At 38.2% G+C, this 71,644-nt stretch overlaps 7 protein-coding genes across 11 annotated transcripts in view; 4 read left to right on the top strand and 3 right to left on the bottom strand.

Moving 5' to 3' along the window:
• Positions 1 to 2,121, top strand: part of LOC148862943 (uncharacterized) — a 19,215-nt gene extending 17,094 nt beyond the window's left edge. For all 4 annotated transcript variants that reach the window (XM_088980729.1, XM_088980728.1, XM_088980730.1 and 1 more), the window contains one exon: positions 1 to 2,121. This exon is cut by the window's left edge. The gene's annotated coding sequence lies outside the window, so the exon portion shown is untranslated.
• Positions 590 to 2,121, top strand: LOC148862944 (uncharacterized). Its single transcript, XM_088980733.1, has one exon. It carries the CDS (start codon positions 721 to 723, stop codon positions 1,651 to 1,653), a length of 933 nt encoding a protein of 310 aa, XP_088836859.1. The 5' UTR covers positions 590 to 720; the 3' UTR covers positions 1,654 to 2,121.
• Positions 2,122 to 3,670: 1,549 nt separating this feature from the next.
• On the bottom strand, positions 3,671 to 5,498 carry OTP43 (Pentatricopeptide repeat (PPR) superfamily protein). Its single transcript, XM_088974613.1, has one exon. The coding sequence runs from the start codon at positions 5,329 to 5,331 to the stop codon at positions 3,808 to 3,810; it is 1,524 nt and encodes a 507-aa protein (XP_088830739.1). The 5' UTR covers positions 5,332 to 5,498; the 3' UTR covers positions 3,671 to 3,807.
• Positions 5,499 to 20,228: 14,730 nt separating this feature from the next.
• LOC148862941 (chaperone protein dnaJ 16-like) lies at positions 20,229 to 27,251 on the top strand. The gene is made up of 12 exons (XM_088975725.1): positions 20,229 to 21,057; positions 21,718 to 21,841; positions 22,524 to 22,606; positions 22,727 to 22,838; positions 22,931 to 23,035; positions 24,315 to 24,365; positions 25,847 to 25,936; positions 26,036 to 26,144; positions 26,252 to 26,400; positions 26,477 to 26,530; positions 26,642 to 26,870; positions 26,967 to 27,251. Exons 1-11 carry the CDS (start codon positions 20,915 to 20,917, stop codon positions 26,864 to 26,866), a joined length of 1,245 nt encoding a protein of 414 aa, XP_088831851.1. The 5' UTR covers positions 20,229 to 20,914; the 3' UTR covers positions 26,867 to 26,870; positions 26,967 to 27,251.
• A 1,862-nt stretch (positions 27,252 to 29,113) lies between these two features.
• Positions 29,114 to 30,962, bottom strand: LOC148862940 (peroxidase 31-like). Its single transcript, XM_088975727.1, has one exon. It carries the CDS (start codon positions 30,447 to 30,449, stop codon positions 29,454 to 29,456), a length of 996 nt encoding a protein of 331 aa, XP_088831853.1. The 5' UTR covers positions 30,450 to 30,962; the 3' UTR covers positions 29,114 to 29,453.
• A 14,821-nt stretch (positions 30,963 to 45,783) lies between these two features.
• On the top strand, positions 45,784 to 64,555 carry LOC148862939 (alpha-mannosidase I MNS5-like). Its single transcript, XM_088977476.1, has 15 exons — positions 45,784 to 46,137; positions 46,886 to 46,928; positions 47,018 to 47,083; positions 47,169 to 47,230; positions 47,366 to 47,465; positions 47,694 to 47,876; positions 58,135 to 58,183; positions 58,282 to 58,461; positions 58,686 to 58,806; positions 62,044 to 62,125; positions 62,216 to 62,301; positions 62,396 to 62,496; positions 63,407 to 63,548; positions 63,634 to 63,784; positions 64,065 to 64,555. Exons 1-15 carry the CDS (start codon positions 45,992 to 45,994, stop codon positions 64,293 to 64,295), a joined length of 1,743 nt encoding a protein of 580 aa, XP_088833602.1. The 5' UTR covers positions 45,784 to 45,991; the 3' UTR covers positions 64,296 to 64,555.
• Positions 64,477 to 68,835, bottom strand: LOC148862938 (senescence-associated carboxylesterase 101-like). Of its 2 annotated transcripts, none has more exons than XM_088977474.1 (4): positions 68,422 to 68,835; positions 67,872 to 68,259; positions 67,086 to 67,613; positions 64,477 to 65,369 (listed from the first exon to the last, which is right to left on the bottom strand). In XM_088977474.1, coding segments are annotated over exons 1-4 (1,674 nt in total). In that variant the 5' UTR covers positions 68,424 to 68,835; the 3' UTR covers positions 64,477 to 64,613. The 2 variants fall into 2 exon arrangements, with proteins under 2 accessions (XP_088833600.1, XP_088833601.1); XM_088977475.1 differs by having other exon boundaries at positions 68,381 to 68,518.
• Positions 68,836 to 71,644: the final 2,809 nt, after the last annotated feature.

The raw sequence follows: 71,644 nt of genomic DNA, 5'->3' as shown, positions 1-71,644 counted from the left end.
TACATCATTACCCACTTCTAATATTCCTTTGTTTAGCCAATATCCCCATTTCAAGAGCATCCCAAAAAAATAGTCAAAATTGACAGTTTTAAGAGTTTGTTTGGATGCATGTAGTTATAAAGAAGCTTCATTAAGTGCCAGATAACAACCAAGTTACAGAACTCGAGCATATTCAAATAATATGTTGTAACCCTATTGAGCACTGTGTGTGGATGGAACTGGGTACCAACAAGTATGACAAATATATTTGTCTTTTCAAGTTACAAGGTTAGTCTATGGTTGGGACTCGAGAGGAAGATATATTATCCATTGCCTCACCAGATGGTCAAGAGAAATAATCTTTTATATTCAATTAAGTAGAGTGGGAGATTTGGTTGCAAAGTTGAGCGCCTTCCTCTCAGGTGATTGCATCCCCACCTCTTTTGACTTTTGGGTTTGGTGTTAATCTAATATCATCCCCTTCTTCATAAGCATGGAATATGTGTTTTTAAATGACCAATTTGTTACTATAATTATCTGTAAGCATTGATTATGTAAGTGCTTAAAGACCAGGATTTCTCCCCAATAAAACAGACTGAATCCTCTTGGATGGGGAAAGTTTGAAGCGTATCTACTATAATATATATATGGAAAAGTTAGAGCCCATCACTGCATGACGGCTCCTTGGATCTGACCTTTCTTTTCTACCTTCCACTCACATCTTGGGTACGTCTTCTGTTCATGATTATAAAACTCACCTTCTTTGGGTGCATTGCACCGTTGGACCGGTGCAAAGTTTGCTATAAATTGATGAGAGGACCGCCAACTAATGGGTGTGTCGGTTCTACTACACATCCTAATCTCCTCCCCATCTTCAGAGAGATGGAAAAGGGTGCGCTAGAACATGGTGTTGCTGTCTCTAATCTATTTCCAGCTCCAAAGAGATGGGATGAAGAAAATGGCCTCCATGTAAAAATCCACACTGAAGAGAAGAAGCTCCGACTATTCGGCTTCGAAGTGGATCCCTATGCAAACGATGGAAGGTGCTCGAGGGCGTCGGAGGAAGGAGATGAAAGTGCAAATTCGTCGAACACAGTTTCATCTCAGAGGGAGGAGAAGTCTATGAAGGAGAAAATTCCAACAGGTGAGCCAGCTGAAGACAAGAAGTACGAGTGCCAATTTTGTTTCAAAGAGTTTGCAAATTCACAGGCGCTAGGGGGTCACCAAAATGCCCATAAAAAGGAGCGACTAAGGAGAAAGAGGTTGCAGCTTCAAGCGAGGAGGGCAAGCATCAACTGTTACCTTCAACCTTTCCAGAATCGCCAAGGTTTCGGTTACCATCCCTCTCAGCCACTTTTCTACGATTCCTCCTGCTTTTTACCCGATTCCACATTCTTTGAAGAGTCTCATATTAGTTTCAGTCCTTTTGATCAAAATGTATACCTCAGCGGGGCCCAAGTATCAAAGTCATATGTTCTACCCACTCGTTTTCCTCTCCAACAAGATGCATGTATGTTCACCCTTACACACACAAACAGCTTCGGTGAAAACAGACCTGTGGTCATTAAGCCCTCGCCCTCGCCTGTTTCCAAGCAAAGCTGTAAAAGTCTTGATCTTCAGCTGGGGCTTACCAAGCAATCAAATATTTGCAGCTCCTCTGGAAGTGGGCTTTAATAGATCCTCTTACAGATAGATGGGGCTTAATTAGCTTCTTCAGTGCTTTCATGCGTGAACCTTTCCGTGGCCACATGGATTCACTGGTGATCTTTAAGGTTTATCAAGGTGTTCAACCAAACCACGGTTCGTCGCTAGCATGAGATATAGTGTAGAAGCTGTCAATCACACAATATTGTGATCACTGAAGACACCCCATACTTAGGCCATTCACAAATCAGTGAGGAGACATATACGGTTCCAGGATTTAGCTTATTATCATTACAAAACTACAAAAGCAGGTTATGTTTATTGCACCACAAAGCATGAGATATAGTGGCAAGAGGCCTACAACTGGGTTAGTCACAGTATGGAATGAACAGGTTTGACCGATGAAACTTATCTAGAGGTTCTGCAGATTGTTATGGCCACAAGCAGTGTTTCATGTGTTTGATGTCAACAATATATTTATATCTTTACAGTGTAGAAGCATTCATTGTGAATTATGTGTTAATGACTTCTCATAAGTGAAAACCCAAAATCAAATATGGGACCCATCTCCCAGAATCGGAGAACAATGAAAACTTGTATAGGGTTCAGGGATGTTCCCGGCCTCACAGTTTTCCCAACAAATTCCCTACAAAACAAATTGCTTCAAGTAACCACCACTCTATGATTTTCTTCTTAGTATGCTGTTCTTGTTTTCATTTATGTTAGAATATAGATATTTCAGTAGAGAGGAAACAGAAAAGTGAGACTTTTCCATTCCAAATCTTAACTATGTTATTTGTCTCATGGAAATTAACTGTTACAAATGAATAGATATTTGAATAAGGCCCATCATCGATAACGATGAAATACCAGATGCTAAACCATCTACGCTGCTAATACTAATAACGATGTCTAAACTCCACAAGAGCATGGTTAAGGTTAACCATGGATTCCTCAAAAGACAAAGGCTATAAAAGATGGGTGTTATTGGTTACCTTAGAGCAAAATTAGAATCTGCCCAACATTTATTTCCATGTCATCTTCTTAGATTACAAATTTTGACGACTGTGAGGCACTGAGGCTCTAGTTTGCATTTTTCTTGGATTTGGTGTTCCTTTGTAAGTGGAAGCTTCCTCATCTTGTGTTTGTAAACGGGCCCAATTTGGATGGGCTGGTCATCTACACGGGCTTAGGTTCACCAGGTGCCCTGTTGTTCTAATCCAGTTCTTCGTACTTGAATTCACATATTAATACAATTTTCATCTTCTAGAAAAAGGAAAAGAAAATTGCCTAGAGTTTACATGGCTTATTCTAATGGTAAACATGTTTGGCATGTCTAGATGCAATGTCTTCAGTGTAGCAGTAGGTGATATGAAGACAATGCACTAATCTGTCAAGTTGTCAAAACACTTTATTAAAATCCTTATAGGGCACCTGTTACTCGAATGAAAAGTTGAAAACAGAACTGCTGGTACAAACTACAGAGAATACTTCATATCTTCATCTATTAAAAAAACCTACAGAGAATACTTTCCAAATATTTCTTAGTCTGTCGTAGTCAAATTTAATTTATCATTATTCGTCCGACAAATAAAGAATTATGACCTTATGGAATGATGGAAATGCTGGTTCAATCTCAAATTTCAGGGTGGGAAGGTTCCTTTAACAAGTATTATTAATGGGATCAAGATATACTACGCTTAAAGATTAAACCCAAATTCAATCAGATCAAGATACACAATTAAAAAAGTCCCAATTATAATAAACCTTCAGTTCTGAATTTGTACATCATCTTTAGGCCTATTGGTGCAAATTCTGAACTAAATCTGCTAACATGAATGCTATTTAACTTCGCGATCCCAAATGAAAAGAGTGATTTTCTTAGTTAGACAGCTGATCCCAAGCCGTGGTAAAGGCTGGGCGCTAGCATAAAAGCTTTGCCAAACCGTTTTGAGATCAGAATATGAAATAAGTCTTCGTTGAATTGAATCATAGCTTTTCAAAGCCTTTGCAATCATCAGCTCTAACAAAAAAAAACAGTTTAGAATGATCAATTCTCAACTCAAACTGAAATTCATTATTCTCACTTCCCCTTACTAAAATAATTTATAAATTAAACGTTTCATTCAGCGATGTTTATACATCAACATACAACAAGGGATGTCAGGGCCCCTTATCTGAGCTTCACAACTTGAATTCTCGAGGAAGACGACGGAGCCTGCTCTGCACCCTCAGAATCTCTTTTGCAAAGCCTTGATTCCCAGTGAGCAGAAGCCCATTCAAGACTCGATTGAAAGTGAACTTTCTTGGAATAAATCCTTTATCCACCATCTCCATCAATAGCCTCCCTGCTACCAGCAAATCATCCGATCTCTTCCTTACAAACATGGCACCTATTAAGATGTTGTAGGTATCCAAATTCGGCAAGCAAGCCCCACCGCCCATCTTACCGAATACATCCAAACCCTTCTCAAGCTCTCCAGCATCACACAAATAACGGATGACAACATTGTACGTCTGTACATTGGGCTCGCATTGATCATCATCCTTCATTCTTTCCATGAACTCCATGGCCCTATCCATTTCACCAGCATGGCATAGTCCTCTAATTATCACAGTATAAGTTGTTGCATTGGGCACATAACCCTTCTTCGCCATTTCGTCGAATACCGCAAGTGCATTCTCGACGTTGTCCTTCTTACACAGAACTTGAACCAAAGCATTGTAGGTAGCAACCGAAGGAAGACAACCCTCTCCAATCATCCCCCTGAAAACTCTACGAGCCTTCTCTACCTCGCCCGCCACGCCAAACCCGTGAACTACAGTAGTGTAAGTAACCACATCAAGCTCACACCCTCTCTTCTTCATCTGAGTAAAGAACTGCCAAGCTTCCTTAAGCTGCCCAGCCCTGAAAAACCCTTTGAGCAAAATGTTATACGTCGCCAGGGAAGGAGTCAATCCCCTCTCCACCATCTCCTTGAGTGTCTCCAACGCCTTGGGTGTTCTCTTAATCAAACACCAACCGTTCGCAATTATGTTATAAGTGATAGTGTCAGCTCTGAACCTCCGGTTGAAGACCTTAAAGAGCGAGTGAGCCATCTCGACCCTCTTGGACTTGCAGAGGACATCGAGGAACATATTGAACGAGGGCAAATCCTGAGGGCAACCATGCTCGTGCATCGACAAGAAAATCTTAACAGACCGATCGGCCTTGCCGGCGGCAACGTACCTCTCCGTGATAATGGCGAAGGTTTTGGGGGTGGGACCGAGGCGGCGGCGACGCATGCGGGAGAGGAGGGTCCAAAGGGTCTTGTAGTCTCGAAGTCGGCCGGCGATGTCGATGGCGTAGTCGAAGGTGGAGGTGGAATGTTGGTAGGTGGGGTGGCGGTCGAGAGATTCGAAGAACCGGAGGGCTTTGGGACCGTGGTTCCAGAGGCGTTTGAGGACAGCGTCGACAAGATGGGTGGACCAATGGACGCCGCTGCATTTTTCTAGGGTGAGGGCTAGGGTTTCAGTGTTGTCGTTGAGGATGAGTTGAGCAATGAAAAGGGGGTCTTCTGACTGTAAGGAGGAGGAGGAGGAGGAGGTTTTGTTGGGTTGGCTGTGAGACAAGCGTTTGGGTTGAAGAAGAAGAAGAAGTAAACGTAGATGAAGACGGGTGATTTTGGCGGGTGAGGAAGTTGTTGATCCGAAGAGATGATGGAACATCACAGAGATCAACAGTAATAAGTTCGTAATTTAACGGGGGTTGGGGTTGAGAATGAATGTCATCACATCAGTTGATATAGGAATATAGGATGGGAGACTGCCGACTGGAAGTGAGTGATCGACACTTGACAAACACGCTCCCTCCTCGGCTACTAACAATAGAAAACATAGACATCAACCTTGTACTTCTTCTACGTATTCATTCTCATTTAAATTAATCATTTTTATTTCATTCAATTTCATCTCATTAATTTTTATATTTAAGTCATTGATTCTCATTTTTTAGCATTAAATCCTATAATTAAAGTCATTTTTATCAATTAATTCTACTAATTAGATTTATATCCAATATTTTTAAAAGTGTGATAAATAAGAGTTATTATTGTATACAAAAAATATAAAAACATAGAAAATTTTGGACATATAAATTATTATCATCATTTAAAATTGCCATATACAAAGCAAATATATATTTATTAGTATAATAAAATATATACCAAAATTTTAGATAAATAAAAAATATTTAAATTACCACTAAGTTTTTTGTCAGTTGGCAAATTCTTCCCCTCTGATATGAAGTACATATTATCTACTTGGCAAGAATTTTTTCATTGTTCAATTATGAAAATGTCCACTTTTTTTTTTTTTTAAAAAAAAGACATAAGTTAGGATCATATCTAATCTACCCCTTCTAAAACCCCAAATAGTTGTCCTACATGGGGTACTGGCCTTTATTTCTCAATATGTCCTACAAATCCCCTATAAAATAACATTTTTAAATATCAAAAATTTAAAATTTCCTTAGTAAAACCAGTCCTGACCCCATTGACAACCTAATCTCAAAATGTACTCTGGACTCTATGTAACATGAGTGATCTGGGAAAAAAGATAAGCTGAATACAATAGCTGTTCAGCAGATTGTGGAATCAATAATAAAATTCTATGCTGGTAATAAAATATATAGAACCCACAACCATTTAATTTATCACTGGTATGGGGCATTATCATTGATTTCACAGTCCACTTAACAATCATCATGTTTAGCTAATCCAACTTAGTGGTTTGGTTATGAATAATGGCTGCAACTAGATTGGACAAAATCAGATATGTCTTAGATTCAAATTGGATGTCTTAATATTTGAATTCAAATCAAATCTTATCTATTGAATTTAGATCAATGTTGAATTGAATTCAGATTGATTTTGGTTAATAAATTAAATGACTAAACTTTCTCTTATAACCATGGATGGGTGAGACAAAATGAGAAAAATTAAAGAAGAAAAGAAAAATAAATTAAAACATGATTAGAGTTAGAGATGCTGCAATGGAAAGGAGGCTAAAGTCTAAAAGACTAGAACAGGAGGTATTGTCTTGGAAAAAATGCTCACAGGATTATGGTGGCCGGCCACCATGTGGATTGTGGAGGCGGCTGGTAAAGTTGGGAAAATAGGGAACTCAGAGCATTGGAGACACAGGTCAAAGAGTGATGAATAATATATATTGTTCACCATTCAGTCTCAAACGCACACAAAATAATTAAAAAAGAGTTCAACCCTTTCTCAACCTTTGTAAATGTGATGGGGATACTAACACAATACCATCTTTGGAACTAAAATCATTATCATAATACCTCTAATAACTACTCTCCAATCCTTCATTATTCTCTTCTAACATTGTCAAATTATTAATGCTGCTTACATTGCCTTAATGTTGATTGGATGATAGAGATATGGCAACCCTAGACCATCAATATAAGGGTGTCTAGCGTCCTTGGCTCCTTTCGCATATCTGCAATGTTAGATGTAGCTGGCCTTTCCGTTATCGAAAGACTATGTTTAAATAATTAGATATAGAAACAATAATTGTTTTTTTTTTTGTTAAAAGACTTAGGCCCCATTTGGTTTAAAGGATTAGGGGTCTGGAATTAGAATCAGAATAGTCTATTCCAATTCCAACTGAAATCTCATTCCTGTTGATTCCAATTCTCATTCTTATTCCTGTCTGAATCAAACAGACTATGGGAATAGACCATTCCGAATCTGATTTCGATAGCAAACCAAACAGACCCTTAATCATATCTTGAATTTTCATAAATTGACTTGAACATACTCTAAGTTTTTCTAATAGACTTAAAGATACCTTATGGACTGACCTTATCCCCATCTCCCTAATTTGCACAGTTGGTTGGATACCACATACCCTGTTGGAGATTATATGAGTCCATTATAAATGGACCAGGTCTAATCCAATTCAATGAATATTTTTTATCATTTTGGACCGGTCCAATTTAATCTTTGGACTGCCCAACCTGTTCAAATTTGTTTTGATTCAGATTGGTTTCAACTCAAATCCGGTTCATTGACTCCTATATTCTTGTCTTATATCAATGGATCAGATATTGGCTTAATCCAACTCAATCCAATATAAATTTATTATAGATGGACCAGGTCCAATTCAATCTAATAAATATTTTGGACTGAATTATTCCAATCCATTGTCTTTTTTGTCTATCCAATCTGTCCAAATTGATTTTGGACTGGGCGAAGTCCAATCCAAAACCGGTCAATTGACACCCTTACCAGAGATCACCACATCACACTCTCCAGTGCTTCACTAGAGCTTCACTTGTGAAGTAATTAAACAAGGGTGTAACAAGGTACAACGGAAAGAAAGCAATCCAAATTTCATGAATGTTGTTTTTCTGCATATCATCATCTAATTCAATTATTTATTAAGTGTAACAACAAATATTTAGCCTATCGATTACAGATTGAAGAACCCCAACTAAAATTCAAAGAATAAATGAAACCCAAATGCAGAATTTCAACACAACCCAAACCCAAATGATTCTCTTGGATTAAATAAGATCATATAAAAAAAATCCTAAACCTGTAAAATGGAAAAGATGAATTGCGCATCAGATAGTTATAAGTAGAACAACCAAGTGAAACAAAAATCCAAGTATAAATAAGGAAAAGGCTCAAGGTAAAATAATATTGATATATTTAATGAAAATAAACTTTTAGCTCTTTCTTAGATCAATCAAAGCCAAGTCGACAAGCTTATTGGGTCTCGTGTTCTTCAAACTTTCATTTGACTCCATCCCAAACGATGAAGATCTATCCATCAAATCACTAAAGTCGTGCATCCTTTCCTACAAAATTTCCCCCCATTACAACACTAATAGGTGATGATTGAACCTCTGAACCCTCAAAGAAATAGGGGCCAACAGAGAAACTCCTAAAATGATTGCTCCCCATTAATCTCCTCTTCCCCTTCTCATCGTTTCATTGTTGGATTCCTCAAACTTTCCAGAATCAATATCCACCGGAAGCCTACCGTCAAAGAAGATGGATACATTTTATGTCTACAGGGCAATGGAGTTTTATTGTAGTGAAGGTGGTGTCTCAAGGTAAAAAGGTTAAAAACCACCATGCTTCACTTGTCAACGAAGGGAAAATTTGTATTTTTATTCAAATAGTATAGGATAACGGTGGAAAGATACATTTAAGTCAATTTAGGGAATGTGCCTTTTACCCAATTAACTTGGCTAGATCAGGACTGTAATTTCAGCCCATTCCGGCCCATAACCCCGGTCAGGCTGGGCCACTCATTCTTTTGTCTTTCATTTTCTTTCAAATTTTCAACACATCCAATCCAAAATGAATGAATAAATGTATTTTGATAGAAGTGCTTTTATAAAAGTACTTCTACAAAAGTGCTTTCATAAAAGAACTTCGATAAAAGCACGTACATAAAATACTTTTATAAAATCACATCTATAAAGTGCTTTTGTGTTTTTGTAAAAGTGCTTTTGTAAAAGTACTTCCGTAAAAGTACTTTTGTAAAAGTGCTTTCATAAAAGTACTTTTAGAAAAGTGATTTCATAAAAGTGCTTTCGTAAAAATACTTTTACAAAAGTGCTTTTGTAAAAGTAATTTATAAAGGTGCTTTCATAAAAGTTCTTTCCTAAAAATACTTTACTTCGTAAAAATAATTTTTCATAAAATTACTTTTATATAAGTGTCATTGTAAAAGGGTTATAATTGGTATTCTAAAAATTTATGGGGGACAATTATGGGAGAACAAATTGAATAAGTGCTTATTGTATGAACACTTAAAAAAAGCTAAAAATTGGGATTAAAAAATAAGCCCTTATTTTTTAAATAAGCACTTATTTTTAAGCACTCCCCAACATGGCCTAAATATGCCCACAATTTATAGTTATATGCATTTTGTGGATTTTGATAAAAGAGTTAACACTAGTTATTATACATGTTTAGGTTTTATTTGTCTATAGTACAAATGAAATAAATGGGTGCAATTTTGGCTCACTTCTATTTTAGACTTTACTTTGTTTTTTTGGGTTTGGGAGGAGAGAAATTGGAATTAAAATTTAATGGACATTTTATACGAGAGGAAATCAAAGTAGGAGGGAGGTTGTTTGTTTGGGAGCAATGGAATAGGAAGTAAAATGACCTTGTCGCCAATGTATGAGAGATAGTAACTAGGAAGGGAGTTGAAATCTTATATCAATTTTTGGGTTACAACATTTGCAATGTTAATGAGTGCAAATGAGGCAAGAACTACTATTTTGTATCAAATAGGGATACAAATCATTACAAATTTAACCAAATGTTGTTTTACATTTGATTTGAATTTACACTGCAAACAAATGGAAGCCTAGGTACATATGCATAATGGTGGGAAGGTATGATTTGTGCTCAGTAAGGATGTAAGTTCGTGGGGGGAAGCTGCGGCTATTGAAGCTCATGTGTTTGCAGCCAAAGTTTAGTAGGATTTGTGTCATCACTGGATTCATTAAGAGGTATCGAATACCCACCATGAAGTATAAGAAATATCCTCGAAGAATGCCATTCTGTGTCAGAACTTCAATCTTACCATTTTTTTAGTGCTTGCTTATAGGTGTCAATGAACCGCTTTTGAATTAGACCCCGTCCATCCAAAAGTAATTTGCATGGATTGGACGGACCAACAATATATATTGGATTTTATCAATTTAATTCAAAATATTTATTAAATTGGATTATACCTGGTCTATCCTTAATAAATTTATATTAGATTGGGTTAGATTAAGTCAATATCTGGTCCATTGATATAAGATAAGAATGTTAGTGCCAACGGATCGGGGTTTGAGCTGAAACCAATCTAAATTAAAATGAATTTGAACATATTGAACGGCCCAAACATTAAATTCAACCGATCCAAAATTATCCAAAATATTTATTTGATTGGATTGAACATAGTTCATTTGTAATATCTCACATTGGACTGGATCGAATTGGACCAAATCTAGTCCAATTGACACCCCTACTTATAGAGAAGCAAATAGTGTGGTAGACTGGTTAGCAAATTTGGGTTATACTAGGTCTAAAGTGTGTAATAGCCTTCCAATGTGGCAGTTCAATTGGTTGTCTTTGTAATGCTTGGTGAAGGGTTATCCCCTGTGGTGTGTATCCCCTACGAAGTGTCTATTAGTATTTGAACTTCAATATTTAGCGGTAAAGATCTTTTATAATTATTAATGTTTTAAATATCAAATAAAATATATTTTTATATATAATTTTTTATTTTTATAAAATATTTTTTCTCAAAATTGAGTTCGAGCCGAGTTCGAGCTTATGAATTTTTTATTCGAGCCGAGCTTGAGCTCAAGGTTCTAGCTCAATTTGGACAATATATAGTGATTGTTTCAACAATTTTGCCTTAGGCTCAGTTTGGAAAGAGTATAAATGCAAACATGTACAGTGTAAATACATACAAAATACATAGTTTTATACTTTATATATTTGTATTTGTACTCCTTCCAAACTGAGCCTTATGCTGCGTTTGGTTGCAGTGCAATTTCATTTGCACTAGTACAAATGCATGTGAGTGCAAATGAAAATGCAAATTCTCATTTCATTTTATTGGGGATTTTACTTTATTCTGCTTCATGTCTTAGTTTACTTCATTTATATTACAATCAAACAAAATAAGCTAAAATTTGAAATAAAAATGGGTCAAAATTTGCACTATCATGATTTTGCACCAGCGCATATTTATTTGCATTGCAACCAAAAACAGCCTAAGGAATGAAAGTGATAGAAACAATTAGTTGAAGGGTTCAACTATGATAACGAAAAAACTTGTAATCATAAACTAGTGTCATAAAAGTGTAACCTTCCTCCTTAGTTCGATTTGTACCAAATATTGCTGCCCATAGTGTGGAACATCATGAACTTGGTCTCTACATAGCACACATACTTGGTCTCTAACTCCATTCTTAGAACAGTTATTATAATTTGAACCGAGTTATGGAGTGCAGTTAGCCTTGGGCTTTTCTAAAAAAAAAAGAAAAAAAAAACAGATTTATCAAAATTCATCAAGGTGCTGGGGGAGCTTTATTGTCAAAACAGTTCAATATTATATCTTTCCACTAGCATAGTTTTCTTTTTCATATTTGAAAAATAAAATTAAGTTAAAAAAATGAAAACACAAATCCTAATGACAAAACCTGATAATTTATAAAAATAAAATAACAATACTAGTAGACCTGTTCATGGGCCGGGCCGGTCCGGGCTTAGGCCAGGCTTTGACTCTTTATTAACAAAAAAATTGTTAGGCCCGAGCCCGAGCCTGGCTCGACCAATGGGCCTACAACTTGGGCCCAAGCGCAGCCCTGATAAAAAACCCGAAGCCCGACCTAATAAAGGAAATTCAAAATTTTTTCTATTCAAATAGACATTATCTATTTTAATTCAGATGTTTTTTTCCCCTATTTAAATGAACAATGGGCCTCCAAGTGAATCAACAACTTTCTCAAATTAAAAAATTTATTCAAATGGACATCACATAGGGTTTTTACTTAGGTTTAATTGTAAGGGCGGATTTACTTAGGTTTAACTATAGGTCGGGCCGAACTATTTTGACAAAACCCGAATCCGGCTCGAATTTTATGCGGACCGGGCTTTTTGGCCTGAGGTTAAGCCTGTGGGCCAAAAAGCCTGTTCAAACCCGTTCGAGAGTCGATCCGGGTCGGGCCGGCCCATCAACAGGTCTAAATACTAGCTATTCCAGTTTGACGCTCATTTTAATTTGGTTAACAAAAATAATTCCATTGGAAAAGCATTGAGCCCGAAGACCCAATAGTACAATTTGTATCAAGCTTCAATTCCTTAGCCCAGCCCACAGAGCTGCTTGGATTGACGAAAATCGCGAAACAAAACCTAAAAGATCACTGTTTATCTCCTTAACCAGTGTTAGAATGCAAACATGTAAGAGTAGTTGGTATGAGACAATAATATCTTAAAATAATAATAATAATAATAATAATAATAATAATAATAATAATAATTTCAAAGGGTTTCATTTAACTCGCACATGTGCTAGGAAACTGACATCAGGCCCCATTCTTTAATTCCAATATAATATGCCCCTGAGATCATTGGAGTTGATGTTATCTAATCGTTGACAAAGTAATCCATCCATATCATTCGATGGTCAGGTCAGCATTATCTCGGGGTGATCATTAAAAACTTATGAAACTGAACCAAAAAATTTGGTTAACTGAATTGATTCAGTTTCGATAAACCAATATGACAAATCGGAAGTAAACCAATTCATATGTGTTTTTTTCATATGTATTATGTATTAAATATATATATATATATATGCCTTATATTTATAATTTATAATATAATATATTGCATATATGTCTAATATTTATGTAATATAATTATATATTTATTTATAATATATATTATTGAGGATTTAAAAAAAAAAAAAAACCGAAGAATTGAATCCATAAAAAACTGAACCGATCAATCAGTTAACCGATTGAGTTCAGTTCAATTTCGATTTTTGGTTTTGCAAAACCAGTTATACCAAATTCGGTTAAAAAAAAGTGCTATAATTCGATTAATCAAACCGTCAGCACCCCTAAGATTATCTGTTCCGAGAAGTAATCGCACGGACTGTTTGGTGGTCTGATCTGTTCTATTCAAGTTGGACCTACAGTCCGGCAGGTTTATCTGATTGATCAGCTGAACCAGGTTAGCCGGCTGAACTCCGAGTAAATCCGGTTTAATGGGCCCTTAGGTTGTGAATTGTGACATGGCGGACACTGGAAGAGACTAGAGCTTGATTATGAGTCCAAACTCCAAAGTGGTCCACCTGTCGAGTTCGGTCCGGCTTTTAAGCATCGAATTTCTGAAAGAGAGCTACAGACAGAAGGAGGTGACTGTATATTCTTTAACTTGTTAATGGGGCCCCGCCCCCGCCCCCGCCCCCCTCTAGGTCTAGTCTCTACTGAACTGAAAAACTCTTGTCAAAAAGAGAGTAAAACCAATTTGGAGATGGGGTGCGACATCCTTGTCTCTTGGATGTGAAGCCAACGTCAGATTCTTAGAGATTAGGCAGTCCGTCGTTCTCCAGTCCCTGACGTCTCAGACAAGCCTCTTAATGGTTGTTTGGTGCCAAGCTCCCGGTTCTCACTGCAGAAATTCGATGCCTCTCTGAAATGCAGTTTTCAACCAACTTACTGAATCCACCCAGCCCACTAAAATCTAGAAACTGCCTTCTCCGGTCAACTTACTTGGGACTCAGCCTGCAAGGTCCCTCCCTCTCCCAACCCAACACAATGGAAATGTGAAACTGAGAAAGAAAGGACACAAAAACAATTATCTATGTTACTGAAATGTTTAGAAAGATTATGAAACTTGTTATAAGTTATTGTTTTCAATTATATTAATGTTTTGGTATAATAAAGATGCAGAGAAGAAAACAAAGGAGATTTGTTGATAAAGGGTGTCCAAAATAATGTTAGGTAGTAAGAAGGATTTAAAAGACAGAGAGAGAGAGAGAGACATCTAACAATGGGTAAATCATAAATGGCTGATTAATTTCTGAATCATGGATTTTTTTTTGTAGAGCAGAAAGTGCTACGCTTAGAGGTGTAAATTGAGCTGTACCGGCCCAGCCTGTGCAAAGTGTGAGTCGAGCCATGGATAGGGCCAAGTTATGTTTTTTTTTAGTTGAAAAAATAATAAAAATTTTAACGTAAATTAATAAAATAGACAAACAAATTAAAAAATTTTTAAAATTTTATTTTATATGAATTTTGATGTATACAATTATTTATATGTGCAACAAGAAAATGAAATAGTATAATAAAAATGAAAATAAAATTATATATATATATATATGGGTTGTGCTGGCACATGGGCTTTGGGCGTCACGACCCACTCAATTGGGTCATACTGTGTCAGCCCATTGGCTTGGAAACCCAAGCCTAGCACGACCCAACCCATTGCGCTGTGCTGGACCGTGGGCAGTACGAACCAATTTACCCATCTAGGTAAAGCTATAAAAATGGGTCGTGCAGTCCGCACAAGGTGTGGGTTTTGCTGGGCCAGCACGGCATGGCCCGCGTGCGGCCCGGGCAAAGTGCAGGACATGCCTCCCTCCCCTAGGATAATTTGGGGAGTCGGCCTGGCACGGCCCACAGCTTGAGTTCGTGCCATGCCATGGGCCTAGGCTATGCCAAGTTGGCCATAGGTCAAGCCTTGGGCCTGGGCTGAACCGGGCCAAACTTTTTCTTTTGTTATTTTTTTTTTAATTTTTTGCTAAGGAAAACTAAAATACTTAACTTTCCTTTGGGAACTAATTGAAAAAAATAAGAAATCTAACGAAGAAACTAAAAAAATACCCAACCAAATACAATGTCAAAGACTTAGTGGACAACAAATTGGAAAAAATAGGAATTTTATTTCATTTAAATTTGAATGATACAATGGTCAAATGAATGAAATATGGAAAATGGAATAAATTAATAAAATATAAAAAGTATATATAGTTACAAATTGAAAATAAAAATATACATTGTTGAAAAAATATCAAGTAATTTAAATAAAATCAAAACAAAATTTACAATAAATTGAAAGAATTCTATACAACTATTGAGTATACAAAAAATATTGACTCCACCATTTTCTTTAAATTCCACTTGCACCTCCATCTCCATGATTTTGATCATTTGCTTCAGGTGAAACATCAAGTGTAGTGTCATGCCCTTCTTTGTCTTGTAATTTATCTTAAGCATCCAACCAATTTTTAAATTAGATGCACATCTCCAGATTTTCATCACCCGTGCAGCTTCTCTTGTCATCCAACACCTTAGTACCTATATTAGAATATGACTGGTGGAATTATAGACACCAAAGAGATTAATATATCACGTGCCATTGCGATAATGACTGGATAATTTTTTTCATGTCCACTCTATCAGGTTAAAAATATTAAAATTATCCATTTCTTCCAAGGTGAAGGAATCATTTAAGCTAGAAAAATTTGCTTGTAAATGAAAATTAAGTTTAGTAAATGAACTTGCTGATGAAGAGGTGGTAGATTTTTGCCTCCTACTTATTAGAAACCAAAATTTTTCTTTTCCACTACCGAAACTAGTTTCAAAAGTGGAAGATGCACTTGTACAAATTGTAGATTTTTTATGCCCTATTATCTCAGATTTATATAAACTATACATTTCAAATAATAAATTATTAATTTCTTATTTTTTATTTTCAAATCCAATATTCATATTTTCACAATATGTTTCAAATAAAATATCTACGCCATCTTTCATAATCCTAGGATTTAATATCGTAGCTAAGAAATAAAGAGGAGAAATGTTCTCCCAATATTTTTTAAATTTATTTTTCACTATTTCAATAGTACTTTTAAATTGTGAATTGTTTCTATATTTTGCAAAATAATCACTAATCATCATTCATTGTTAAGCTAAATTACACAACTAGTTGGGTAATAAACAACCGATAGTTCATTAGTTGCATCATAAAAATGTTTTAAAAAAAATCTTTTATACAAATTGTCATTTCCTAGTCTTCCTCAAATATAATATCATATGGAATTTTTACATTATAAAAATCATTAAGATTTTTTTGTAAGAAGTACAACTTTCTAACATAGCATAAGTAGAATTCCATTCATTTTTAGCATATAATACAAAATGTTTATATTTTAAGCCATAATTTTGACTAAATATTTAAATTCTTGTTTTCTTGCTCCAAAACTTTTAATATATATAATACAATTTCTAATTTTAGAAATAATATTTAAAGCAACCTGAATACATAAGTTTAAGATGTGACATGCACATTTGATATGAAATAATTTACCATTTAAACATGATTTCAATTGTGATTTTAAAATATATATTGTTGAATTAATCATTATTATTAGCATTATCAAAACTAATAGAAAATTGTTTATTGTCAATTCCATAAGAATGTAAAGTATTTAAAATACTTTCAACATTAGTTGGGCTAGTATGTGGCCATTCAAGCTTAGTAAAACTTAAAATTATTTTTTGTAAAATCCAGTTTTCATCAATAAAATGACTGATAATACAAATATAGCTTATATTAAATTTAGAGGTCCAAATATAAGAAGTAATTTCAACTTTAGAATTAAAATTTGATAAAATATAAATTAAATTTTGTTTATATGAATACAAAATTTTTAAAGCATCTTATCTAATAGCATCCCTAGAAACCGTTTTAAATTATAGGCTTATACAATTACGTAAAAATCTTTCAAGTTTAGTATCTTAAGCTAACAAAAATGATTGTTCAACATGTACAATATATTTTGCTAATTCTTGCCTCATTTTTTCTTGAGAATATTTAAAAGTACTAAAAACCCATGCCCAAATTGTGTTTGTATTGTTTCTTTCTCTTATTCTTCTTCTTTTTTCTCATGGGAGAGCAAATGTCTTCCTAAGTGGCCAGTACCACCCTTACTACAAGCGCTCAACCTCATCTACTTTAAATATTTTCCAAACTTAGCTAATCAACTTAGTGGCATTTTTGTTTCTTTCCCCTAGTATTAGTAGTAGGGGTGGAAATTCCATCAATATCAATAGCATCAATATTGGTGCTAACACTATCATGTTGCAACTAAATATCGTCAATGTTGAACATATTGATGTTGAGGAATTAGTTTTGGGAGGAGCCAATCATTTTTTTTAAATTAAAAAAATACAAATTAATTTAATTTCACTTACTTGGATTGCCGGTTCGGAATCTCAACTTGATTTTAATGGTTGAAGCCTCCAAGCCTCCCAAATAATTGAGAATTGGAGAGTAGAGTATATGAGAATGTATGAGAAATTGAGAGAGTATGAGAAGAGAATTCTTGAATTGGTGAGATGAGAATGGTGGAAGATAGGCCTATTAATAAGAATTGAAAATAATTCAATTACCCAAAATACCCTAAAAATTAGCCGTTTTTAATTGTTGAGAGGGGTATTTTGGTTATTATAAAGTTATTTATCACTTTACCTAAATGCCCCCAAACTAGTTGTTATATAGTTGTTGGGGGCATTGTTGTCATTTCCCCCCCCAATGCCAAAATACTTAAATACCCTCTATATGGTTGTTTATAGCTATCGAGGGGGTATTTTTGTAAAAAACCCGAAAAAGCTGAAACTAGCCGTTGGGAGGGGTATCCCAATGGCTAGTTTCTCGGGCAAGCCATGCTTGGCTTGCTTTGGGCTTGTGGGTCATGCCAGCACACAAGTACGTGTTGTGCCGTGACGACGGCCCATGGACATGAAACCCCTAGCTTGACATGACCTTCATTTTGTCAAGCTTCCGGTGGCATGACCCATTTTACAACCCTACCTCTAGCCTACTCAAGCATGTGCATGCCCCTAAAAGTCCAAAAAATAAAGCTAAAAGTAGTTAGGGGTGAGCAAGAAAATCCAAAAGATTGAACCGACTGAAACTATATAAAAAATCAGTTAATTGAACTGGTCGGTTCAATATTTAAAAAATCGACTATACCGGTTCGATTTCATTTAACCAAAATAGAAAATTGATGGTTAACCAAATCGACCGGTATATATATATATATATATATATATATATATATATATATATATATATATATATATATTATGTATTATTATATATATATTTTTTTCTACATTATAAATTAATAAATATGCATTATATATAAAAATTAATATATATATATATTTATTTTATATAATATATAATATATTATTTAAAATATAATATTATATATATTTCTAATGTTTTATTATACATTTATATATATTTTTATAATATGTATTGCAAATTATAAAAAATTGACGAACTGACAAACCAAACCAATGATTAACCAAACCGGTCAACCAACTAACCGATTGAATTTCAGTTATTGGTTTTCCAAAAACTGATAACCTTAATTCGGTTTCAAAAATAATCCCAGGGTTCGATGAGCACCCCTAGAGGTAGTGGAAGAAAAGAAGAATTAGAAAAAAGCATCATTGAAAGCCATGTTAGTCAATCAGCCTGTTGATTGATTAGCTTTCTCATAGATATGACGATAGGTGAGGCCATGATGCAGGAATACACATTCAGCTTTGGACATTCATCAATGGAATTGGGATATGCCTCATAGAGTGCACCTCACACTGACTTTATAGGCACATCCCACCGTGTACTCTGGGAATATCTCCCATGAATAATAACACAAAAATGCAGAAGATGTTTTGAATTCATGGTGGGATGCGCCTGTAAGGTGAGGAGTGCTATATGAGGAGCAGAGTTCACCTGGTTTTTTAAACTGTCGATAACAAGTTTTGAATCTCCCTCGATGCAAGATCACAAAATCTCAAAAATTAAGCACAACCTTATGGGCTTCCCATGCCACCCAAGAAATCTCCATGTGAGAGCATGCCCTGTTGCAAACCTTAATATTAAAATGGAATGGGATCTGCTCCTCACACTTGGATGCCTCTTATGCACATCCACCATGTATTGGAAATATCTTCCATAAAAAAGAACTTACAAATACGGAAGATGTTTCCAATGAATGATAAGATGTGCATGTGAAGCGCCCTAAGTGAGGAGCAGATCCGGTCTCTATTAAAACCCACTAGGGTCCATGCCAGCCTTAAGCAGTATTGCTGTGCTAGGATTGGGTGCCATGTATATGAAAGGGAATGCCCATTTTTACTGAATCTTTGAGTGGTTCCATTATTGAAATTTTCTTTTGTTCCTAGAATTCTTAAATCTAATATTAATTAAACGGTAGGGTTAGGTGTCCAGTATCATAGCCAAGAAAATGACAACATTAATTTCTTTATACTCTTGGTGATATGATATCACATGTCAGGCACAATCTGTATCTTGACTGTTATAGCCTCAAAGATGGCCAGATGGGGCATCAAGCATGGTGTTAGATGAGATACAAACCCCACATAAGAAACATGGGACCCAAGTAGTAAATGCCCTTTAATATCACCCCAGGGCCCAGGCCCAGCTATTCATTCCTCTCCTCCTATCAAACTTAAATATATGGTCCATTTTTCAGTATATTAAAACCTTTTCAAATTTGTTTTTTCCGGTTGATGCCATACAGCAGGGCTTCAATCAGTGACAAATGATGACTAGGTCTTGCACTTGATTGATTGGATTGCAAACTATAACCTATTTGGCTGTTTATAGGGAGATTAGAATTGGTTAATAGAAAATCAGTTCTGCGGTAAAGGGCACTCCATATCTGTGGTCAATGTGTTGTATAGATGGTGGGGTTCCCCCTTGAGTTGAGTGTCTTAAAATGCAATTTTCTTATCACATTTATCATTTTGGTATCGTGCATCTTCACTCGACTTGAATTAATTTGACAGATTATGTTTTTTTAATCCAATTCCTAACCGGGTCGGTCCGATACCGGAAAGTCATGATATCTGAAAATGTGTTAGTTACCCAATTAATAGGTATCTTCAGGAACACCGGGGAGGGTGATTGGTCAAACAAACTTCAAGGCTCTTCCCTTCCGATATCATACTTTTCCGGTATCATAGATTTACGCTGAGCGATGATGATGATTGGTTCTAGCCTTGGACGAATTGGAATTTGGAGTTGGAGAGTGGGGAGGGTCCAATCCGGTCGATTTCCGTGTTTCCCACCATGGTAAGTGCCAAGTGGCACAATGTTCCAAGTTTGAACTTGAGTGGTGCTTTAATTTTTTTTTTCGGACGTTGCTACCCATGCGCCTCGGTGCGTAATGCGCATGTCCCAAACTCCCAATGGCGTTTGCGTGCACATCAAAAATGAATCCCTGCGTATTGCGCACCGTGCGTGTTATATAACAATGCCTATCAAGATGCTAAAGTGCCACCGAATTTCACGTCCACTTTCTCGCTCCCTTGTCTCCTTCGGAGTTCGGTCTCTCTCTCTCCGTATGCTGATACATTGTTCCAGCAATCCAGCTTGCAGGCCCGAGTACTCTCTTTCTTTCTTTCTCTTTCTCTCTCTCTCTCTCTCTCTCTCTCTCTCTACGCTGTCTCACCCCGTTAGGGTTCGTTAATGCTCTTTGTATGCTCTGAACATCTGAATTTCGGTATATCTGAGGGCAAATAAGCGATTGAGAACTGGATTTGAGTTGCAGAAAATGAACCTCAGTGAGATTTCCTCTGGGTGTTGGAGATAGGTTAGAAATTTTTTAGGGTTTCTGGAAGAAAGCTCGTCTTTTTATCTGATTCTGAGTGAAGATGCCAGCTCACGGTTTTTCTTCGAAATCGGAGAAGAACGAAGCCACGAAACAACAGCGCAGAGATCCTTATGAGGTCCTAGGCGTCTCTCGCAACTCCACGGATCAGGAAATTAAGAGTGCCTACCGAAAAATGGCTCTTAAGTAAGCTAATTTCTAGTTTTTTTTTTTTCTTTTTCTTTTTCAGTTAGAGATAAACCTTTACTTGGGTGATTTGTTTTCCTTTTTCTAGGTCATGTAGCTTTTTCCTTCCACTTAACTTTGTGTCTTTTATTGATTCTGTAATTGTTTGGGAAGATTCTGGATATGAAACTTTCTGTTCTCTTTGCTGCCTTGTTGAATTATTTCAATTTTAATCTTCTTGTTTCTGGGATGGCGGAAACTGTCTTCTACATGACATCACGTCATCGTGCCAAAAGTAGTTGTCTTATATACTATGAAGGGAATGTCATAGTTCACTCATTCTATGGTAATCGTTTAAACAATTAAACCCAAAGAATATTTTGGCTCTACTTGTATTTGTGTTGTCATGGAATCTAACAGGGTGAGGGGAAGGCAAAAAGAACATCGGTTGATGTAGTGAGAAATGGTCCAAGGAATGGTGGAGGAAGAATTATCATGTATATTAGCCAATGCCAAATAATTGCAATATGGGTTAGTTGGGTTGAATAGTTGAGTTGGAAATAGCAATAAATTATCTACTGATGCTCTCAGCGCATAATTGATATTCTCTACAGTTTTGGTAGATTCTGGTGTATGATTTATTTACCGGTGCTGTTATGAACTTATGATGCATTTTTTCAGGTACCATCCTGACAAAAATGCAAATGATCCCAAGGCAGCTGATATGTTTAAGGAGGTCACATTTTCCTACAATATTCTATCTGATCTAGATAAACGGCGTCAGTATGACACATCTGGTTTTGAGGTAAGGTCTGTGCAGGTCCTGCAGGAACATGATTAGGTTGACTGTTAATCAGGGTATCTGGGTTTGTGTCCTTATTTTATGATGTATATACTCTGGCATTTGGGTTGTTTGGAGATCTCCGGTTATCTTTTTCTGTTAACTGTTGTCTGCATTATGCTTTTCCATAGTTTATTCATTGTGAATCTAGACATGCTCTGCCAAAATTTCTTTTGTTTATTGTGTTAACAACTGAAGATTAACGTAACCAGGATAGTGCATCTTCTGAAAATTGCTTGTCTTAGGTGGTAGATGCCATACATTAGTGAAAAATACCATAGAAAAAGAAATCCTATGCACAAAAAGTAAGCTATGTAGTTTTTTTTTTTTTTTGCTTCATGGGGCTACACAACCGGGGGTAGCCCATCCCCCTCCCTTAACCCCTGGCGGCAGTGGGATTTGATCCCAGGTCTCTATTTGGATGAGTCAGAGATCCTACCAACCGAGCCACCATCAGTTGGTAAGCAAGCTATTTAGTTTCTTACATTTGTTGTGGTTCTGAATTTTCTAAATCTTCATGACTTGGTGTCAGACCACTTATCTGTGTTGGGTATATATTTACTAACATGAATTTTCTTTTCTCTGGACTGATATATGGTAGCATTAAAGTCTTTGTTGAAAACTTATGCTAATGACTCTTGCCCAGGCTATTGAATCAGAAAGCCAAGAGCTGGAGCTAGATCTTTCAAGCCTGGGAGCTGTGAATACCATGTTTGCTGCACTCTTTAGGTAAGTTAATTCTAAATGAAGCCCTGCAATATTATTTCTGCTGAAAGGTCTTCTGATACTCATAATCCTTGGCCAAAAGTTGATGTGCTTACTGATATTCATATTTTTATGATACAACAGTAAGCTTGGTGTGCCAATTAAGACTACTGTGTCGGCAACTATTTTAGAGGAAGCATTGAATGGACTGGTTACTATTCGTCCTCTTCAGCTGGGACAACCTTTGTTTAAAAAGGTAAATCACTGTTAGCCTTTTTCCTTTTCTGTTGTTAAGCTATTATGTGAATCTAGTGACATGCTTGAAGTTTTCTCATGTTCTTTTCACAGGTAGAGAAACAATGTGCTCACTTCTATTCTGTAACAATAACAGAACAGGAAGCACAAGCTGGATTTGTGTGTAGAGTGCAATCACCAGACAAAAGTAAATTCAAGGTTTGTTCAAAGTATAATTGCATGAGAGATGTTTTATACAATAACATCAAGAGATAGAGACATACAGATTGGACAAGTTTGTACTTCATTAAGCTTTTGATAGAATGGGAGCTGAATCTGCTAATGTGATGTTCAATACCTTGTTATTTTTGTGTTCTACCTATTTTCAGAACACACCACGACGTCTGGGCATTCTTTTAATCTGTTTTTGATTCTGGAATGAGCAATCTGTGGTTCTACAACTCAAACTAGTGCAGGCTTTTGAACATGATTAGTTTTTATGCTCCCAACCACACCATACTGTTCTAATTTTATCTAGTATTTGATTCAGCACATCTCACCCAAAAACCAACACGTATTAAATCCTGACATGTTGAAGCACTCCACACTACACCATGCATAACACTACTAGTCTACTAGAGGTATGCTCTGTTTCAAAACATGTGGTTTTTACTACACCTTAGGGGTCTTAGTGGTTTGAAACACACCACACCTATTTAAGACCACTCTATGGGGCATCCCCTTAATTGTCGGCTATAAATTGAGTCAAAACAGTCCAAAGCATACATCTATTTTGGTCCATGTTACTTAACTCCAAAATTGTGGATTTGGGTATATACCATCAAAATTGAGTGAAAATTATAATTTCTTGTCACTAAAAACATTTTATTTTGGACCATTACAAAAGAGGTCATTTGTCTCCCAAATATTAAAGCCATATATTGGCTTCAAAACCCTGAACTATGAACTGCTGAAACACTTGTAATGCCCTACATTTAGATCTAAGTTCATTCAATTGATCAGTTAAATACCATGCTATTTGATTTGGTCATCTACAAATATATGATGCCCACTCAAAGGCAGCTATTAGATTGGGTAGCAATCTTACATGTTCAATGGGCATTGATGGGACCCAAATAATGGGAGCATCAGATTCAATTTATGCCGTCCAGGTTGTAAACCCTACTTTATCATGTTATTCGCATAACTTCTTTATCTCCAAGATGTCATCTTTTTCATGTTCTGAGTTTGCCATTAATGAACTATTATTAGTATCTAGTGATCCAAAACTTACTTCGTTTTGGGAACGACCAATTTTGTGGTACCCACAAGAATTCTCTTGTTTTAAAACGATGTCTATAAGTAAATAAAGAAGGCTTTTCATGCTTTTTTTTTTTTCTTATGGGGTTTTTCCTATAGCAGTGGACTGACTGTATAATATTTAGTTTGCAAACTTTACATGGTTAGCCTGTCACTAATAGAATTGATTTATTTGCAGCTTTTGTACTTTGAGCAGGAAGAGAATGGTGGATTAAGTCTTGCATTACAGGTAAAGAATTTTCTTCATGGATTTTTTTATAATCAGAAGAACCTGCTTCATTCTTGTGAATGAACTGTAGTTCTTTAGCAACTTCTCTAAGATTGAAGATATGAAATTATCATATAATGCTTTAATTGTTGATGGACCAATTATTTATACTTCATGCAATCTTTTACTAGTTTATCAATTTTAAACATTTGGAAATTTGTTTATGATGGATTGAATAGAGTCAGGATTAAAACCCTACTTTAGTCTCATTATGGCTTGTCACATGTAATGGGCAAGGATTGAAGTATCGGTAACGGGTATCGTATTGGACCACTTGGATACAGATACGGATACAGATATGCTTTGGAAACACATGGATGCGGATGAAAAAAAATGGAGATGCTTGGATACATCAGGAAATGCATATAAATTCCATAAATATATTAATAACATTACATTTAAGGCTAATATAGTCAAAATTAATGTATGCATAGGAAATGTATATTCTAATGATATTTGTGAATAAATATATTACAATTAATATAGCGGGATGCATAGAAATCGTACAATTTTTATTGATAGTGTATCAATCTAGAGTCCTAAAATATATTATATAAATTTTCACAAATTAATACATGTACAAAGCTATTATTTATTTTCAATTGAAATTCATGTCACAAAACACATGCAACTATTATATGTAATTATTATATCAGTTGTTTTTATTTTTATATTTTAACATTAACTAAATAATCAACTAAAAATTAATTCTCAAATGTTTGGTAAACAATAAGAATGCTATTAGAAAATGTAATTAAAATATCAGTTAATAATTAAAGTAAACAATAAAAATGTTATTATAAAATGTAACTAAAAATTAAAGTATCGATGCATATTGACCGATACAATACGATGCAGTCCAATACTGATGCGTATCACTCCGATACGGATGATTCAGAGGATTCATACCTGTTCGTAGCGTTTCCCGTATCTCTTATGACCGATACCGATACGATATGCCCCTTATCGGGCGTATCGTGTCGATATTTAAATCCTTGGTAATGGGTATTCCACTGAACTGGGATTTAATACCATCTTCATGCTCAAGTTGGGTTGTTAGGTGGTGAGACCCTTCAGGTCTGATGCTGCTGTTACAGGTAGGGGTGCAACTTGGGCTGGATTGGGTTGGGGTTAAATTTTCAATGGGCCCAAACCCCTAACCTGCGCTTGATGTAGCTGAAATTCTTCAAGTTATAGGATCATCAGCAAGCTAAACCCCCCAGGGCCCAAGTTTGCAGAAGCCAAAGTAAATAAATGAGTGAATCACATGAACACAGAGAATTAAGAGCATCCGTCCACGTCATTCTTCAGGACATCTCCTTTTCTATCCAGGTTCTATTGTAGTTTGGATGGGTCTATCTAACCCATCTAGGGTGGAATTTATATAATTAAACTTATTTTTCATGGCCAACTTGTATGACAAACCTAGCTTCTTGGTGCAGGAGGATAGTGCAAAAACAGGAAAAGTTACATCCGCTGGGATGTATTTTCTTGGTTTTCCTGTTTACCGGTTGGATCAAACAGTCAACTCGGTAATCAAACAGCATTTTTAATAATTTACGAGTTAGCTTTGCTTTTCAAACATTGCTCACTTCTCCCATATTGTTTTGAAAATTTTGGTGAGGGTCCAGATGGCAGCTGCAAAGGATCCTGATGCAGCCTTCTTCAAAAAGTTGGATGGGTTTCAGCCATGTGAAATAACTGAGCTAAAAGCCGGCACTCATATATTTGCTGTTTATGGTTAGTCAGTCTTTGACTTCCTATGTGCACTTAAGGCTACCATTTTTCTTGTTTCTGGACTTTGATGTACCTAAACCAACTTTCCATATTCTATTACATAATTTCAGGTGACAATTTCTTCAAAAGTGCAAGTTACTCAATAGAGGTTCTTTGTGCTGCACCATTTTCAGAAGAAAAAGAGAAACTAAGGGCTGTGGAAGCCCAAATTCTGAGTAAGAGGGCAGAACTCTCCAAGTTTGAAACAGAGTACAGAGAGGTTTGGAGTAGGACTTATTTATCCCCTGAATAAATAATTCTCTCTCTTTGGGCTTATTTTGATACTGGTACAACAGGTTCTGGCACGATTTACGGAGATGACCAATAGATATACCCAAGAAATGCAGGCGGTGAGTTCATGCTTTCTGATTAATTCCATGGCTTTAAACTGGGTGGTTTCAGTTAAAGTGGGAGTCCCATATGTCCTGATTTGCCTCCTTGTCACATTCATCACTCTTCAGATAGATGAGCTTCTGAAGCATTGGAATGCAATTCGGGCTTCTTACTCCACTTCTCCACCTCTAAAGCGTAGTTCAAGTAGTAGCAAGATTAGAGGTTCCTTCAAGGAGTCAAACGGGGAAGAAGATCATCAACCAAAAGATAAGAAGCCTATGACAAAGGATAGGCCAAAGAAGAAGAAATGGTACAATATACACTTGAAGGTGGACAAAAGGAAACCTTGCTGAATAGGTAGGAAATTTAACATGCCTTTGTGTATTGTTGTTTATTGTGTTTCCTCACATTGAAGATTGAACATTGACAAGAAGGTTAAGTTTTATCGTATAGGTTTTGTAATCTGATCGAACAACATAGGGGAGATTTCACAAGCAGCTTCTGGGTGACGATTCCACTGTACCTGTGCACATTTGCTTTTCTGCTGCAGTGGACATGGATTTGTAGCATAGTGGTATGTATGAGACCACAAGATTGTTTCCATCTTGCCCAAGCCTGCATGGATAAACAATGGAGTAAAGGCAAAACATTCTAGTGCAATGTTTTCACTACTCCAGCATGTAAAGGATAACAAATATTTTTGTTATAAAAAGTTTCCATTTTCGTTGCTTTCTGTTATTTTTTCTTCCTTCCTCTCCCCACCCCATTTATTACCATACCTGATGATCGTATCAGGACCTGCTATGAATATAATTGTCATGCTTCTTTCATGTAACTTTGTGTGTACATTTCTTTTTATTCCCCCCCCCCCCCCCCCCCGAGTCAATTGCCAAGGAGGGCCGTCCACCGAGGGGGCCAGTGGAGGTCTGCAGAATGAGAAGATGTGGAGCTGATGATTATGTTCGTTACAAAATTGAAATTGTTTACACTAAAACAAGGCAAAGATTGATTGCTTTCCAAACCCCACATGTAGCAGCCTGGAAGGATAAAGTTGTAAAAAAACAAGGTGTCCATGGGACAGAACACCCTCAGAAGCGTCTTCGCTTCGCTTCTATACTTGACCGTAATATCATATGCCACCCTCGGTGGTAGTAGAAAACTAGAAATAGGACCCACCTTTGACGATGACGACAGAGAAAAGCGGTGGAAAACTGAACATATTCTAGGTTGTCCTGCAATCGTGTCAACGTTTTTAACAGGAGATTAGGTGCATTAATGTTTGTCACGTTAAAATGGGGTGGGTAGTCGTAGGCAGGCCCTAGTCGACTTTACTCATGCTGAAAATGAAAAAAGCGGGTGATTAGGGTAAAGCTAAAACATATGTTCTCTTTCTGCATACTCTGTTCTGTGTCTCGTTGCTTCTATGCATTTTCCTCTTTCGTAAAATGATCAAATGTGTGTCAATTGGCAGCAGTTAGCAAGCAAGGGTATCCAACTCTGAAATCTGAATCATTTGTAATAATTTGATTTGGGAGTTGCTTTTTATATATCAAAAGTTAGTCATCAACGGATGACACATGCACCGTCATTGTTATCAGTCATAAAAAGAAAAGAAAAAAAAGGAACGCGGTCTCATTTACCATCCACATCCAGAATGCAATAAGAAAAAAAGAAGGTGGTGCATACCATTGGTCAACATAAATATATGAAAAATATTTCTATTTCGACTTGAATACATGTTATACTAAAGTGCTAATATGACAGTAATTACGTTACTTGGGCTATAAAACTAAATGGTGAATCGAATTGGGGCGGAAGATATTGTGTTGTGGTTATAGATCAACAGATCATCATCCTATTCCTAATTTCCTATCAATTATATTAAATCCATTCCAATTCTATACATAAAAAAAAAAAAACTAATATTCTTCATCAACTCTACCATGACCACGCTCTTTACTTTTTAATATACCAGACTCCACGCGGCTCTGCTGGCGCTCTTTATTTGTGTGGCGACCTCTGCGCGGCCTCATCATACATTTTTCATGGTGGTGATGAGTTTGGTGGCCAAAAATCAAAACCCTCGTGAATAAGGACAGTCAATCTTTAATGGATTTCAATTCATACATACTCTCGTCTCCAACATGGCTGGCCGATGCCCCCCATTTCGACCTCTTTTCATTTGCTTGACGCACCATGCTTCTGCTACTGAATGAGACCCTCCCTGGAGTTTCCTTGTTACTCTTTCTTCCTTTACATCCGGGATCCAGACTAAGTCTTACAGAGAAGCAACATAGCATCTTTCCTTTAATTTCCTGATAACACAAACACTTGGTGCGAAAACCAATACATAAAGTCCATTAGAGGGTATAGTCCCGAGGATAATGAGAGGAAAACTAAACACTTGAATAAATAGGAAAGAATGAGAGAGAGAAATTACTAGCATCAACCAGATACTGAGATGAAAACTGAAAATCGACGCCATTTTCATTATTACTTTTTTTTTTTTTCTGATCAAGTACCGATCTTCTGCCCCCCCCACCCCCCCTCGCTCTCTTTCTCTTTCCCCACCTACTGGCATTTACATTGGCAATCCGACATAAAACTAAAAAAAAAAATATTAGAGAAGATTATTACAATGTACATGTAAATATGATATGATTACATTTACATGCACAGCTCTATATATACTCGAAACAGAATCTATATAAATAGGAACCTCAAAAAACACATCCAACACTACCATAAACAACAACAACAAATCGTAAGAAAAAGAATTGAATTATCGATCGTTGCGAAATTCTCCCTCATCTTCTCTCTCGGTTTTCTTTCTTCTTCTGGTCCATCGATCGTCATCGTTGCCAATGGAAATTATATCAAGTATCGGATTAAATGAACAACTAAAAAAAAAGAAAAACCAAAGGTTGAACTTGAACCCAATTAAGTTTTGATGATGTTGAAGGCATCGCATCTGCGGCGGATTTCCCCCCAGCGTCCCGTCTTCACGCCATACATACTCAGCTTCTCCATAGCATGAGAGAATGCCTGGAAGAATGCCGTTTGGTTGGTCGCGTAGGCTTGCACATAAGGCCTTGTCCTCGCATCCACCACCAAGGCGTTGTCCGACTGCAACAGCCCCAACCCTCTCTGCAGGTTCTGGTAGTACATGTTGTCGAATTTGTTGGGCGTCATCACGTCGTTGAATGCCGACATTGTTGGGTCCCGCTGATAGTTGGCACAGGCTCTCCTCAGCCCCTCGGCGTACCTGGGATTGATGGAGGGATCGTAAGGCGAGGTCGTGCTATAGTTGTAGATCCTGCCCGCGAACTCCTTGCAGTGGGAGAATCCGATGGTGTGGGCACCTACCAAGGCCACCATTTCGGGCACGGTGAACCCCTTGGATGCGAAGAATCTGATCATGTCGGAGGCGGAGGATCTGGAGTTGGGCAAAAGGACTCGGCTGGCTTTGGAGATGAGTCCATCCTTGCGGCCCAACCGGACGGTGTAGTAGGGGCCGCCGACCATGACGACCAAATCACGGGCGGCCTGTGCCAGAATATCGGCGCAGGAGACGATGCCGGGGCAGGCCAGCTCCAGGGCAGTCTTGGCGCGGACGATGAGATCGAAGGCGTCCCCGGGGAGGGAGAGGTTGATGTCGCTGTCGCGTTCGGCTTTGTTGAAGACATTAGAGGATATGAGGACGGAGGCATCACAGCCCTCGATCATACAATCGTGGAAGAAAAGGCGAAGGGTGCCTGCGGCGGTGGTGGGGCTGGTGATTTGCTTGTTGGTGACAATGTCTCGCACGATATCTTGGAACCTAGGGCATGCTCTCTGGTAGTAGTTGGTGGTCAGCCTGGAATATGCGGGTGAGACCGTTAGCGATGAAACGAATAGGATGGCGAACAGTAAAGACGGCAACGAAGCAACCCTCATTGTTGCTGCGTCACTTTATTAATCCTCTGTCTAGTAAGGAGGGTGAGGCAGAGCAGTTGCACAGCAGGAGCAGGGGGGATGCAATGGAATGGAAGCAGATCTAATTGGTTTTAGTAGAATGGAATGGAAACTAGGTTGGAGAAAACAACAGTTTCAGAGAGGGGGGACACTGGGAGAGAGAGTGGGGATCGGAGGCGGCGAGGGGTTTTAGCCTTTTAGGGAGGGAGCCAGGGAGAAGGGGTTATATTTCGGAGAGAGAGAGAAAGACTGTGAGATAGGAGTGAGATGCTGGGTTTTTTTTGTGTTTGATTTTGTTTTAATTAATAAATAATAATTGATTGGTTGCGGGTTTAGCCGGGGGTACTGACGAACGAGGATCTCCATTCAATCGGAGCAGGGAGAGGCGGAGAGCCTCTCCATGGATTGCGCTCTAGTGGTAGTGGCCTAGTGGGTAAGCGCGTCACATGGTTTGTATCTTCCTACTCGGTTACTCCCTAGAACTACAAACAAATAATTCTTGTTTGGAGTTTGGACTTTGTTTAACTTAAACTTTGCCCATTACAAATAATTAATTACACATCTTTCTATTTCCGTAATCATATCTCAATGTTGTAGATTCCTTAGTGGACACTGGAAATTGGGGTGCATATTTTAACGGTCTGATCTGATTGGGTTGTTAAGGTATGTTTAGATTCCAATCTGACGCGAGGGAGCATTACCTCTCCATGTTTCAACTTTCAATCAATGTTGAAAAAGCTAAAAAAAAAAGGGATTACAGGCCCAAATTAGCAGTGACGCGTGTATCAGTAGAATGGAGTGCGGACTGCAATGTACAGCAGCAGAAGCAGCGTACGTGGGACACACGTCGGCAGTAAAGGTACAGGCCGATGTTGAGATTCAGGCTTCAGCCCCACTACTCCTACTGTGTCGTCTGAGCACTCAGCAGTCAGCACCACTAACTTAAGGTGAAGTCAATAAATCTTAAGATTAGATGTTAAGCTTTGAGTTGAGACTTGAGACATCTCGTGGATCGGGAGATGTACGTGATGGAATGATCAGAACCGTTAGATCTATATTGAATTTTTAATAATTTAAAGAGGAGAGAGGCAATTAAGAGTTTGCACTTTGCAATGCTGTACTAGATCTGTGGATCGAATTATTGAGATTCGAGTTTAGTAAGGTGTGTGTAATTAAACCAAAAGAAAAACGTTAAATTAATAAGGTGGGACGTGGGAGTGGGATACCCTTCCACTTCCACAGTTCCACCACCACCGGGCACCGGGCACCAGCTGAGCTTGCAGCTTATGTTGCGTAATATAATATATTTGTTGAGTTGATGCTACTTGTACAGTGAATAGCGATGGTATAGAGGCGTGGGGTCTACATAGATGATACAACCGTCAGTAGCTAGCGGGCCATACCCATACGTGATAGATGGTTCACCTTCGTGGTAAATCGTAAGGGTGGACAGGAACCCGATAGGATACCCTCCTGCTGGTACTACTGGCCAGCTGCTACATCCCTCGAGATTTGATTCCATTTTATTATTATTAGATATTACTGTTTAGTGTTTACCATGGAAGAGAAGATACCTGCAAAATGCACGTGCCTCCTCACCTCCTCAATCAAATTAATTGCCCCTCACTAAACCCTTGCTTGTATTTCCGGTATCCACATTGTTATTTTTATTCAGTCTCTGTACCCTCTGTCACTCTCTCTCTCTCTCTCTCTCTCTCTCTAAATATGACAATTTACAAGGGCGTGTGCCGTGACGTAACTCGTAAGGTGAAGTGGTGAACAACCGCCTCTCTCTCACTCTCCGTAAATACTAAATACTGAATAGGTTGTAAAGAATTTTAAAGCCTGTAAAGCATATGGTATAGATAGATAAATAAATAAATAAACGTCCGTTGAGTAAAACAAAAAAACTAAAGAGAGACGGAATTAGAGCCATATTTCCGCAAGAAATAAAGAATCCGGGGCCCCGGGAAGGGGGAATTGCAGTGGTTAACTAGAGTGTCAATCCCGACGGATCTCAAGGGTTAGATTCTCACGTTTGTGTCTGTCTCATTTGTGCCATATGTCTACGTTGTGACAAGCAACTCCAGTATTATTTCATGTATTGTTTGTTTTGTTTAGGCATGAAAGAGGCTTTTGTAGGTTGTAATTGTACTGCTGTTCTTCAAAGAGAAGAATGATTTACTGAAAATTTTGTTTCTTTATGATGAAATTTGGTTACATATGCAAAATGGTTATGAGAATATAATTTCTTCTTTACTTTTTCAAGAAAAAAAAAAAGGAAGTGGGTACTAGTTTTAAGAAAATTGGCATTCCCTTGCAATTTTCAGCTGGTTGCAAACCTCCAACAAGAGATTAAGAATATGATTTATGATTTTCAATATATAAAGAGCAGTATTTATTTAACAAACAAGGATAAACCGCATGTATTTAATGGACATGGCCTCCTCCTCCTCCCCCACGCCTCTATGGTTATATTGTCATCCACTTTACTTCTTATAATCACTCAGCCAGTCAGCCTTGGGTTTGGGAAAGTTACATTAGAGACTGTCGGTGTCGGTGTAGGTACTGGATAGGGAAGGGGCCTACTCCTTAAGCACTCGGCAGGAGTATAAATGTAAAATCTTATATTATAATTTATATTTATATTCCTTCCGATCTGAGCCTTCAACACTCAGCCTTAGGCTTTGAAAATTTTGCTGTAATCTGTTTTCTGTCCGCGCCTAAAATGATGTCCTCTTCACCTCATATGGTCGGTCATATTCCGGATTTACGATCTCAAACAATTACCAAAATCCATGCGCGTCAGCAGGTAGAGGGAGATGTTAGGGGGCCATACATGAGCCCAATTTAACCTCCACTTGCTCGAACTCGAAGTAAGTACATCCAAAGTCTGTATGCCCGTTCATTTTGCTCAACCAAGCAATCATATGAATATTTGTTTATTCGAGTTTCGTTCGTCAGAAGAATATTATGCTTGAACTCAATGAAGGTGGATTTAGCCCTCTAATGAAATGATATCTTGAAACATTTGAACGACACTTAGACGCCTCCTAAACGATGATTTGGAGTCTTAGATTATAGTTCGTCTTCGTCTTAACCTAGCAATTTGCCTTTACTGCCAATCTAGTGACTTCAATCACAACTTAGGTCGGCTAGGAGCACCTCGTATAGGGCCGACCTGTAGCACCTCGTCATTGGTCTATGTGACCTTGACGCGAGGAGTGAACTCCCTCGAGGGCTTGTCGATCTGACTGAGGTCCAGGAGGCCACTTGCGAGTTGTGCTCGCCAAAAAATTTAGTGTGCATATCCCGATACTCCCAAGTTTCTTGAAAATTGGCACATGTACCGAGTGTTCCAGAGGATGGTCAACATGCGTGGCGGTTATCTCTGGGGATCTCAGACCGGTTAAGCAAACTCCTAGAAATCTTGGATGCGGTGCGTGAAGTCCACGCCAAACAAAGCCTATATAAAGGCACCAACCCCAATGACACAAAAATGTATGCGCGATTTAGTGCGTTCTAGCTCTCCTTGTTCTCAAACTCTCAGCTCGCATATACTATTACTGATTTAAGCATCAAAGCGATATCGTCGAGTTAATCACCCCAGGTTCTCTAATACCTCAATTTCTTTGTAGTTTGAGCGACCTGCTTGGCAACAAGTGTCCGAGTTTCCCTATAGATAGGAGCATCCAGATCGTGCACCATCAGCATCGATGTTGCAAATGTAACACCGTTTTCTAATGTATGGATTGGAAGCACTGTTTTCTGGAGTAACAACAACTTTTTTGTTTGGTACCAATGATCCAAGAAACATTTTCAGCACTAGTACTCATTATCCAATGCCACATCACTGCCCTATTGGTAGCAACGAGCTGCAGCTCCAGGAAACACCAAATTTGGGGGTTTTCCAAGCCATGCCTTCCTGATTTCCGAGGCGTGGTTTGGAGCACCGCTTTTTATGAAAAAATGGTTCTAAACAAATATCCATTTCATAGACCATTGTTTTTTCTAGTGTGGAGCTGATGTGGTGCCATTTTCTAGAACAACGACAACACATGCCAAACAGAGACTTGGTGTATCAAGGTTTTAAAAACCTGTTTGGAATCAGAACTGTTTTGACCAACAGTTTTTGGGTCAGTGATTAACTGCCCGGTTTGAATAGATGATCATTTTCAACTTAAAAATTAATTAAAATAAAAAACAGTTAAAAATCGACAGTTCGATCGCTTATTTCAACAAATCACCAAATCAACAAATTTTGGCAAATACCAGGATAAAGATGAAACGGAACCGATTCGATTGCTGTATGGTTCCCATGTCAACTGGTCTGACCGTCCGAACTAACACGATTTTCAAAATCATGGGAAAAATAAAAAATAAAAAATTATATATAAAAATATTCATATATAATATAAGTTCAATTTAAATTAAATATTCAAATTCGACTCGATAAACAAATAAAACTACGTATTAGATTTAAAATCAAATAAAAACTTGATTTAAACTGAGAGTAATTGATTTTTTTACGAGCTAAACTCAAATAACTTGTGAAAAACTAGATTCATTTCATCTCAATGTAATGCTAAAGTTAAATATACAAGAGTATTATCGGGCTAGAACACCATCCACACACAATTGAATGTTTTTTTGCCGAAAGAAATAAAAGCAGCAGCCCTGAGATTGCAGTTGCACTTGTGCATCTCTCTCCTCTTTCTCTCCCTCTCTGCTATCATTTCCTCCATTGTATGTGGGGATGTGAGTTTTGTCAACATCCAATGATGATGCCAGCAAAGCCAAGAGAGATTGTTGGGGTAAAGGCCTCCGACCTCCGTGTGTTGTACGCATGAGATGAGATGAGACTGATATGGGGTTCATAATAAATGCCTCTGAATTCTTACCTGTTTAATTTGTTTGGCGGTGGAAAATGTATGTAGCCGTTAAAGACATAATAATTATAACTACACTGCACAATCACGAAAATCCAAAGAGTACTCCCCAAACGAGGCTGACGCTAAATAAATATGTATAATATTTGAGGGAAAAGCAGTGGGACGTGACGATCAAATTGTGGATCCACACAGAATATCGACTAATGCCAACTATTTACCAACGCTGTGTACGTAGAGGGACGATGGATCTCAATGTCACAAAAACCGCCAAATTATTTGGGCCCGGATCATCATATCAATATATGCATGCTTGATGCTTCCGCATTTATAATAGTGAACAAGTGGCAACTCACGCGGCAGAGTTGGGTTAAACTGTAGATCGAGTCGGGCGTCAAGTAGCTTCCATGATCCATAACCACGTGCCCGTTTCATTGTCCCACCAAGAGCAATAACAACAAAAAATCAGCAGTGTTGATTAGGAAAATATTGAAGTTTCCTACAAACAACTCATAAGATAGATGCATATTTGTAAGACAGGGGGTACAATAATAAAGCAAAACCTATTTTCTCAAATAGCATTAGGCCATTAGCTGTTACATTCTCTTCATTGACTTCTATAATTTTTTTGTTAATACATTGACTTCATAATTGAATCATAAACAAAATCAACATATGTACTTTTATTAATTAATGTCTTCATCCTATAAATGATTCAGATATTTCAGCATCTTCAAAGAATATAATCTGTTGTCTAAGATTAAGTTTGGGAGTGCTTAAAATAAACACTTATTTTAGGCCAAATTTATACTAAGAAGCATTTTTTGTGTTTGAGATTTTTTTTGAAAACGCCCGATGGCTTATCCATTCATCAAATCTTCATATATATCAAAAGATAAGGTAGAGCTCAGAAAGTTCGGGATTACGGACCAAGTTTTAGGAGAGTTACAGTGTAAAGAGAATTTTGCAAGGGTGTGAGCTGTCTTGTTGCAATGTTACATGGGTGTGTTGTCTATCTACAACACACTATCCTCTCTCACTTCAGAACATCTCCTTTTGTATAATACTATGCAGAGGATGGGATGTTCTTCATGTGTGACTAAGATAAACGTAGGCAGGATTCTCGTGAACAAGAGATCTGGACTTATAAAAATTACATACTGAGAAATTAATTTGGAAGGTGTTAAAGAAGATTCCTGCAAGAAGAAATGAGTGATAGGATGCTCCATGTAGGGTTTGGATTTACTTCCAACAAAGAGTCGATAATTATCTTAGCATCACCTTGATTGAATCCCGAGCTGTAAGGCAAACTTGATACCTTCAAGCAGGGCAAAAGCTTCAGTAATTAGAGCTGGGGAAGCATCGATCAAAGGGGATTATCCGGGCAAAGATGAAAGAACCATTGTTATCCCGAATAATCAAACCAGCTTCAGATTTTGAAGTTGAAGTGGGCCCATCAAAATTGAGTTTCAGGCCCCGTTTGATTTGCGGGAATAGGGGTCTGGAATCAGAACCGGAATGGACTATTCCGATTCCAATTGTTTGGTTGGGGGGAATTAGAATTATATTCCCATTCTTGTTGGAATAGCGTTCTCCCATTTGAGGGAGTAGTCATTCCCTGTCCCTCTCTTGAAATCTCATTCCTGTTAATTTTAATTCTCATTTTCATTTCTGTCTGAACCAAATAGACTATGAGAATTGATCATTGGGATTCTAATTCTGAAAGATTTCAATTCCGATTCCGATTCCTATTCCAACTGCGAACCAAACAGACCCTCAATCTACCTCGTGGGGGTTTAATCCAACGCTGAGGTTGTAAAAAAGTAGTTGAAGAAGACATACTTCCACAGCCATGAGACCCAAGTGGTGGAACATGAAGTTGAAAGATTTGAGCTTTATGAATGGTGAAGTCCGGACTCCATCTTTGATGACTAAAAATAATGGCATTTCCGGTGAGCCAAATTGTCCAAAGAGTGGCAGTGATCTTCCAAACTATAAGATCATAGGTGGGTGTCATTAGGATGGAACCAGTAAGAGATCCAATCAGAGAATTTTCGATTAGGAAAATCAGTTGTTTGAATACCAAGGTTGGTTCCAAAACTTATTCAGCCGAGCTCGAGTAGGAAGAATATTGTGAATGATACGCCATAAGAAAATTTGAAATTTTGGACAAAGGCTTTCAAGCTTCCAGAAATGTCTCCATGTGTAGTCATCAGACATTAGGTGGGCAAGGAAGCTGCTTGGTCGGGAGGAAGCCAGGAGTTGATAGCCGGATGCCGTTGTATATTGGTATGTGGTGTGAAGCTCTAGATGAGTTTACCTTGCATTGCATTTGCAGTGAGTGGCAGCTGATGAATTTCAGAGATTGTTTGAGCAATAGAGGCATCAAAGATGGAGGACATCAAACCCCTATTCCACGACATGTTTTCATGGTTGATAAGTTCTGCAACTTTTCGGACTTGGGGGATCTAAAATCTAAGGTTTTGTGGGACCCATGCATGGATCATGGAGAACGTCAATGTTCCAACCATCACCGATTAACCGATGAAAGCCTTGCCTCTCAGAAAAGCTCTGCATTTTAAAATTCCCTTCCAAATGTAGGAATTAGTGGTTTTAACCCACATTCACACACCAGAAGTTTGAATTCCTTAGATACTTGGCCCGTAGAACCCGTGACCATAAGACATTTGGATTAGTTAGAAATCTCCAACCCAATTTCAAAATTAACGCCACATTTTTAAGATGGGCATCCCTGAATCCAAGTAGTCCACCCAGATCCTTTGGTTTCATGAAAAGGTCCCAAGATTTGAGATGAAGTCCATTATCTGTAGAATATTCAGACCACCAAAAATTACGGCAAACATTGTTCATGGCCGTGCACGTAGCTTTTGGTAAGAAATAAGTGTGCATTAAGTACTATGGTATCGATTGAAGGGTGGAGTTAATAAGGACTGATCTCCCTGCATGGGAAAGAGTTTGCTTATTCCATCCAACAAGCTTTGCTTTGATACGATCGACTAAGTACTTCCATTCTTGCACTTTCGCCTAACCGAGAAAGAGAGGACCACCCAGATATCTCTTACTATGATTCATTATACCAACACCAAAGCGTTGAGCCAATCTGTTATTGATTCTTCGATGGGTATTTGCACTACAGAAAATAGCTGATTTTTTAAAATTTATTTCCTGTCCTGACCATTTACAAAAACAATGAAGAGCTTCCATAATTTGTGTCACTTCTCTATTGCTGCATTTACCAAAGATAATTAATTAGATCGTCAGCAAATAACAAACGGGTAAGACGGGCACCAGAATTATAGAGCCTGAAGCCATGTATCAATCCGTCACTTGATTTCCTTTCAAGGATACGCAAGAGAACCTCAGTGAACAATATAAACAAATAAGGGGAAAAGACACCCCTGTCGCAAACCTCTGGACGGTGAGAAAGATTGGCTTGGTTGTCCATTAACTAAAACTGCAAAGTTAATAGTAGACAAGCAGGTATAGATAAGCTTGCAAAAATCTTCACAAGAGCTATGCTGATGAAGGACATTCATTAAAAACGGCCACTCGACTCTGTCACAATTAAGCCTTTGACAAATCAAGCTTTAGCAAGAAGGATCCAGTTCTTCCGTCCTCGAGACTGGTTCATTGAGTGAATTACGTCTTGTGTGATAATGGTGTTATCAATAATATTTCTTCCTGGAGTGAAAGCATTCTAAAAGGGCGAAATGAGCTTTGGGAGAATATATAAGCTTCAATTCAAGCGATTGGTGATAACTTTGGCGACAATTTTATACAATACATTGCTTAAACCAATTGGTCTGAGGTCTTTGGAGGTTTCAACAGAATCACATTTTGGAATCAAACAAATAAAGGCAGAGTTTACCTCAGCAATAGATTCAGGAATAAGAAAGACCTGTTGAACCCATGAAGTAATTTCAATACCCATTGTTGACCATCCTTTTTGAAGAACAGCTGCATGCACCCCATCCGGGCCGGGAGCTTTCCGAGGATCGATGTTGAATAATGCATATTTAACTTCAGCTTCACAAGGAGGGCTCATAAAAAATGTATATCTTCTCTCCTCAACAAAATCATTCTCTGAATATAACTGTGACTGACAAGCTTGTAATTAACTTACGTTCAGCTTCAGAGATTTGATGGTGAAGGCTGCCAGTAATTTGTTGACCCCAACTCCAGACTTTATCAAGAGTTGAAATAATTTTTGAACGGAGATGTCCACTCACCTCAGTCCGAGAAAAGGTCAAAATATCCAAGGAGTTTGGATTCTTGGTCCAGGCTTCTTCAATTCTACGAACAGTGGTTCTTTTATGCCTGCACGCTTAGTGTTTATTGTTTAATAGAATTGGGTGATGGTCACAAGGTATCTATCAAGTCTCTTCCAAATTCGAATATTGTTAGCTGCATCCTTTTTAATTTGTTTGTCCAGGTGAAAGAGGGGCCACTAGATCCCAGCTGGTCATCAATTAGATTGCAATAGAATTAATCACCCTTGATAAGAAATTTGTATGACCACTAGACACTTCCCTCCTCCTCCCTCCTTGTTTTTCATTAACAGAGAATAAGGTTAAGACCACCACAGATACACCATTGACGAAAAGAGTTACATTATGAAAATCAATTAGATAATCAACAAATTAAGCAGGCCCGAGCATTATAGGATGGATGCACACGTAGAAGCAAAGAAGATCCCATTCAACATTCTGAGGCCTATTCTTAATTGTGCAGCAAAAGGAGTGGTCAGAAACATTATTGATAGAGATGCCGAGATTTGTTTTCCAAAACCAATCCAAAGGCCACCAGAACGGCCTGTTGTAGGAATTATCTCCACATGATAGTTAATTATGCAAGTGCCCGAGGACAGCTCTAGATTTAAACAGATTGTTCTTGGTTTCTGAGATGAAGAAGAAATCCAGTTTGTCTGTGATTTTGATAAGGAGCCTCTTGAGATAAAGAACTGTCAGGTGGCTCCCTCCGCCTTGACGGTTCCAACATAAAATTTTCATGGCGCCTATGGTGGCAGTTTGGGGCCCTACCACCATGGCCTGTGAATTGGATAGATTATATATATTCATTAGTGCAGCTGCTGCGTTTCTGTTTCTTTAATTTTGCTCTTCCGGTATTCTGATGATGGTTAAGAAAGAAAATTAAATAACGAATATTTTGTATTTTTTTCAAATATCATTTAACGGTTGGTTAATAACTAAAACAGCAGATAATGAATTGTCATTAGGCCCAAAGTATAAGATAATAATTAAAAATTTTCGGAATCAAAATGACATTAAGCCCAAAGTATAAGATAATAATTAAAAATTTTCCCAAAAAAAAAAACACATGTTTACAGCCTGAAATTAGAATTTATAAGCTCGAAGTACATTTTGAATAGGTGTATGTTCGGAACTAACGCCATTTCACGGGTGGATATATATGGATAGAGTGTGGGTTTTTAATCTTTTCAATATTAGTAAAAATAAAAAATCTACATTAGGTATATCCGTACTTCTCTGTGCATAATATATACGAGTCTCATGTAACGCGGTTTTGATCCTTGTCGACAGTACTGATCCTGGTTGTTTACATCTCATGGAAGTGCTTTTGTCTCGAAGAGTGTGGAGGGTGGGGGTGGACCTTCTCCTCCAATTTATTGTCACGCACACATTAGCCCCTACTTACATAAATAAAGCGCCCTGGCCCTGTTCCTGCAGCCTGGATTTTGTTAGTTTTCAATTTCGTATCACTCACTCTTTCTATCACTCCACTCCCATCCCGTTGAGTCCAGATTGGATTTTGGTTGGATTATACATTGCCCAAGGCTTCCATCATTTTCATATATACTCTTATATGTGACATTTTTCAAATAAACTGTTTAATTCAATCTGCCGACTGCTGCAAGGAAAAAAAAGGGGCCAAAGAAAACTGTCCAATCCAATGTGTCCCAAGTCTTGACATCTGATTTGGTCGGTCCGGTTCGAAATGTACCTGCCACAACCCGGTTTGGGGACCTGAGTTTGACATGGTTAATTAATTAAATACTAAAAGTTGCACCGGACACAACATGCTATTGTTATCTTGTCTACTCTAGTTTAATCTTGTTTTGTGCAGCTTGTCTCCGTAATTATTAGTTGTCGGTGAGAAAAAGTAAATTGTGGTTTGTGCAAGCTATAGTTAATATCACTCTATTAAACCTGTCCTTGGCCTGATGATAATCAATTTGATCCGAGTTGACCATGTATCCCTCTGTTTGGTTATTTGGAATTAGAATTAATTGAAATGGGATTTTCATTCTCAAAGGAGTGAGAGAGAGAATATCGATTTCCTCTATTGCCTTAGGAACGAGAATCTGATTCTAATTCCATTTAGACATGGCTTATTTACATCGATAAGAAAGTTTAAAAATGGAAATAAACTTTTATGCTTATATCAACGAAAATTCTGATATATTCACAAATAAACTTTTAAACCATAAACGAACAGTAGAAAAACTGGACCAGAATAAATATTTACCACGAACCAGCATTTGCATCATAAACAAACGCAGCCTTAACCAATAACAGTTGAAATTGAGATGGACCCTTATTCCCACAAACCAAATGGAAGATCAAATCAGCCCCCCACAGGATTGCCCCCCACAACGCCCATAACATATTCCTGCCATGTATTGAAAACATTTTGACATCATCATTTTTGATATTATTGAGGGATTTTCCTAATACACGACATAAATGTACTGTGAGATGCTGTGGGGGCAATATTAAGGGGCTGATTTGAAGTCTCACCCATTTTGCGCTTTTACATGATAAAGAACCCTTTTTCTTTTTTCTTTTAAAAGTTAGAAATGGATCGAAAAACATTTGGTAAAAACTGAAAGACCATTTATCCACATTTTTTGTACTTTTAGCGGTGTTTGCTTTTTGCTTTTACAGAGCACTTTGAACCCAAAGTCAGTTTATGAAAATTACAATCACAAAAGTGAAAGAATTTAACACTCCCAAATAAACTTTTCTTTCTATATTAACTTTACAGAACTACCTCAAATTTCAAAACTAGTTTCTTAGTGTGTACAAGTATAAGAGCACTGTCCAGTCAAAGTTTCAAAAATATGATTTTTCTGAATAATAAAATGAAATAGAACCTATTTGGGATTGTTCCCAAAAGTAATTGCAGGTGTTTGGGTCAATACATAGGATTTGGGGGTGTTCTTAAAAGTAAAATGAACTACAAAATCCAATAAATAGTAATTACATATACAAGCTTTTATATTATTATAAAGTGGATACTTATCTTGATTTTACTGCAGATTATAAAAATTAAATTTCATAACATATTATAAACTTTATATCTTTACCTTCTTGCACACGTGCATGACACGTTTCCTTAATTAATCTACTTAATTTTGATTGGGTTTTAAAGCCCTTCATACATGCTTCATTTGTAACAAATGTGTGTGTTTTTTTTTTTTGGTTGGTTGTGTCTTGAACATGCAACCAAACAGAACCACACTAATTGTGATTTGGTGTTTTAAGCCAAATGAAACAAGAAATGAATCAAGAAATAAATATACTATGATTCAGCTGGGTTCACTAAAGTAGGAGTGTTCACAGGTCGGGTTGGGTTGGTTTATTGAAGTTTTCCCAACCGACCCGACCTGGTCGGGTTACTTGAGGTGGAAATCGAAACCGACTCACTGATAGGCCAAATTGACCTAGTCGGTTTGAGTCGGGTTGGGTCAGTTTGGGTCGGTTTTGGTTTTGCTCCTGTACAAAAGGACGCCTAATTGAATTCTAATTGTAATTGCCTAATGGGCTTTCTAATTCTAGTAGAAGACTAGTTATAGTTAAGTAGGAAACTACTCAAATTAGGAACTACCGAATTAGTCTACTAGTTCGGTTCGGGTCAAGTTGATTTCAATTTTCACACAAGAAAATCAAAACCAACCCAATATATCAGTTTATATATTTGCCCAACCCGAAACCGACCAATACTGATAAAAACCCGACTGACTCGGGTTGGGGTTGGATCGGTCTAAATTGATCGGTTTGATCGAGTCGGACATTCTTACACTAAAGTACAACCGCATTTATCCAAGAAGTTCATCCCATTGCTTACTTTTTGGCTGCTTACCTAGAACAGTCGTAATTGTGATATTAGATAGCTATAATCTTTCGTACAAGCTGATTTTGGGCCTAGCTAATCTGCCAGGTTATACTAGAGGTAACACATGGACTGATCTTTCTCGGAGCAATGTGAAGTCCACTCCAGCCTGTTTGAAAAAATGGACCTTAAAATCAGTTTTAGCCATTATCAGCCCATGGGCTGAAAGATACTGCCAGCTCGGGAGTTTGTCATAAAGCAATACCATATATGGACCATTACCTAATGTTGGTTCAGACTTGCGAGTATCATGGGAGGAATGGACAGAATACATAGTCTACTATTACTAAGAATGTAGGCAGGTCATTTCCCTTATTATTAGAATTTTAATAAAGAGTGGTATGGTGTGCCAAGTTTGTCTCCTACTAATGTGCTTATGGCTCAGTTTATTTGCTGTATGAATTTTATTTGCACCGATGTAAATGTATGGGAGTGCAAATAGGTTAAATGTACATTCTGGTTTATTTTTGCTCTTGATTTGATTTTCTCTTATGTATTTATAATAAATAAAATAGTAAATAAAGTGTGTTAGTCCCTGAAAAATAGAATAGAGATAGGATGAATAGAAGTGCAAAAGGATTGGATCATGATCCAATCTGGACTGGATGGAAATAAAGTGCATCCCTAAGGATGGAGTTATTTTTTAGGAGTGAGGCAAGAACTAAGAAGCAAGATGATGTACCCAATTTAAACCAAAGAGAATTGAAGTAGGAAACCACACACAAATGGATGCAATACTGAACTGGGTGCAAAATTTGTATCCAGATCATATTTGCACCACAAACCGAGCCCATCCAATAATACTTTTTTTTATTTATTTTAGTATATGTTTAAAGAAAGTAAAATGTTGAATAATTATTATAAATTGGTTATAAGGATTGAGATAAGGATGAAGTTGAGATCAGGAGTGAACTATGGTATCATCATCATCATCATCATCATCTAAGCCCTGTCCCAAACCATATGGGGCCAGTTGCATGATTACTATTTTGCCATTCTATTTTGTTTGATGTCATATCAATCGTTAAATTATGAGCTGTTAAATGATTTTTACTACTTCAATTCATGTCCTTTTGGTATGCACATAGTCAATCTAAGTGTATCATGTCTTCCTATTAGTGTCACTAGATGGTTTTCTCTTCTTGTTACTAAGTTTTCTTAATTTATTTTCTCTCATTGTATCACCTATCGGGTTCCTTTAATGAATTTATTTTTTACCATGTTCCTTCTAGCTTGTGAGTCCGTGAAAATATTAGAGTTCCTTGCTATATTTATTAGAGGTGGAATTGCAGAATCCTATACTACGGGCTGCAAGTTCTTCTTCAGTCTTAACTCATGTACATAATGCACTGCTTCAGGCGCGGGGCCCATCCAACCCATTAAAATTTATCCACACAAAATATACCACACTTTTTTTTTTTTTTTTAATTCATGTAACTTAACTATACATAACCTCTAGGGATGGCAAAGGAGTGGGTTTGGGGAGGGTTTCGTAAATTCTAAACCCTATACCCATTCTTAAACCTTTCACTTCGTACTTGCCCCCAAACCTATAGCAGGTTGAATTTTGAGAGTCTAGACCCTCTTTGCACATGAAAACACAAAACCTTCCCTAACCCTATCCTCCTTGCATTCAAGAGTAGGGCAGGTTGGACTTAATCCACATCTAATTTCCTATTATTCTTATTATATGTAAGCAATAAAAAAATAAAATAACACAACAACAAAATTTTCAATTATTTGATTAAATACATGTAAAAAAATATATAAACTATTATCATTCAAATAAGATTCAAAGTATTAGTAAATTTAACAACTAATGCATAAAGTTTATATGCTTTCCAACATTATGCAGGTTGGGAAAGGTCAAGTTTAGCCTAATAGCCGTATAGGTTTAGAATCCCAAAACCCATCCCTAAAAAAAACCTCTATTTTCTCCAATAACCTTTCTTTTCCCTGTATTTTCCTATTTCAAATTAGGAAAAATATGCGAAAAAGACGCAGGCTAAATGCATGCATTTACAGTATCCTTTCTTGATCCACTTCAATCCCAAAGCCAACGTATCAAACTATAGTGTCCGTAATCTACTAATCTCCGCAATGGATGGATAAATGGATAGAGGTCTTATGAGATCCGTATAGGATCCGACCCCCATCCCTGGATCCATGCATGGTTGAGCCCGCTTCGGATCCGATCCTTTTCATGTCAACGTTATGGAGGGTATTACTGTCAGCTAAATAAAATTTAAGCAGAATCTTAAGATATTAACCATATCCCAGGTGGTCGAGTGTGGAGCTCATTCATACAAAGAGGATCTCCATCTCCTCAATTCACTCTTCCTCGTAAATCCATTGAAATCTCTTACCGTAGAGTTTACTCGTTGCTGCACGTTTCTTCTCTTCTTTCGACGAAAACAATTGAATCTTCTGTCTGCAACCACATTCAAGTCGATCAAGAACATGTTACCTCGCGAATCTACTTTCGGATTTAGGACATGGGTTCACCTTTTTCTGTTGATTTCTTTCACCATTTTCAACTTAGCCCACTGTGAACTCGATTTTCGAGCAACAAAGAAGAGATATATGAGAGAGAAGGTCCGGAAAATGTAAGTAAATCGTCGGGTCCCTTTTGCTTCCTTTTCTGTTTAAAAACCACAAAATTTGAGTTCTCTGCTGCATGGGGTCTGTTTGTTTTATAAATTACCAAGTCTAGGTTTTCTACAAAAACAATTATCATATTTAGGTTCAATGGAGGTTGACTTGTTTTAAAATCCATCAACACTATCATCATTGTTTAAAAATTTTCCATTCTATGATGGGCTCTTTTTTTAATGATGATGCATTGAATTATTCGTATGGTGCGCTTTCTATAGAAAAATCAATATTTTCTGATTAAAATTCTTCATAAGGCTCAGCTTGGAAGGAGTACATATTTGTATTTGTACTTTTTCCAAACTGAGCCTTTGGTAAAATATAATTGTTATAAAGTTATTAGCTTGAACATATGGTTTCTTGTTTCTCTTTTAATGACGGGATTCTGTTCTTTCCCAATTGGGTCGTGTTGATGAATATTAACTTTTATGCTGATACTAGAACTACAACTCGTGAAAGTTAAATCCAAATTTTTTTGGAGGTAACTGGCACAAGGTTTATTCTCAAATTAAAAATTCTCTACATCCTTCCAGTACATAATCTAAACTTCCTAAAATCGTGACCAACTGAAACACCACTTGCTTGTTGGTGCCATTCATTCTCATCTTTTTCTTTTATTATCATGTTGAAAGCCAACATATCCTTGAATATCTGCTCTGCGAAAGGAGCCATTGTTGCTTACATGTTAGCAGTTTTCTTCAGGTTTTACCATGCATATGACAACTACCTGACTCATGCATTTCCGGTTAGTTGGAACTTGGCGATGCTTGTTGGAGTTCTATAAATTCTTATACAGTGTACAAAGTTGTGAATGACTGTTCTACTTATTTGCAGCATGATGAACTAAAGCCTCTTAGTAAGACATTCACAGACTCACTTAGTGAACTTGGAAATTTGAAGGTGATAACTATACACCTGACATCTCTCTTTATAGGTTAAATCTTAACAACCCTTTCTAAATTCTCTCTTTTTCCTCACCTTTCAGCTAGAACACTTACCTCAGAACTACAATGGGTCAGCCTTGACACTTATCGAATCATTATCCAGGTAAGGATTGGTTCACCTCATTGTTTTCTTGTTTTGTGCTGATATTTTGAAAAGAAATGCATGGCCTCACTATTTTGATGCAACAGTTCTAACTCTTGATTGTGTTTTTTTTTCTTCTCTTTCTGCTTGTGGCAGTCTTGTTGTGTTGGGTAACAACACAGAATTTGAAAGGGCAGTTCTTTGGCTCTCTGAAAATCTTAGTTTCGATGTTGATGCAAGGATAAGCCTGTTTGAGGTATCCAACTCAAATGCTTCATATTAATAGACACCAACCTTCCTAAAACTGAGTTGATAAAAAAAATCTTCCTAAAACTGAGAAAGCGAAACTGAAAAAGGTGATAATGGCAACCATTTTACCTGATGGTTGCCAGCTGTAAGTTGAATGGTATTACTTGTGCACATTGAGTTATGTTAACCATGAAGTGTTCTGATGGTGTCTTCCCTCTTGCTCGCAATTGTGTAGTGCAACATAAGAGTTTTGGGAGGGCTTGTTTCTGCTCATATTCTTGCAACTGATTCTTCAAACAGGTTGGTTCAAGGGAAATACAAGAACCAGTTACTTACTTTAGCTGAAGATTTAGGTCAGCGCTTCCTATGTGCATTTGATACTCCAACAGGATTGCCATATGCATGGATTAATCTTAAGGTACTTCCTAAAAACAAAACTTCAGTCCACTACATTTCATTCCCAAGTTAATATAGTGGCCTATTGTAATCACCAAATTTTCTTTACCTTTGGAAAGAATATGCATGAAAAAGTGGGAATATACATGATGGGGCATGAATTATGCAATATATAGTGCATGGATAAGAGTTTTATTTTCTTTCTTGGGGAGAGAGAAAAGGGAGAGGAGAGGAGAGGAGAGAAGAGAGAGGAGAAGAGAAGAAGAGAGAGGGAAAATAGTTTAGGAGTCAAAAAGTATTGCTGGCGGTGCCCAACTTCTTATTTATAATGATATAACATAATAATAAATGGGAGATTACATTTATAACCCTGGCGGCACACCCTAATAATAGACTAATTAAAAGAAGAAAAGAATAAGCTGGCTACACACTAACAACAAAGATAAAATAATAACACTAGCAACACTCCCCCTCAAGTTGGGCTGAATATGTCTATCATGCCCAACTTGTCACACAACTAATTGTGTTGTGAATATGGAAGCCCCTTTGTGAGGATATCAACTAGTTGCTCCTTGGAGTTGACATAAGGAGTACGAATTTCTCCCTTTTCCAATTTTTCCCTTATGAAGTGTTTGTCCACTTCAATGTGCTTGGTCCTCTTGTGCAGGACAGGATTGTTGGCAATGCTTATGGCTGCCTTGTTGTCACAGTAAAGTGACATAGGATTATGAGCAGTAACTCTAAGCTCCCCTAGAAGATTTTTTAGCCAAAGTACTTCAGCCACCCCATGTGCCATAGCTCTATATTCCGCTTCAGCACTTGGCCTTGCTACCACACTTTGTTTTTTGCTTCTCCATGTCACTAGATTTCCTTCCAAAAATGTGCAGTACCCACTTGTGGACTTTCTGTCATCCACAACACTTTTCCAATCAACATCTTCAAATGATTATGTTTACTAAATACCAGACCTGTTCTTGGATACTTTTTCAAATACCTAAGTATCCTCTTTGCTACCTCCATGTGTGGTTTCTTAGGGGAATGCATGAATTGGCTTAGAACCCCAACTAAATAAGCAATGTTTGGACAGGTCATGGACAAATAAAGCAGCCTTCCCACTAACCTTTGTAATTGTTTCACATCTTTTAGAGGTTCACCATCACAGTCACCCAATTTATGGTTGACATCCATTGGAGTATCTGCTAGCTTTGCACTTAACTTGCCTATGTCTTGTAAGATCAAGGGTGTACTTCCTTTGAGAAATGAAGATGCCCCTTTTTGAGCGGGCAACTTCAATTCCAAGAAAGTACTTTAATGGGCCCAGATCTTTCACCTCAAATTGAGATGCTTGGAACTGTTTCAACTTTTGTATTTATGAGCTCCAATTTCTTATAATGATGATATCATCCACATATACTATCAACACAACAACCGGTTCCTAACATCTCTTCACAAAGAGAGTGTGATCAGACTAACATTGCTTGAATCCTACTTGCTGAACTACCATATGAAACTTACTGAACCAAGCCCTGGGAGATTGTTTTAAACCATAAAGAGACTTTCTCAACTTGCACACCTTATTTTCACTTCCCTTGGCACAAAATCCTAGGGGTTGAACCATGCACACCTCTTCCTCTAGGTTACCATTTAAAAAGGAATTCTTTATGTCCAGTTGATGCAATTCCCAGTCAAGGTTAGCAGCCAATGATAGAAGAATTCGAATTGAGTTCATCTTAGCTACTGGAGCAAACATTTCATTATAGTCAACTCCATAGACTTGAGTGTACCCTTTTGCTACTAATCTTGCTTTGTACCTTTCAACACTCTCGTTCGCATTGTGTTTAATTGTAAACACCCACTTACACCCCACTGGGTCTTTCCCCTTGGAGGATCCACCATCTCCTAAGTCTGATTTTTATGGAAGGAATTAATCTCCTCCTCCATAGCATCTGTCCATTCAGGGTATTTTAAGGCCTCTGTAACATTTTTGGGTACAAGGATGCAATCAAATGCAAATAGGAAGGCTCGGTATGAGGGGGAAATGTGATCATATGAAACATATTGGGTAGTGGGGTGTTTGGTAGTGCATGACCCGACTCCCTTTCTTTGAGCAGTAGGAATATCAAGGTCATCCACAACCCAAATGGGAGCAGGGGTATCAATAGGTGCACTAGTGCCTAGTTCATTTGGACTTACCTCCTAGGAGTCTGAAGGTGTCGGTTGCTCAATGTTTGGTGGCTCCACATCTTTGTTACATTGCTAATCTCTGCGGTGTTACGTTGCAATACATGAAAGGGAGAAGGGTCTGGAATAGAAGGAAGAGAGACTTGATGGACCAAGACATACTTCTTCTCTTCCACACTACTCTCCTCTTGAGGAGAAGCAGGGAAGAATGGTTAAGACTCAAAGAAGGAAACATCCATAGAGACAAAACTTATGACTAATGGGATCAAAGCACCAGCAACCCTTTCAAGATGAGGGATACCTCAAAAAGATACATGGAATAGATGGAGGGTCTAACTTACCACGAAGGTTGTCTTTATCATCAACCTTCTTGGAGTAACTTTTCTTTCCCATATTGTTACCACCCATTGCAACCAATGCCACTCGTTGCTCTCCCTCAGTTGTAACCATCACAATTCGCCTAGGTTCTTCAAATTGGACCAGGGCATACACCTCTTGAACTAAAGGCAACTCTTTACTGCCTAAAATCTAGACTCTAAGAGGTTCATATACGGGGGTTTATCCCCAACAAGAAGGAAAAAACCCGCTGCTAAGAAAGTAGCTTCTTATAGGCCTTAACATCATCATCACGCTTCAATTCTATAGCCTGATAGTGGTCCAATTCCTTCCATACTGAAGTAAGGGCTGAGTAATAAGCTGACAAACTACGGTTCCCCTGCTTACAGGTTGAGGATTTAGCTTGTAATTGGTAAATCTTGGCATAATGTCTTTGCTCAGAATAAGTGGTTTTACCCTATTCCCATATTTCATTAGCAGTATCTGCCCACATAAAGTTCTTCTTCACATCAGGTTCCATGGCTGCAAGAAGCCAAGACATCACCATATTGTTATCTTGGTCCCGCCTATCATATTCAGCAGTCCCACTTTTGGGTTATTTCACCCTTTCATTTATGTTGTTAGAGTGAGCCGAATAGGGGTAGTTTAGTAATCTCATGTCAGTTAAGTACTTTGCTTATGTGGTTGTTTTATTAGAGTACTCTGCCCCACACTTAAGTGAGGGTAGTTTAGTCTTTGTAAGTGTAATTAGAACCTAATAAACATAAGGGGGTCGACTGAATGGGAGACAAATGAGTTTCGACTAAACCCTCCTGTTCTCTCTTTCTCTTGTCTTCTTCCTCATCTTCTTCTTCCTTCTTCACTGGTTCGGATTACTGTAGCTACTCCAAAACATGGTATCAGAGCGAGGTTTCTGACTTGCTTCCGCTTGCAAAGCATCTCAACTGTGTTCGTGACACCCTCTTCTTCATTTCTGGTTAGTTAATGGAGAGAGCTGGTTCGCCCTAGGTCTGAGACATCATGGCTCGTTGCTCTCTGCTGCGCATAGTTTTTCTTCATCAAGGAAGGTGATTTCAGCAGTGAATGGTTGGCTGATACTCTCAAAGGAAGGTTGGTTATTTAGTCATTTTGTGTTGCTGGTATTTCTGGGTAGGAACCCTTCAAGAATCAGTTAGTACTGATTAGAACCTAGAGAACTAGGTTCATTGTTGCCCTAAGAAGGGCTGTGTGTGCAGTAGCCGAATGGTGTAGGGCTGCTGTGAGTTGTTGAGTGGTGTTAGGGCTGCTGTAGGTGGCCGAGTGGTGTAAGGTGGAATGCAGTGACCTTGCCAAGCTCCTTGTGGTCATGTAATGCTCTCTTAAGTGTGCTAAACAAGTCTGAACTGGCCGAGTGGTGTAAGGTGGAATGCAGCGACCTTGCCAAGCTCCTTGTGGTCGTGTAATGCCCTCTTAAGTGTGTTAAACAAATCTGAACTGGGTGTAGCAGTTTGACTGTGTTGTGGTGCTTGTGATGCACAATTTTTTTTTATTATTGAGTGGTTGTAAGAGGGCCTACTGTTGTTTTGTGGTGCTTGTGATGCTTATGTGGGTCGTAGGTGTGTGAAGTCAGCAGTAGTGTGAAGAAGAACAAATGTGTGCTCCCACTGTTGTGTTTAGGGGCTGCAATAGGTGCTGAAGTATCAAACTGTGAACAACATCAATCAGCTTGTAGCTGAGAAGTAAGGTTAGAGGCAACTGTGAAAGAGTACAATGGCAGCAATAGGAGATGGCTACAATGATCAGAAACCTAATGTGGTAATTTCCTCTGACTACCTAGGGGTACAAATGACCTCAATTAAGCTGAATGGGGAGAACTATGTTCCATGGGCTAAATCAGTGGAAGTGTTTCTCAAGGCAAAGAAGAAATTAAAGCATGTAAGAGATGAGAAGCCACCGGAGGACTCTCCAGGGTTTGATGATTGGGAGCAAGAAGATGCTCAAATCATGACTTGGCTGTGGAATAGTATGGAACCCAAAATTAGTGCCAACTTCATGTTCCTTGATACGGCTAAGGATATATGGGAGCATGCTAAGAAGCTATATTCTGGACAAGATAACACAACAAGAGTGTATCATCTTTATCAGGAGTATTTTGATTTATAACAAGGAACCAAAACACTAGAAGAGTACTATGCCAGCATGAAGAATATAAGGAATGAACTCAATGTCTATCACCCCCTTACTCCGGATATTAAAGTTCAGCAACAACAAAGGGAGCAACTAGACGTTAAAGATTTTTAGTGGGGCTGAAGTCGGAATATGAACCAGTTAGAGCCCAAATATTGGGGTGCTCTACTCTTCCTACACTTGAGGAAGTATTCTCAAGGCTTCGTAGAATTTCTTTGGGACAGACAGAAAACTCCACACAGTCTGATAGGTCAACACTTGTGACAGCTAGAGGGGTTGGACATAGTACAAGAGGGGGAGGTCATGCTCCCCGAGGAGGCCGTGGCAATTCCATGATTAGTTGGGGTGGTCGTGACTCAGGGGGAGGCCGTGGCAGAGGGAAGAATAACTCTACAATGAAATGTACTCATTGTGGTAGAGAGGGACACACAGTGAATTTCTGTTATGATCTACATGGCCCTCCCTCTAAATGGGCTAATCATGCTGTAGCAGGTGAGGTTGATATCAGTGACAGTAAACCGACAAACCGAACTCCTCCCACATCTACATCTACCTCTGGGAGGGAAATGGTGAGCGTACTACGTGATGAGTATGAACGGTTCCTTCAAACTACTTCGCAGCATACCACTGCCACACTTGCCCAATCAGATATTACTTGCATGTCATCTAAAACCCCTCCCTGGATTATTGACTCTGGAGCTTCAAATCATATGACCGGGACTCCAGGTGTGTTCTTTTCTCTTTCTAAAACCTCCACATCACAAACTGTTACACTTGCCAATGGGTCCTCATCTCCCATATGTGGTGTTGGTAATGTTGACATGGCTTCTGTGCCCTTATCATCTGTTTTATATGTCCCTAAGTTTCCATTCAATCTTATGTCTGTTAGTAAAATAACCAAAGCTCTTAACAGTTCTGTTACCTTCCTTCCTTCCACTTGTGTTTTTCAGGATCTCAAGATGGGGAAGAAGATTGGTGGGAGGCATGAATCTGGTGGACTGTATTATCTTGACGGTGGTGGATCTTCAATTGCCCTTCAGACTTCACTTACTCCTCTACAATGGCATTGCCGACTAGGACATCCATCTCTCAAGGCTCTCAAGATTTTGGTCCCGTCATTGAGTCATTTGTTAGTTTTGCAATGTAAGTCATGTCAGTTTGGGAAACATCGTCGTGTGTCCTTCAATCCAAGAGTTGAGAGTCGTATGTTGAGTCATTTTTCTTTGGTTCATTTAGATGTTTGGGGTCCAATCAAAATAGAGTCTTATAATGGGTACAAGTATTTTGTCTCCTTTATTGATGATTGTTCAAGAATGGCATGGATTTACTTAATGAAAGAAAGAAGTGAATTGTTTTCCATTTTTCAAAAATTCCATGTTGAAATACACACACAATTTGGTATTCCAATCAAAATTCTCCGTTCAGATAATGGTCGTGAATACTTTCTTACTTCATTTCAATAGTATTTAGAACAACATGTCATTATTCATCAGACATCATGTGCATACACCCCTCAACAAAATGGGGTAGCTGAACGGAAGAACCGTCAGCTTCTTGAAACTGCTCGGTCTATTCTTCACCACATGAATGTTCCTAAACGTTTTTGGAGTGATGTTGTACTCACTGCATGTTTTCTCATTCATCGGATGCCCTCCTTCATCCTTCATGGTCGGTTCCCCTTCTCTATCTTGTTTCCCACTTTATCTCCATTCCCATTAATTCCTCGTATCTTTGGTTGTGTGTGCTTTGTCCACAATCTGAGCCCTAAAATAGACAAGCTGGATGCACGCTCAATTAAATATGTCTTCCTTGGCTACTCACGGACTCAAAAAGGGTACAAGTGTTATAATCCCATTACCCGGAAGTGCTATGTCTGCCCTGATGTCACCTTTTTTGAGTCAGTCCCCTTCTTCTCAAGTCCTGAAGCGCCTTTGTCTCCACCCGCACTTCCTCTTCCTCTCCCTGTCAATGATCCAGTTCCAGATGCTGTTGTTGGAGGAGACTCATTACCTCATCCCATGCAGATCACCACCGAACGTCCACCAATCCGGCAAGTGTGTACACGTCAAACGACACCGGCCCCTCCTCCAGCTTTTATCTCATCTGCGGATCCTCTCATGGCTCCTATTGTTGAACCTTCAGACCTTGACCTACCCATTGCCTTACGGAAAGGTAAACGCAGTTCTACCCTCCATCCCATTTCCAATTTTGTTTCATTATCTCGTCTTTCTACATCACATTGCTAGTTTGTTTCCCTTTTATCCTCTATTTCCATGCCTAACAATGTTCAAGAAGCTCTTAGTTCACCTGATTGGCGGCGGGCAGTGGAGGAACTTTCTGCTCTTCAACATACTCAAACGTGGGAACTTACTACTCTCCCACCTGGTAAGCATGCTGTGGGATGTAAATGGGTGTATACTGTGGAATACTTGCCACATGGTAGTGTGGAGCGTCTGAAGACCAGACTTGTTGCTAAAGGTTACTCACAGTTGTATGGAGTGGACTACATGGAGACATTCTCTCCGGTGGCTAAGATTGGTTCTGTTCGTGTACTAATTTCCCTGGCAGTTATGTATGATTGGCCTCGGTTTTAGCTTGATATAAATAATGCCTTTCTCCATGGTGATCTTGTGGAGGAGGTATATATGGAGCAACCACCTGGGTTTGTTGCTCAGGGGGAGGATGGTAAGGTATGCAGATTGAAGAAGGCAATTTATGGGCTGAAACAATCGCCGTGTGCTTGGTTTGGGAAGTTCAGTGAAGTGGTGAAGAGTTTTGGAATGAAGTAGTGCCAGGTAGATCACTCAATGTTCAGCTATGACTCAGAAGCTAGGAAGATTCTATTAGTGGTCTATGTGGATGATATTGTCATTACTGGCAGTGATAAATCGGGGATTGGCAAATTAAAGGTATTTCTGCAAAATCATTTCCAAACAAAAGATCTTGGAACATTGAAATATTTCTTGGGAATAGAGGTTGCCATGTCAAAACAAGGTGTAAATCTGTGCCAAAGAAAATATGTTCTTGATCTATTGGAAGAAACATGACTATTAGGTGAAAAACCGGATGAGACCCCTATGGAACCAAATGTTAAGTTGAGCAGTGATATAGGAGAAGTATTTGAAGATCCTGGAAGGTATAGACGACTAGTGGGGAAGCTGAACTATCTGACTATCACGAGACCCGACATATCCTTTGTAGTCAGTGTGGTGAGCCAATTCATGTAGAACCCTCGTATACCTCACTGGGATGCAATTCTTAGAATTGTGAGGTATCTGAAAGGAGCTCCAGGTCGTGGACTATTGTATAAACTTGGAGGAAAACTTGAAGTAGTGGGGTATACAGATGTAGACTGGGCAGGCTCAGTGAATGATAGAAGATCTACTACGGGCTATTGCACATTTCTTGGAGGAAATCTTGTGACGTGGAAGAGTAAAAAGCAGATGGTTGTGGCCAGAAGTAGTGCTGAAGCTGAGTATAGGGCCATGGCACATACTACCTGTGAATTAGTGTGGTTGAGGAATCTTCTACAAGAAATTGGGTTTCACATGGATAAACCTATGAAACTGTAGTGTGACAACCAAGCTGCACTCCATATCTCATCCAATTTTGTATTTCATGAGAGAACAAAGCACATAGAGGTTGATTGCCACTTTGTGAGGGAGAAGGTCCTTGCTGGAGAGATAAACACAGAACATGTGAGCTCGAATGATCAATGGGCAGATTTGTTTACAAAAGTTCTAAACTCAGGAAAGTGAACCATCTATGTAACAAGCTGGGATTATATGACATATATTCTCCAGCTTGAGGGGGAGTGTTAGAGTGAGCCGAATAGAGGTAGTTTAGTAATCTCATGTTAGTTAAGTACTTTGCTTATGTGGCTGTTTTATTAGAGTACTCTGCCCCACACTTAAGTGAGGGCAATTTAGTCTTTGTAAGTGTAATTAGAACCTAATAAACATAAGGAGGTTGACTGAATGGGAGACGAATGAGTTTCGACTAAACCCTCCTGTTCTCTCTTTCTCTTGTCTTCTTCCTCATCTTCTTCTTCCTTCTTCACTGGTTCGGATTACTGTAGCTACTCCAAAACATATGTAACCAGCTTTTCCCTTGTTATTACGTGCAGTTTTACACCTTTAGATCACTCCAAGTAGTTCAGGCCATTTAAAGGGTTAATTGGCATAGGAAACATCATGTTTTCACCTCCCATACCAGTTGATCCATGGGTTGATGTAACCTCGGATGAGGTAGAGTCATCATTTTCCATTGAGAGCAACACAAACTACAAGTCAAGAAACTGATCTACAGATGCACACGACCAGTCCCCACTGAACAAGTACCTTTCACAGTCTCAATCCGGGCACTAAACACCAAACACCACTGAAATGCACAACAGCAACTAAACAGTCCAGGAACAATCAAATAGTCCAGAAAGAAGTAATAAAATATTGCTGAAACTCACTGACAGCAAGCAAACAATCCAGATATTTAAATCTCTGTCTTTATTGGGCTACCCATTACACATACCAACACATCACAGCATATACCTGTGACAAAAGGGATCACACACCCCTTAGTGCTACGACCAAGGAAGAACCCAGAAGAAACAGGAACAAGTTGTTCTACACAGTCCGATTAGGGTTTCTTGCCTTCACTGTCCAAGAAATCAGAAAACTGGGTGGATGAATGTGATTCTGAAGAGAACATAGGACTCCTATTGCCCAGAACCTTGCTCTGATACCTTATTTTCTTTCTTAGAGAGAGAGAAAAAAGAGAAAAGGGAGAGGAGAGGAGAGAAGAGAGGGAAAATAGTTTGGGAGTCAAAAAGTATTGCTGGCGGCACCCAGCTTCTTATTTATAATGATATAACATAATAATAAATGGGAGATTACATTTATACCCCTGGTGGCACACCCTAATAATAAATTAATTAAAAGAATAAAAGAAACAAGCTGACAACACACTAACAGAAAAGATAAAATAATAACACTAACAACAAGTTTCATATTTCGTTAAGCGTCTTTTACAAGCAGTAGAACTAACTTTTGACTTGTCCTACAGTGAAATAAGAACATAAAGAGTATGTGATGCTTCAATTGCAGCTTAATGTTATGCTGCTGAAGTGCCTTTAACAAGTCAAGAAATCAAGGTAGGGGATGCTCTAATACTTCTGCATGCTGTACATTTGTACTCATGCAGGGGATTGGAACCCACCTTCTGATGCATCCCATCTAGGGCTCCATGGCAGATATTGACCTGAATCATCCAAGTTGAGAGTTATTTTCAAGTGTGAAAGATTGAAATTCCCCTCCTTGTAACCATTAGGATTGTCTCTTCATCAAAATTTTAGCAATTTATGTTTGGCCATATTTTTGTTGCAACAGAGCTAAGTAATCCCATTTAAAACATCATTATCATTTACCAGAAAATGCATTTACCTGTACTCCCGTAGAGTATTAATGGTACTCCATCTTTACATGAGGTTTTCAACATAAACTAATGTTTTGAACTTTGGAAAGTATTAATATAGTTTGTTGTTTTTGTTTTTATGAGGTATTTTATGACCCCACATCAATGTGAAATTCTGTGATGGGCAGTATGGAGTGATGGAGAATGAGACAACTGAAACAAGCACGTCAGGATGTGGTACGAGGTTACACCTTATGTTTACAGTATAAGATAAAATTATAGGTGGTTACTGCCATAAACGAGCTTTCTTATTTTACATGCTTTTTTGGACTTAGGTTCGCTTATTCTTGAAATGGGTGCTTTATCAAGATTAACTGGAGACCCCAGATATGAGGCTGCAGCCTTGCGTGCACTTCGTAAGTTGTGGAGCATGAGAAGTCCTTTGGATCTCCTAGGCACAACACTTGATGTGGTCAAAGGGGAGTGGATAGAATATTCATCTGGCATTGGAGCTGGTACACTCTCTTTGTATTTTCTTGTGTATTTTAAACGATAATGTTCATACCATTTCTTTATATTTAGTTGAATTTTCAAATTTACTATTTTAGTAAGTTAATTGAAGAGTTTGATAGGCTTTCTGAAATCTTCTCTTTGACTTGAAATGCCTTGTTAAGGTCAAATGGTCATTGTTGGTAAATATTAATGTTTCTGATGCTTGTTTCCTGGGGACAATTTGTAGGGGTTGATTCTTTCTATGAGTATCTAATCAAAGCACACATTCTTTTTGGAAGGGAGGAATACTGGGACATGTTCTGTTCTGCTTATGTTGCTGTGCAGAAATATTTCCGGCATGGACCGTGGTATTGTACCAAGCATTTCTCAAGTGATATTTTTTTTTGTCTACTTGTTCTCTTGTTTCTTCACATTGTTCATTTTTTATTACTTGATAATGGAAACAATACCTTGATTGGTTCCTAACATGCATTTCATTGTAGCTAACCAAAAGCTAGAGTTATGGAAAATTTCCTACTAATTATACAATAACAGAAATGTGGATCCACTTTGTGGAACTTTTAGGAAAAATAGAAAACAAAAAACAAAGAAGACTGTTTTTTTTACTTTCTTCTTTTTCTTTTTCAATATCCTAAAATTTACTCCATCTGCAGAGACACAACTTAAAATTTGTGACTACATAATTTGGTGGTTGGGGAGGGAAAACCCCAAGGATCAAAATTTTGCAGAGTATCGGCTTGTATCAGCCAATATGTATTGTATCGTTGACCCACCGATACGCTATTCTAGGCATTGTTTCGGGCTTTGACCTGTTTCAGGGGGTAGACAGACCTTATACTGACCCCCCTGAACAGGTTTGAAAAAAAAAAACTAGAAAAGAAAAAGTAAGAAACACAAAATAAAAATTAGAGCATTTAAATCCAGAATGCTTGCATGCTCTATTAATCAAGATGAATGAACATCATTTGACGATTGTCTGGTATCAATAAATATTAATTTATCTTCTCATATGCCTCTCTGCTAGCAATTCCATCAGTTACTATAGAACTGCATCTCTGTAGTTGCCCTTAAGTTTATATTTAATGTCATAGAAACAAGATCTCTGTCCATCAATGGCTACTAAACAAAGGGGAAACCTCCTTCACAACAAGGTTAACCAATGACATTTAGCAGGCTATGGATGATGCAAAGGTTCTTCTATTAGTCATCTCTATCTGATGAAGCCTGAACTTCAACTGCTGACTTTTTGTTACGGCCACATCAATGCCAGAATGTTAGAAATAATTCACCTATTTCAATACCATTACCATTGCTAGGGCCAGTATGGCCTACTCCATTTAACCAATAAAATATCTTGGTCTTAATTGCTTTGTCCTGATTCAAAGTTCGTTCAGGGACAGCTTCTTCAATGAATGAGCAATCATTGTTTGGGTAAAAGATGACCAATTCTTGTTATCTGGTTTGTTGGGGGTAGGTTTACTAGTCAGGTCATTTAGTTAGGCAGTCCAAACATTCCAGGAATCTTGCACTTGGAAATACAATTAAGGGGTAAAAATGGTGTCATATGTTTCTATTGCTGCTCTCTATTCATGGAGAAAATTTCAGCTTAAATGCCATATAATCCCTTCTTTATGAGTTTTCAATTAAACATTCAAACTTTGGATGGCTTATGTAACTTGGGAGAAACTCTGATGTAAGGTGGGGTGATTACATGGTTGATGTGGACTGAGAAAGTGGATGCATGGCCAATCTGGAGGTTCACCTATCCAATGGACAATTTGTATCAGCCACAGGATTCCTTCAGAAATAGGTGGGACTTATTGGCAACATTCCTATTTCATCTGATTAGGAAACCTTTTTCTCCAGTTAGCAGGATCCCTAATTCCTTCACATGCTGTGTTCTTTCCCCTGTTATTATGATCTTTAGATAACACAGATCCTGTTACTTTTAAATTTTAATAAAATCCTTTTTTATCATTATTTCTGATAAAAAATATTTTTTATGAGCAAAATCTAGGTGATGCTAAATATCACAACATTCCGTGAGATTCCTCTTAAGCTAGAAACCATATAACAATGAAGATGGAATAAAGCCCAACAAGATGATATACCGAATCTTCATTTATGCCTTTCAGAACTAAGCTAGGCATTGCTCAACAAGAATCTGACTAGGATATACCATATATTAAACAAGTTTCTAAACCTCACTTGCGATGCTCCTCCAAACCAAAGTGCCTAATCAACATTTCAACAAACAACGTGACTAGAGAGTTCCAAGATTATGATTAAGGGGATGACAATTATTTAGAGCCAATAAATTGTTTATACATGATAACCATACACAGGTTAATGTGCATATGTAGAAAAGCTACAAGCGTAAAGCAAAAGGACTTACAGCCACTAAAATCCATGCATAGCCGTACTGGTCCATGATCCTCCCCCTTGTGCATGCAATGGCTAGAAGAAATTATATACTTTAAGTGATGTTTGAATAAGATGAAAGAAAAAGAATACTTATGTAGGGAGTGGACACCTTATGTTTAAAGTAGGGAGTGGATACCTTATGTTTAAAGTAGTAATAAATGGAACAGCTAATTGTAATATCCATTTTCTCTTGTTTAATCTTACAAGAGAAAGTACCTTCTAGGTTATGGATTCATGTCTTTCAACCTGAATCTATAAAGGAGTAAAAAAGGAAAAAAAAATCTATCATATATTAATAGTTTGTTATTTCAAGTTGTCAGGATGTTCTTACTCCAGGAATTGTTTGGATAATCCAATCTTGTTTCCAGTCAACAAAACTTACAACAGAAAGAAAAGTTGTGGAGATCATCAGGGTTAGTTAAATCAGAAAGGTGGCCTTTTGACCACTACTGATGAAGGGAATGGATTGCTTCTTTTCTATTTTTTTCTCCCTGGGTTGGGGGAGGGGGGAGTTGAATTCACAGGTGAGAAGAGGCAAGGGAGAACCATTAGTGCTTCCTCTTCTGGTTATCTCCTTACGTGAGCATATTGCTGACATTAAATAAATAATAAAAGGTATCGTCCCCGTCCCCCCCCCCCCCCACACACACACACAATTTCTTTTCCTTTTCTATGAAAGCTGTGATTCCTCATGCTTGCTTCCGGTGCTGGACATTGCTTTTTTTCTCTCTCCAGTATACATTCTCCATGCCACAAAGTGCCAAATGTTTACCTTTTCCTTAAAAGAAATGTTCTTCTGCTTCTATGATGAATGGTCCAACCCCGGTCCTGGATATGTTCTAAATTTAAGATATTGATTGATATCTCATAAAAGTTGATATTAGATTGCAATATTCAATAAAAGAATGATGCCAAATATATACTGGAATCTTTCTTTTAATAATGCAGACACATAATAATGAAGAGAGAATATTTTTTATCACTACCAAGTCAATAAAAGATAAATAATAATGTTCAAACTCAGAGTTAAACAGACAAGGGTATATAACTCCTGTGTATGCATGTGTCGGTAGTCTCTACTTTCGCAGCTTCATAGTTTCAGTATGTTATGGAAAGTTTTACCTGAAGTGATTTTCAAAAATGTAATTACTTTGTTGTAGGTATCATGAGGCTGATATGAGGACTGGAAAGGCAACCTACTGGCAGCTTACCAGCCTTCAAGCATTTTGGCCTGGTCTACAGGCAAGTGATGGCAGGCCTTGATATTTTCATGATTGAGTGTAGGAAGCTTAAGGAAAAGTTGTATCTTGATCTTTAAGATATTGTAAACAGGTTCTTGTTGGAGACATTTTGGCTGCTAACTCTTCACACCGTGAGTTTTTTCATGTCTGGGAAAGATTTGGTGTGTTACCTGAAAGGTATCATTTTATAGCCCTTTTACATTTAGCTTTCTTTTACAATGGTCATGTCTCCTAACTTTGTAAAAATAATCTCTGGGAACATGTCATAAAGGTATTTGCTGGATCGTGAAATATTGCATCCTACAGAGAAATATTATCCTCTGCGCCCTGAGTTGGCAGAATCCACATTTTACTTGTATCAAGCCACCAAAGGTCTGGTTTCTCACTTGTTTCAGGAATTTCAAACTCTCTCGTTTTCTCTTATCAATGAGAGATTAATGAATTGAGAAGAGGATGCCAATGCTGTCGTCCCTTTTAAAATTGTGATATCATTCTTTAATATCCTTTATTTTTCCTAATTTTATGTAACACATCTATATTTTGGAATTTGTTTAACAGAAAAGATAATTAGTCCAAAGAAGTTAAGAAAATACCAACTACTACATGAAAAATAAGAAAATTTTATTGATTTGATCCTGATGTAGAGAATGTTGAACCATATCATGGGGGGTCCTCCCCCCTCCCCCCAAACTTTTAAGAGAAAATGTAATTGGGTGGGCGTCACATTAATATTTATTTATCTCAATGATGACCCAATTTGATTTCTTGAAATCCCAATTCTATCTTTAACAGTCCATTATTTTTTTTTTCTATGCCAATCCAATTTGTTTGAATTGGATTTTCAGGTTGGGCTAGAATTGGAATGACTTATTTACTTTATGTTGTAGGGCTGGATTGGGCAATGCCTCAATCTTAATCCATCCCAAAGTTAAATAGGGTTCATACTTTTTAACCTTAACCTTAAGAGAAACTTCAAACTGAACTTTTTGGTTAGATTTTAGATGGAGAATACTTCTTAAAGGTGCACCTCCAAGAGAAAATTTCTGGTTCCGCCGCTGAGAATAACCCATATATGGTGGAAGTGGGCAATGCAGTTGCTTGTCGTTGTCTACCACTGGATTAGCATTGACAGCCTTTTAGCAAATGAGGAACATGCTCTTTTGACCTGACAAATCCCTATATTCATATGAAATGTCCACTAGAAATGTGTTATTTTATTAGCAATCTTTTGTTTCGTTTTCCTGCAACTTATGCTTATGCAGTCTTATTATATGTATTCCAGATCCTTGGTACATGGAAGTGGGTCAATCAATTATAAACTCTCTTAATTTATATACCAAAGTGGAAGGTGGCTTTGCAAGCATTAAAGATGTGACAACCATGCAACTTGAAGATCATCAACATAGCTTCTTCCTCGCTGAAACGTGAGAATTCTGTGCAAGCAATAGTGGTTGATTTCGTTGGACCAGCTATATTTGAAATAATTCTTTTCATTTCCCTTTTCTGTAGGTGCAAATATCTATATCTTCTTTTTGATGATTCATTTTTGGTTGATCAAAATTATATATTTACAACTGAGGGCCACCCTCTTCCAGTATTAAGTGCTTGGCATGAGAGGCTTCCAGAGATCTTCATTCCAAGAAACTGGAATTCCGTCAAGGTATCATCTCTGATCTTTGTGCTAATATTTCAGAAACACATGTACCTGATCTGCCAGATCTTAAGTATACTCTCTCCCTCCACCAAACCAGGTAGTAGTTTGTTTGTTGATGTTTCGTTTCTTTATACATAACCAGTTCTTGATTTATATAACCTTCTCAAGTAAGTATGGGAGATGTTCCCAATGCATGCTGAGATGTGCATGTGAGGCGCCAATCTAAACTGTCTAGGGGCATAAAAGAGAAAGGGAAATGATTTTTGTGTTTGATTTTTGTGTACAGAGGAACCAGGCAAAACGTGCAAGTTCAATGTCTTTGCAAGTCTGTCCAGCTTCTACCTTGTCACGGGGAGGAAGTATTGCTCATTGGGTTGAGAGTGCTTGCCACGTCCCTGACGCTCGTGCTGATCACGGGTGTATGAGTGAGGAGGAATGTGGAATTGACTCAACCAGTTGTCGGCAAAGAACATGTAGCATAGCTGGCTACTGTGGTCTGTGGCTGTTAATATCCTGACTCTGCTTACGGCTAACTCTCCAGCATCCCAAACATAAAAAGTCATTCTTTTCTCAACGAGGAATAGCTACAAATCCCATGCGACAAAGAATACGACTGATAAAGAATTTTGTTCTGGTTTGAGTGTAATCTAACGCTTGTGTAGGTATGTGTGCGAGTTATTTTATGTAGTTGGAATCAATTGAAAAAAGGTAGCATACATTTTGTATTGGAAGCATATAAATTATTGTTTTGGTTCAGGAAAATCATTTTGATACAAATCATGTAAGTTACTTGGATGGCTCATATTGAGTGAATCTGCTAAGCTCCGTACTGTAGTTAAGTTTTATTTTTCATATAGTCGGTGAATTCAGAACGATACAGGGGCTGTAGGATGCTCTCATAAGCTCTCCACCATTCCATGAAGCTGCTCTTCTCCCTGAAAATCTCTCCTGAGACTGCAAAATTGTTTATCAAAGTCATGACGTAATTCTCAAAATTAGTAATACTCTCTCCATTCTTCAACGATAATTTAGCCTCCTCAAGATGTGCCCAGAAGCAGGAATCCTCTGTTAGGCTAGCAATCTGTCTCCTTGCATCATTTTTCTGTTGCTCTGCTCCTCTCGCCTCTTTCTCCCATTTTTCCAGCAGTTTGTAATGGGGAGATCTTCCATTGGAAAAGTAATCCTTATTACCTTCCTTGTTATAGTAGTCGGCAATGTCAAGCGGCTCGACCATTCTTCTATAATTTGTTCCTCCGAAGATCCAGCGCGTTTGAAGGGGAAGGCCGTCCTTCTTAGGCTGTTTCTCAGCTTCTTCGACCTTGGTTTTCCAGTAGTTTGTGAGATGATTCTTGAACTTGGCAGCATCCATGTCCCGTGGGAACTTTTTGCTTTTGTAGCAGTCGTAGTAGCCCTTAAAAGGATCACACTCACACACCTTCTTGTACCATTCAAGATGGGCCATATAAATTTTCGCGTCATTCAGTTTCTTATCATCAGAGATACGCTTCTCCTTGTTTAGGCATTTTTCACGTACCCATCTCTCCATGACGGTAACCAAATTGCTCTGATTCAGCTGTTGCTGCTGTTGCAACTGCCCATGAGTTTCAAAGGATAGGGTAGAGAACCAGTAACAAGAAGAGGTCAAAGAAAATAATGAGATAAGGTTCGGCGTAATGTTATAGAAATACAAATGGAAAATTTCACAGTAAATTGTTTTCTTGAGATTTCATTACAATGCACATCAAAGACAAAGTATACATCTATACTATATATAAAAGTACTGATGTAAAGTGAGTTTTTTTGGACTAAAATTATATTCTATTTCTTTGTTTGAGAAATGTATAAAAGTCATTTTATTACAGTTTTAATGCCAGTTTATATGGTTAAAGAATACCCATGTTTGTATATTTAGTCTATTCTCTAATTATAAGGGTTAAAAATGTAACTTCATTCATTTATAAATGCTACTAATTAGATTTATTTCAATATTTTTAACAATAGAAACCCATATATTAAAACTGGCTCAAAAACAAAACCATTCTTTATCCAAGTGGTGGCTATGCAATTCAATTATCTGAATCAAATTTATCAACCTATGAAGTCATACTTAGGTAATAAAATTTTTAAAATAGAAATAAATATATAAAATTACAAAAATGTAGAAAAAAATTAGACACATGATATTTTTATTAATCAAATTAAAAAAAAATTGTAATAAAAATAATTATTTTTATTGATAATGAAAATGAAATACATAATTTATAACTGACTGAAATGAAATTATTTTACTGTTTGCAAAGATCAATATTTCAACTTTTGGGTCAAATATGCTAACCTTTAATGTAATAAAACTTAATAAAACATAAAAATAAAAATAAAATATAAACTTTGCAAAAAAAGTTCAAACACATGTATGACCTCATATATTTATCATATTAAACAAAATGTAAGTGTGACAAATCAGAATTATTTTTACACAGAAATACAAAAAATATAAAAAAATTAAAACATCTATAATTCTAAATTTAGACTAAAATACTAATTTTCGAATTTAATCTATATTTAATTGTGAAGTTTAAATTGTAAACTAAACTACTACTTTTTACCTCATTCAATTCCCTTATTTAAATCTTACATTCTTTTTGGTAAATAAACAAAAAAGAGATACACCAAAAAGATAAAACACTACAAAAAAAGAATCTAACCAAATAGATGAGGAATGAGGTCCCCATCTCACCCTGACCCTGGTTATATATTAAATATATATATAATATTATTTTTATTTTAAAATTTTTATTTATTTTTCAAAAAATAATATTAGCTAAAATTTTGTAAATTCAAAACGAAGAACCCGTCCCATCAAGAATTAGGGATGGAGGACAACTTTTATCCCTAATGGAAATAATACTGGGGATAAGAATTTATTCCAAATCAAAGTAAGAAAAAGGATAGGGATAAGAATTTATCACCCAAAACCTGTCCCGTTGCCTTCCTATCCATCGATAATTGAAACTTTACCACTTAATCCGATTATCAGATAAAACAAACTGGGTACCTTAACCGAGAGGAGAGCTTCTAAGAATCGGATTATAACGGAGTATTATCTGTCAACACTGAAGTCGAGCATTAATTGGAAATGGAGGCATCCACTGCTCGGAACTCGGAAATCAATGAGCTCCCTCTAGATTTGGCGATGACCCATATTCCAATCGATGAGCTGGAAATCGGACCTATCCAGCTTCGACTGTTCCGTTCGCACTTCACAGTCGATGCTGCAGGCAGCCAAGCCAAGGAGAGGAGGAATTACCTGTATTTCCCCAAACCCCGTGGCTTCAAGTTGTAAAAGAATGCTTGCCCGAAGCGGGGGTCCCTCAATCTGCAAAACTGCCGCCCTGTTAGCTATACTGTCCTTGAGTCTTCCCAAAATCGTTCCATAATCCACGCAGTTGTCCGCCTGGCCTGGGTTTACCGGATTCTCCGATGGCCCCGTCAACGCCATCCATCGTAAAATTGATTCAGGATCGTCCAAACAAGCACAGCCTGATGGAGAACACATCATAAATGTACCCAAAGGCTTATAACTGTGCTCTGAGAGGGAGATACGAGGGAAGGGATCGTCGTGGGAAACTACGTGTAGAAAACGAGAATTCCATGTTGAGCGACAGAGTATGGTTTTCCGGAGGCCATCGTCGCCCACCAGTGGAGAACCGAAAGTGATGCAGAGCGGGGGCTCGGCGTTTGGGGGGATATTGTTCAGCAGCCATAAGGTGTAGAGAGACGCAACCGCTCCACCTAGACCATGACCGGTAACGATCAGCCGGGAGTTAGGGCTAAACTGCAAACAAAATCAAATTAAGCTAAATCCCTGTTGAGATTTTATGACTATATCTAGAAACTAGTGAAAAACCAGCAACTAGTCTCAGTGGCGGGAGAATGGAAAACTAATAAGTTTCTTAATATCCTGGATCGCCAAACTCAGAGTTGGGAGCTCAACATCTGATCTTTGAGTTTGGCAGAGGGAACTCTGGAAAGGGCACTATACCAGATATCAAACCGAGGAACTGCAGTAAGAGAAGTGGTGGAAGAGAGGTACCTGTTGTTGGAGACAGGAGAGCTTATCAGAGAGAGAAGTAAAGATAGCAAAGGCCTCTTCGTTAATATGGAAAGATGGGTTTTTCTCGGTGCAGAGGAACTGAAGAAGAGGGTTGTTTTGTTGAAGAGTGGATGACAGGAAGAGACCTCCACCTCCTCCTTGCCGATGGTGTATGGCAGAAGAGGATGAAGGGACGAAAGCAATGATTGTGCAATCAGGTTGTTGTTGTTGTTGTTGAAAAGTTTTGTATCGAACAGAGAATGGTGGAGTCAACGGTGAGTTCGGTTCGTTACGATCGCTGCTGTATAGTTCGGAAATGACTGCCCACGAACGGTGGAGGAGGTTGGATGCCACCATCAGATCCGCTAATTCTAGTCCACAGCTAAACCTGGAACAAGAACAACCACCACATCAGCTTTAGCAGTGTCATTGTATATGGTCCTTCTTCTTCTTCAAATTTCTTTATTCAAATGGAGAAAAAAAAAAACAGAAAAATGAAAGACGTTTACTGTTACAAAATTAAAATGAAGCACAAAGTCAATCCACCCACATTTCTTCTGTATGTATGTGGCTCCGATTTGGATATTTGAGAAAAAAACAAGATCGACGAACAAACGAACGAGAGAATGAATTATGAGAGAGCAGGGATTGGGTTTAGGACCATTTGCTGTGTTTCTTTAGGACCCAATACCAATTAGGAGGAAGGACTGAAGGAGATCATCATATCCTTGCAGCTCTATGCTACAGAGAAGAGTATGTCTTGTTTATAGTGTGTAGTAGTAGGATTAGAGGAACCCTAATTGAGATCAGGCTGGGAGCTGCTAACGAAGTAGCCGGCGCTTAATTCCTGGTTGTTGACCGTGGGAAGAGAGGGGGTTGCAGGAGCGGTAAAGGGAAGGGCAACGAAGACTGAGGTGAGGAGGGTGGAAAGAAAAAGAAGACATTTATTCAGGTCTGGTCGGGCGAGGAGATTTTGATTTTTTTATTGTGTTTTATTATTTTTAAATTTTAGAAAATTAATTAATACGCCCTGATATGTCTGAAAAATACTTAAATATCCACTATAATTTCTGAAATTACTTAAATAATACTCTGACGGTCGCCTGTCGGATTACCCCACCAGATGTGAAGAGGCCCTCGTCTCGTGAAGTGTGAGTTGTCTTACCCTTTGTAAATACATTTACCCGGAAAATTAACTTAAATAACTTATTTACCCGAATAAATAGGACCTTATAATTTAGTTAATTGACTAATTCTATCCGTCGGTTCTGTCCTCTTTCGTTCGACAACATTAACTGATGGAATCGTCACTACAGCTACCGCCAGATGATTCATCTTTCCGTAGGAATCGTCTCTGCATTTCGACGTCAAATCATTGAGGATTAACGCTCGATCAGTTTCTGCTATTAGAAATGACTTGGGGGAAGGGGAAGCGCAGCTCCACCTCATTATCCTCGTCATCATCTCCGACGATGCTATCAGAAACACTGATAACAGAAACTGATTGAGCATGCACACTTCCTTCCTTTCCCGACAATCCACCAGACGGAACTCTTCAAAAAAATTAAGCGCTGCTATAGCCATGGCGGTCACACCCACTTGGGTTATTAGCAGCCATGGCGGTCTCTTCTTCTATTAATTCTTGCCTTCAATGTTCAGGGTTCGGACTAGAAGATTTTGTGTTGGATCGGCTCTTTTCCCTATACTTCGCATCTAGTGGATTGAAGACAGATGTTGCTACATCCATTGATTGATCATGGCTGAGCAAATTATGTGAGTGATGACCCAAAGACCAGAATATTTACATCCACTACTACGCCGCTCACGTCACACTATGAACAAGGTCGAGTGTGAAATCAGGCGTAGAGAGGGAGATCCGGTCAGAGTTGGAAATGAGAAGACTCTCGAAGGTTTCCATTCAAGATCTTCCACATATGTAGAGAGAGAGAGAGAGAGAGTGAGCAGCAAGGATCCCAACCCATCTCCGTGCCAATCCATTTGAATTTTAAAAGCGAGCATAGCAAGAAATTCTGTACTCTGTAGTTTGTAGTGGATAGATAGATATAGAGTTTGACGTGATACAGCTGTTGACGAAGACTATACAGTCCATCAAACTTTCCTTGATCAATCCTTTCATGTCGTAAGCTTGTAATCTCCTCCAAAGGCTCTTACCATGACCGTTATGGCGGGTTCTGAATTCCACCATAGCAAATAGCACTGGGCTCTGTTACTATAGAGAACAATTCTCCCTTTTTTCATGTTTAACGGGCACAAATTCAGGGCTTCCGAATACTTCAGCATAGCTTCTTCGATGTTGCCAGACCAAAAGCTATCGTTTCCTTGTTGCTTTAACATTTAACAGACTAGCTAAATCCCTTCTCTCCTGTACCTCTTGTTCGGAGAGAAGCTTCTCTTGAATTTCGATTTGTTTTCTTTGTAATTCATTAGGAGCGCTTTTGCGATTGGGTCTCTTATTCTTGATTTTCCCGCGAGACTTCAAAGTTCAACCAAATTGGCCAGAGAAGGAGCTGCCATCTCCGTTACTTTGTACCTAGTATCTGGGTCCCTAAGTGGAAACAAAGGCAGTCGATACCCATGTACTACCAGTCGTCGGAAGATCTCAAGAGATTATAAAGAGTTTCTCTTCTTTTTCTGTCGGTCTCATTGTAACAAAGGATTCTAATGATTCCAACCCCTACGGGCGAGCTGTGGTTTACCAACCCACCTCACATCTCGCTCAAATCCTTCAAGAACTCTTGTTTGCAAATGAAATGCCGGGTTCTTTCTTGGCAGGCAAAGCAATTTAGAATGTAGCAACCCCTTAAAGTTCTCTGGTTTAGTCCTCCGACAAGGTGGAGATGTGGGGAGATGGGGGCAGATTTTTTTCTGAATGTTGCTTCTGTACTTGAACCGGACCTGTGCCAACCGCCTATCATGGACATTGCTGAGATCAATATTGTGAGGACTCACCATTGGCATCTCGATTTGGTTGCAGAGAAGAACCACCGCTTCCAAAGGTTGCAGCAGCGGCGGCTTCGTTGACAATACATAGTGTGCGAATGAGATGAGGAGAGAGAGAGAGGGAGAGGGAGAGAGGAGAGAGAACCAATGCAACCTGGTGAAGGAAGATTTGGCCCGACCTCTCTATTATGTGACACGTGGTAGAAACAACAGCTCGGCAAAAGGGGCCAAGCCTAGACGGGAACAAGGGGACACACTTCGCCGAACTGACCCACCTTGTAATAGCTCGGGATACACTTCGCCGAACTGACCCACCTTGTAATAGTTTGGGATACACCTCGCCGAACTGACCTGCCCTATAGATACCTCCGAGCTCAAGACCGCCTCGCTCAGCACTTCGCATCACCTTCTCGGCACCAAAACCAAACAAGTCGTACCATGCCTGACACTAGGGAAGTCCGTGCCCGAGGGTGCCACGCCTGACTGACTTGGGATCTGGCGTCTGGCAGTAGCACTCTAAACGGCCACCTACCACCGCCACTGACACCGCCATCTCCAGTTAGACGGTTAGGCAGTGACGGTTCTGTCTCAGCAGAAAGGACGACAGCCGAATTGACAAGCACAAGGGTAATCATATCCGATCTGACAAGGGCCTCAGGACGAGTACACGAAGTGACTATAAGAGCCCCCTGCCCCCCAACAACGGAGGTATGCAAACTTTGTGCTATCTGGTATTACCTTGCTTTTGAAGGATTCTAACTTGAGCTTCGGAGCCTCTACATCGGGTTCCCCCCGGAGCTTTCCCATCTCCT

Source organism: Nelumbo lutea, chromosome 3, assembly GCF_056320005.1.
Source record: "Nelumbo lutea isolate HS-2025 chromosome 3, American lotus-T2T, whole genome shotgun sequence".
NCBI lineage: Eukaryota > Viridiplantae > Streptophyta > Magnoliopsida > Proteales > Nelumbonaceae > Nelumbo > Nelumbo lutea.
This window is presented reverse-complemented; position numbering and strand designations above follow the sequence as displayed.

Coding starts and splice junctions, on each gene's coding strand:
- LOC148862944 (XM_088980733.1), top strand. CDS start 721: ATGATTATAAAACTCACCTTCTTTGGGTGCATTGCACCGTTGGACCGG.
- LOC148862940 (XM_088975727.1), bottom strand. CDS start 30,449: ATGAGGGTTGCTTCGTTGCCGTCTTTACTGTTCGCCATCCTATTCGTT.
- LOC148862941 (XM_088975725.1), top strand. CDS start 20,915: ATGCCAGCTCACGGTTTTTCTTCGAAATCGGAGAAGAACGAAGCCACG. Junction 21,842..22,523: donor ATGACACATCTGGTTTTGAG/GTAAGGTCTGTG, acceptor ACTCTTGCCCAG/GCTATTGAATCAGAAAGCCA. Junction 22,607..22,726: donor ATGTTTGCTGCACTCTTTAG/GTAAGTTAATTC, acceptor ATGATACAACAG/TAAGCTTGGTGTGCCAATTA.
- LOC148862938 (XM_088977474.1), bottom strand. Junction 67,614..67,871: donor TCTCCTGTCTCCAACAACAG/GTACCTCTCTTC, acceptor TTTTGTTTGCAG/TTTAGCCCTAACTCCCGGCT. Junction 65,370..67,085: donor CGGGGTTTGGGGAAATACAG/GTAATTCCTCCT, acceptor ACTCATGGGCAG/TTGCAACAGCAGCAACAGCT.
- LOC148862939 (XM_088977476.1), top strand. CDS start 45,992: ATGTTACCTCGCGAATCTACTTTCGGATTTAGGACATGGGTTCACCTT. Junction 46,929..47,017: donor ACCTGACTCATGCATTTCCG/GTTAGTTGGAAC, acceptor ACTTATTTGCAG/CATGATGAACTAAAGCCTCT. Junction 62,126..62,215: donor CATTTTGGCCTGGTCTACAG/GCAAGTGATGGC, acceptor TATTGTAAACAG/GTTCTTGTTGGAGACATTTT.
- OTP43 (XM_088974613.1), bottom strand. CDS start 5,331: ATGTTCCATCATCTCTTCGGATCAACAACTTCCTCACCCGCCAAAATC.